The sequence below is a fragment of the Macaca fascicularis genome, chromosome 6 (assembly GCF_037993035.2).
Source record: "Macaca fascicularis isolate 582-1 chromosome 6, T2T-MFA8v1.1".
Taxonomy (NCBI): domain Eukaryota; kingdom Metazoa; phylum Chordata; class Mammalia; order Primates; family Cercopithecidae; genus Macaca; species Macaca fascicularis.
The window spans coordinates 179,299,544-179,371,632 of NC_088380.1; the positions used below are offsets into that span (position 1 = coordinate 179,299,544).

Consider the following 72,089-nt stretch of genomic DNA (forward strand, 5'->3'; position numbering starts at 1 on the left):
CTGGTGCCCTCCCCAGCAGAAGTCTATCAGACATCCCAAACATGTGGAGAAAGTAGACCTGGTGACTGGTCTGGAAGGGAAAAAGAGACCGTCTTTAGATATGAATAGGCCTCTTGACCAAACGAAATAGGAAAACCCACTTCCCGTGCTTCTGTGGAATTATGCTCGGATCAGCCTGGGCCCTAGTCTGGGCTCAACACTTCCTGACTCTCAGCACTTCATGTTTCCTACCTGGCAGTAGCAGGCTGTGTCCTGGGCACACTGTAGGATCTTAACCAACTTCAACTCACCTGCTCTTCAAGGGCCCTACCACTTGTGAGATGATGGCATTGACTTCTGGAATAGACTTCACTGATTCATATGTGTTGATCATCTGTGTGTGTCTCAGTCTGTTTTGCTATAAAGAAATACCTGAAACTGGGTAATTTATGAAGAAAAGAGGTTTAATTGGCTCACGGTTCTGCAGGCTGTACAGGAAGCATGGCTAGGGCGGCCTCAAGAGACTTAGAATCACGGCAGAAGGTGAAGAGGAAGAAGCATCATCCCAGGGCCGGAGCAGGAGGAAGAGAGGGAAGCGGGAGGTGCCACACACTTGTAAACAACCAGATCTCATGAGCACTCACTCACTATCATGAGAACAGCAAGGGAAAATCCACTCTCATGATCCAATCACCTCCCATCGGGCCCCTCCTCCAACATTGGGGATTACAGTTTAACATGAGATTTGGGCGGGGACACAAATCCAAACCATATCAGTCAGTATCAGGGTTCCTCGGTTGCAAGTGACAGAGTAAAAGCTCCTGTGCTCTGCTGTCCAAGGCAGCATCCTCCAGGACTTCTAGGTTTCTCTCCATTTCAGGGGTTGGCTTCTTCAGCAAGGCCTCTGTAGTTGGGCTGACCTTCCTTCTGTGGTCTGAAGACAGCTGCTAGCAGCACCCGTAGCTACATCTTCCTTCATTCACATCGAGTGGGAAGAACAAGCACCTCTCTGCAGCCTTCCCAGCACAGTCTTGAGTTTCCTTCTGATGGGTCATCTAGGGTCACAGGGCCTCTCTGGAGCAGGTCAGCTCAGCTGGGGCGTAGGCACTTGAGGTGGCCAGGCCAGTCACAAGTCCACCGTGGAGTGGGGTCAGTCAATTTCCTAGACTGCCTCGAGGACAGTGGGCAGCAAAAGCCCTGCACCCCTGAAGCAACAGGAGCATGGAGCCTTCTCCCTGTGCCCGCGGGTTTGGAAGATGAAGTGGGTGTCAGATGATAGGTGAGGATGGAGGCTCCTGCATCCACACACCCCCCCCAGAGCCGGGCTACCTAACCTGGGAGGAGAGGTGCAACTACCCCAGTGCCTTAAATATCACCCTGTGGTGGCCAGGCGTGGTGGCTCATGGCTGTAGTCCAAGCACTTTGGGAGGCTGAGGCAGGTGGATCACCTGAGGTCGGGAGTTCATGGTGGCCAGGTGTGGTGGTTCACGGCTGTATTGCAAGCACTTTGGGAGGCCAAGGTGGGTGGATCACCTGAGGTCAGGAGTTCAAGACCAGCCTGGCCAATATGGTGAAACCCCATCTCTACTAAAAATAAAAAAATCAGCTAGGCAAGGTGGCGGGCACCTGTAATCCCAGCTACTTGGGAGGCTGAGGCAGGAGAATCACTTGAACCCAGGAGGCGGGGGTTGCAGTGAGCCAAGATTGTGCCATTGCACTCCAGCCTGGGGAAAGAGAGCAAGACTCCATCTCAACAACAAAAACGAACAACAACAAAAAAGATAAAAATAAAATTACCCCATGGGGATCGCTGCTTTTAGAACCTAGATTCCCCAAGAGAGAATATCAAAATCTATCATTTTATGAGCGAGGAAACAGGAGAGTTATGACTTGCCCGGGTCACACAGCAGCTCAGGGCCAGAGCTGACAGCAGAATTCAGGGGTTCTGACTCCCAGGGGAGTGCTCAGCTTATGGGAGTGGTCAGCCAGGCGTGTGATTCATTGCACCAGAGGCGGGGGTAAATACATGCTCCTAAGTGGTGGGGGGTCACTCCTGCAATGTCTCTTCTATGTCCTGGGGTGGGTGGTGGGGGCTGCCAGGGAGCCAGCTGGGCCCTCGCTAGTCGAGCATGAGTCTAGGCTCTGGCCTGACACAGTGGGCAATCCCAGAAGCTCTCCCAGAATGTGTGGCGTGTCTCCCTGCTGATGTTGAGCTAGTCTGCCACTCTCTAGCTGTGTGACTTTAGGCAAGTTACTTCACCTCTCTCTTGCCTCCTCAGCTGTGTAATGAGACCAACCACCCTGCTTCTCTAGGGGGCTGGGAGGAAGGAATGAGACAAGATGTGTGAAGCGTCCAGCACAGTTACTGTCCATAGTCAGTACTCAGGAACAGTGCGTGGCTCCCCACAGGGGCACAGATGGTCCATCCTTGGGCACATGTGTGCCCTCGGGTAGGTCCTGGCTTAGTCTCAGGACTGGGTCTGAGGGTACCTGGAAAGGAATGGGCATTCTGCCTGGTATCTGCAGGTAAGCAGGAATTGCTTCTAGAATGCCAGGCCAGCTTGGGCATGCTGCTCCCGAGGCCTGACAGCCCACTGGCTGCCCACCCTCTGGGGAGCCTCTTTTCCTGGCCCTGCTTCTGGGGTTCCCAGGGGAGGCCTCGGGGCATCCACTGGGAGCAGCTGCAGGATGAAGACAGGGTGACTCACCTGCAGACAGGGAGGCCAAGTCAAGGGATCAAAACAAGACAGACAGACTCCTTTTCTTCCCTAGGGACAATGAGAAGATCCGAAAGGGCATCATCAGTTATTCATGAGGTCTGCAGGAACTCGTGCAAAAAGTCCAGCTGGGGAGCAGGGTGGGGTGATGGTGAGAAGCCCTTCTGGACAGGTTCCCTCCCCGAGCTAAGCAAAAGCGTTGAGGTGACGCTTGTCACCCATTCCTAGAGGATCTGCACTGAAGGCAGGTCAAGCAGGACCTGCTGTCCCCAGCACGGAGCCTTTCTTTCCACAGCTGCATGCTGCAGTGGTGACACTCTTGAGTATAAGGGTTGGCTAGCCACGTCGCATGAATGAGAACACAGAGAGGCAGGGAGAAGTGACTTTTCCAAGGTCTCACTGCTATGAAATGGCCAAACCAGGGATGAATGAAAGGAACGCGCTCATCTGAAGGGGAGTCAGTATTTGTTGGGCATCCACTGCCGCTCTGTGTGCTGTGGGTACCGCAGTGAACAAAGCAAAGCTTTTGCCCTTGTGGGGCTTGTAGTTTATTTGTGAGGTAACAGACAGTTAACAAGCACATAAATAGATGCATGAAATAATTTTAGGGAAGGATAAGTGCTGACCGATGGGCTGAAGGAAAAGAGAGGATGAGAGGTGAGATGGCACACAGGGCCATGTGCACTGTAAGTGGCTAGGCCTGTCACAGGCCATCCCCGAAGTGGGGTCTGCCAACTTACCTGACTGCTGTGTGGCCTGAGGGTTGGGGACCATGGGCAGAAAAACCCCTGTAGCAGGGACGGGCTGCTAGTTTAGATGGGGTGGCCAGGAAGGGCCTCTCTGAAGAGGTGACATTTGAGCTGAGGCCTGAATGAAGCGAGGGACTGAACTCTAAAGGCCCAGGAAGAACATTCTAGGCAGGATCACAGCAAGTGCAGAGGCCCAGAGGCTGGAGGCTGCTTGGTGTGTTCAAAGTGTGACAAGGAGGCTGGTCTGGTGCAGGGCATGCAGAGTGGTAGGAGATGGGCTTACACTGGGGCTTGGGACCAGAGGTGGGGGCCCTTGGAGGCCACAGGATGGAAAGAGACTTTAGGAGGAATATGAGATGCTGAGGCCCCAGAGTACCCGAGATGGCCTCCTCCCCTTCCAGGTCAGATCATTCTGGGTTTCCTGGTTTCCTTCCCTCCTGAAGAACCACTGGAGGAGCCAGGACTCCTAGCCTGTGGAAGGAAAGGATGAGGGGCCCACAAGTCCGTCTTCACACACCTGAAGAGCTGCTGCCACTGCTCTCTGCCTCATCCCTGTCATTTCTTTCTCTTTTATTTTCTTGAGACTTTCACTCTATCACCCAGACTGGAGTGCAGTGGTGCAATCTCAGCTCACTGCAACCTCTGCCTCCTGGGTTCAAGCGATTCTCCTGCCTCAGCCTCCCGAGTAGCAGGGATTACAGGTGTGTGCCACCATGCCCGGCTAATTTTTGTATTTTTAGTAGAGATGGGGGTTCACCATGTTGGCCAAGATGGACTCAAACTCCTGACCTCAGGTGATCCGCCCGCCTCAGCCTCCCAAAGTGCTGGGATTACAGGCATGAGCCATTGCGCCTGGCCCCCTGTCATTCCTTCAGTGCGATGCCCTGTGCCTGGCCTGAGAAATATGCACATGATCTCGTTTACTGTATGCCCCTCCACAACCCTGGGAGGAGGCACACATACTGTCATCCCACATGACACATGAGAAAACTGAGGCTCAGCCAGGACAGGCTTACTCAAGGCCACACAGCTGGAAGTGGAGCAGATCTGAGCCCAGATGTTGAGACAATGCTCTCAGCCCAGGGCAGGTCTTTGAGGACTCTGACATGTCTGCAGCTGGGACTCCCTCCAGACCACGAGCCTCTCAACCCCTCCCTGAAGAGGTAGTGATGTGCTTTATCCATGGATGCTTGCGTCTCCAGCTTCCCTTCTTCTGCAGTCCAATGCCCTACCCCTGAGCTATACCCTCACACCTTCCCTTCTTCTGGCTTCCGGGTCTTCCAGGAACCTTGGATACCCTGTGAAGCCATTAGCATTATCAGCCTCTAATAGGGAACTATGAGCCCTGCTGACCAGGGAGTCTTTGGTGAGAAATTGCATTCTAGCGCCTTCTTGACTCCTTACTAGATGGGCACCCGTGAGAATGGCAAAGGGGCTTCTTTAAAGTGAGAATGAAGTTGGAGCCATTTAGAACGAGATGTCAGCTGGCTATCGTGGCTGAAGTCCGTAATCCCAGCCACTCGGAGGTGGAGGTGGGAGGATCACGTGAGCCCAGGAGCTCAAAGCTGCAGTGCATTATGATTGGGCCATTGCACTCCAGCCTGGGCAATAGAGTGACACCCTCTCTCTAAGAAAAAAAGAAAAAAAAGTAGATATCAAAAGTCTCAAAATGTTCCCTTATCTCTTGGGCCACTCGGCAATTCTACCTCTTAAAATCTATCCAGAGAAATCGCAAGATGTGTGCACAGATAAATGTCTGTGCAGTGGGAACACAGTATAGCCAAACCACTCATTTGTGACCCCTGTCCATTCCAACTGAGCCCAGAGCATACCAGTTGTTACATATTTTGAAAGTCATCTCTGCATAGAAGGATATTCATTGTATCCGTAATGTCAATAGAGGGGAACTGGAAACAACCTAAATGCACAGTGAGGAGATTGGATAAATAAATTATGGCGCATCCATTGATTGATTACTGAGTTGCTGAGGCAGGCAGATTGCTTGAGCTTAGGAGTTTGAGACCAACCTGGGCAACATGGTAAAACCCCGTCTCCACAGAAAAATTAAAAAATTAGCCAGGCTTAGTGGAGTATGCCTGTAGTCCCAGCTACTTGGAAGGCGGAGGTGGGAAGGTCACTTGAGCCTGGGAGGCAGAGGTTGCAGTGAGCCGAGATAGTGCCACTGTGCTCCAGCCTGGGTAATGGAGGGAGACCCTATCTCAAAAACCAAGACCAAAACGAAACAAAACAAAAATGATGCTTCTGAGGAATATACAGATTGGTAAATGAAAAAGGGTTACAAAACAGCATGTTCCCAATTTAAAAAAACAAGGTAAAGTTTTCTGATCCTGGCAGTATGACAAACTGAGCTGACACTTCTCCTTCCTCGCCATAACTGATGGAAACATCTAGAAGTGCTGGATAAAACAGAAGTATTAAAAACATGTAGCTGAACTGAAAGTAAATAAAGGGAAGCCCCCATTGGGACAGTCAGAGATGCGGCTGTGATGTGCTGTGGTAGCCAGGTAGAAGTGAGATGCCTGAAGGAAGCGAAGGTCTCAGCAAGGCCTGTTTCCTGACCAGACATTTCAGAGCATGTCAATGCCTGTGCAGGTTGTCCAGACTGGGAATGTTCAAGAGATTGGCTGCTTCCTCAGCTTTGGTCCCTGAAGGAGGACACAGGGTACAGATCTCAACTGATCCCTGGTAGACATGGAGTATAAGTAAGAAATAGATCTTGATTGCTGTATTAAGCCACTGAGAGCTTAGGCTTGTTTATTACCACAGCAGAACCTCACCTACTGTATTAGTCTATTTTCATACTACTATGAAGAAATACCTGAGACTGGGTAATTTAGAAAGAAAAAGAGGTATACAGCTCCACATGCTGGGGAGGTCTCACAATCATGGTGGAAGGCGAAGGAGGAGCAAAGTCACATCTTACATGCGGTGGCAGGCAAGAGAGCGTGTGCAGGGGAACTGCCCTTTATAAAACCATCAGATCTTGTAAGACTTATTCACTATCACAAGAACAGCATGGGAAAAACCTGTCCCCGTGATTCAGTTACCTCCCACTGGGTTCCTCCCATGACATGTGGGGATTATGGGAGCTACAATTCAAGAGGAAATTTGGGTGGGGACATAGCCAGACCAAATCACATACCCTAACTGCCACAGCATGGAGGGCCTAGAGAAACCCCATCCAAAATATTATCTTAACTTTGGGCTCTGAATGGGAATTAAAAAATATACTTTGATAATTTGAAATCACAGGCCTGCACCATGTGAGTGAATGGAGTTTGAATATTCACTACCCAACTATTACAGGAAGACTGAATCAAAAAAATACTGTAAAAATTGGTCTTAACTAGTGAAAGCTCAGGACACCAGCAGGAGCAAATGGAAAGATGATTTTCAAAAACATTTCCCAACCCAGCATGCATGAAAGTCTCATAGAAGCCACAGCCTGGGGAAAAGATGAGGTTACAATAAAAAATAATAAACTACACAAGGAAAATGATCACCGTAAGGGAGAGTCAGAAAATAGAACAAATTAAAAGGATGTGTATCTCAATACCATGAGATAACAGTGCAATCAGAGGCTCAAACATACACACTTTTAAAATGATTTAGGATGGTTACTTTAAGAATACAAACAGAGCAACCATGAAAGAAAAAACAAGGCACTTGAAAAACACAGCTACCTGCATAGAAAAAAGACTGGAAGGAAATACATTCTAATTCCAACCGTATCTTTCGGTGATGAGAAAACCAGTGATTTGAATGTTTTTCTGTATTGTTCAAAATTTCTACTATGACTCTCACGTTTGTTTCAGTTCGCATTAAAATCTTTGTTTAACCATGCCGGTGCTACAAATATACAATTAAAAGAAGGTAATACAGGCCAGGTGCCGTGGCTCACACTTGTAATCTCAGCATTTTGGGAGGCCGAGGTGGGAGGATCATTTGAGTCCAGGAGTTCAAGACCAGCCTGGGCAACACAGAGAGATCTTGTCTCTACAAACAATAAAAAAACTAGCCGGGTGCAGTGGCCTGTGCCTGTAATTCTAGCTATTCAGAAAGCTGAGGTGGAAGGGTGGCTTGAACCCAGGAGGTGGAGGCTGCAGTGAGCCATGATTACGCCACTGCTGGACACTTAAACCAGGGCTGAGTTTCAAAATAGGGGTTCTAGTTTGCTTCAAGGTCTGGCCACTTCTTAGCTTTGGGAGCTCAGGCAAGTCATGTTTGCTCCTTGGGCCTCAGTTTTTGTGTCTAAAATTCAATGAAAATCTGCTTTGCTGCCTCACAGGGGGGCTGTGAGGATCCAAAGAAAAAAGCTTTGTAAATGGGACAAGATGGGATAGGGGTTGTATTGGCAGACAAGAAGGAGAAGGGCTGGGTGCATTGTCTCACGCCTGTGATACCAGCACTTTGGGAGACCAAGAAGGATAGATCACCTGAACTCAGGAGTTTGACTCCAGCCTGGCCAACATGGCGAAACTAAAAATGGTCTCCACTAAAAATATAAAAATTATCCAGGCCTGGCGGTGGGTGCCTGTAATCCCAGCTACTTGGGAGGCTGAGGCAGGAGAATTGGTTGAACCCGGGAGGCAGAGGTTGCAGTGAGCCGAGATAGCACCGCTGCACACCATCCTGGGTGACATGAATGAGACTCTGTCTCAAACAAACAAACAAACAAAAACAAACAAAAAAGAAAACAAGGAGAAGGACATGCACCATCTGGACAGCAGGAGTAAGACAGAGAGGTGGACACACCACCTATTTCCCCCAGGCTGATGAGTACCAACATTCTAATGACAGGATCCATTTTGGGGCTCTGATCCTGTGCCAGGCTCTGGAGGCGGTGCTGGGGCCACAGGAGCAACAGAAGTGACATAACTCTGGGCTACATGGAGCTTAGGAGCAGGGACTGCAGTTTAAATTATCAAAGTGGTGTTCTGAAGGGGACACTTGTTTTCGGAGCAGTAACAGGGACCTGAGCCAGGCTGAAGTCAGGAAGGACTTCCTGGAGGAGGTGACCCTGAGCTGAGCGCCAAGAATGGGGGAGGTCACAGGGCCAGCCAGTGGAGGACAAGCACTCTGAGCAGAGAGGTCCCAGCTGGGGAAGCCAGCGCAGGCTGGAAAACCACGTGCTAACATTGCCAGAGGGATCACAGCTCATGGGAAGCAGGGACACTGCTGCCTAGGGACGTTCACTTGTTAGGGCCTCAGGAGGAGCCAGTGAAATAGGGGATCTTGCCCTCCTGGGGTTCTGGGATTCAGAGAGTTTGAGTGTTTCGCTTAAGGGCATTCAGCCTATAGGATAGTTAAGGGAAGGTTCAGATTTAGGGGAAGGTGGCTTGGGAATATACCCCGAGGACAATGAGGATGCAGTTGGAGGGCTGAGGTGGATTTGTTCCTCCAAGCAATGGGGAGCCAAAGATGTCTTAGAGCACAGCAGGTTCCCAGCACCCATGGCAGCCATTTAGCTCCAGTGTCAGAAGGCTCAGGACAGTTTCTGGGGACAACGTGCCACAGTCTGCCACACCACATGCCACGTTTAGTTATGGTCAGCAGTAAACCTCAGCCCTCTTTCAAGGCAGTAAGTGATGGTAGGGATGGCATCTGAGTGTAATTGGAGGTTGTTGCTGTGGCCGCTCTGCCCTGTGGAGGAGGAAGGCCAGCTTCTTCCCGTGAGTTGCCTGTTCTGGGAGAGACTGGGGTGGGAGAAGGGAGCTAACATTTCTATTTCTGAGCACCAACCAGGAGTCAGGAAGGGGTGGGAAGTGCACCCAGGGCAGGTAAGGTCAGCAGGTCAGTGAAATCAGGTCTTTAACACTTGTTTAACACTCTTTTGCAGCTGCAAAGCCCGACTTTTGGCTTCACTGTATTTATTTTCATGGTTACCTGTTATTTATGGTGAATGTGTTTGGTCTTCTTTTTATGGTAGTGATAGCAAGTTTCATTTCAATACATTTTCAATACATATACTTGAATAATAAATCTTAGGCTATTTAAAGAAGAAAAAAATCATTAGTAAATAACACAGGGAGCTGAAAACTGTGGCCTGCAATGCAGGAATGGTGGAGATCCAGGAAGCCTTACCGCCTGTGGTCCTCATGGCAGCTCTGAAGCAAGGACTGTCATCCCCATTTTACAGCTGGAAAAGCTGAGTCCCCAAGAAAGTAACTTGCCCTCTGCCCCAAGCCAAGTCCGGAACCCAAGTATCTTCCCCCCTCACCCTCCCACCTTCACTAGTGAATGAGCTTCCAGACACTCCTTGGCAGTTCAGAAATCTCCTGATGCCAGGGGTTCTAATCCAGGCCCTGGTGCCACCATTGACAAATTGTGGCTTTGTGCAGTTGTCTAACTCTTTGTCCTTGGTTACTGATAATGGTTTGGCTGTGTCCCCACCCAAATCTTATTTTGAACTGTAGCTCCCATAATTCCTATGTATCGTGGGAGGGACCCAGTGGGGGGTAATTGAATCATGGGGGTGGGTCTTTCTCGTGTTGTTCTCATGATAGTGAATAAGTCTCACAAGATCAGATGGCTTTATAAAGGGGAGTTCCCCTGCACAAGCTCTCTTGCCTGCCACCATGTAAGACATGACTGCTCCTCATTCGCCCTCCACCATGATTGTGAGGCCTCCCCAGCCATGTGGAACGTGAGTCAATTAAACCTTTTTCCTTTATAAATTACCCAGTCTCAGGTATGTATTTACTAGCAGCATGAGAACAGACTAATACAGTTACGCATCTTAAAATGGGCATAATATGTGTACCTCAGAGGACTGTTAAAAGGATTTAATGATATGATATGTTATTTTTCCTAATTTAAAATGAGACAATAGAATCCCAGAGCCTTGAAGCCACTTGACCAAGGTCACAGAGGTAGAAAAAGGAGGAGCTGGATGCCAAGGTAGGTAGATCCAAAAGGCTTCCACGCTGCTGTTTTTAATGATCCCATGGCACTGCCTTCCTTCTACAGAAAGCTGCCTCATGCCTAGGTTGGGAGCTGAGAATGTCTCCAAAGCCCAGTGGATAGAAGAGAGACCTGAACAGTGTGCCCATGTGGAAGGGGCTTGGTTTTCTTTAGGCTGGAGCCTGTGGACTCTGCCAAGGTCCCCAGAAGCAGCGAGTCGGGAGTGCGGGAGGACACTTTCCTGTGGGAAAATGTAGGGTGCTTCCACTTATAGCCTGATAATTGGGCCCAGCGAGGTCTGAGCTCAGATGATGTCATTCATTCTCTGTGGCCTTTGGGGCTGAGGAAGCCTCTAGGGAAAGAGGGGTGGGGGAGGAAGGGCTGGAGAACAGAGAACCTGGAAAGAATGACAGATAAAAACAGGAATCCGAATTTTGGGCATGCATGGAATGTGGCCAAGGGAGCTTTAGAGCCGTTGTGGCGGGACAGTCCATGGCAGGAAGTACTCATAGAATCAAGGGCAGACGGCCCGGGGGCCAGCCAGCCGGAACCCAGTGCTGGCAGGCAGTGCTGGGGGTGAAGGCATGAAAGAGCCGGGATGCGTGAGTGAATGGTTGGCTTTAGTGCAAGATCGAGGAGTGGAGATCAGTTCCTGGAAGGCAGCTGAGTCGGGGGAAGGGGTGCGCAGACAACATTGGACAGAGTTTAAATCCTGGTAGAAATTTATCAGCTGCCTCACTTGGGCTGATATCTGACCCCTCTGAGCCTCCGTGGAGCAGATGCTGTCAATTTCCAACCCGATATCCGTTTCCCAAGTCATCCTTGCCCACAGAACCCTGATTCTACTGAGGGTGATGATGCAGACAGCCTGGGCCCTCTGCATTCCCAGCCTCCTTTATAGCCAGGGGTGGCTTGGCTGAAAGCCTCAGTCACTTCGTCTCGGAATGCAAATGATTATGCCCCTTCTGCAGGGATTTGGGGAGGAGTTAGGCTGGCGCGTGCTGGGTGGACATTGCTGAGAGCGTGGCCAACTTCTGCTGCTGGTGGAGGGTCTGAATTTCTGTCTCTGGCATTTGCATCTCCAAGTGCTCCTGACACCTCTACCTCGGTTGTTCCCATTGCCTGCAATTCAACAAACCAATCAAAACCCTGCCCAGCCATCCCAGCATCCCATGCTCACCCCCAGCCCCCTGTCACCCCCCTCATCTCTGGAGCCAGTGGTGTGGACTCGAAGCTCCGTCCACCACTTCTAGCTTTACATGGCTTTGCAATGACCTGACAGGGATGCTAACAGCACCTACCTCCTGTGAGAGCGAGGGTGAAAATCAGCAATTCCTGTGAGGCCTATTCAGTGCCATGCTTAGCACATAGTGAGTGCTTGTGCAAGCTGTGTTACTGTGAAGAGGAAGGCTGACTCCTTGGCCTGGCCCACCATGCCGGAGTGACCGGGTCCCTCAGCCCTCCCTCACACCTCCAAGGCTTAGTGCTTGCTGGTCTGCCTGGAATGTTCCTCTATTCTTTTGCCCTTCCTTCTTTCTTCCCTTGGCTAATTCTGCTTTATTTATTTATTTATTGAGACAGAGCCTCACTGTGTCACCCAGGCTGGAGTGCAGTGGTGCAATCTCGGCTCACTGCAACCTCTGCCTCCCAGGTTCAAGGGATTCTCCTGCCTCAGCTTCCCAAGTAGCTGGAATTACAGGCGCGTGCCACCACCCCTGGCTAATTTTTTGTATTTTTATTTTTTAGTAGGGACAGGGTTTCATTGTGTCAGTCAGGATGGTGTTGATCTCCTAACCTCATGATCCACCCACCTTGGCTTCCCAAAGTGCTGGGATTGCAGGTGTGAGCCACCAAGCTCCTCCTGCTTTATTTATTTTTAAAATAATTGAAAACAAGTCATTTTTGTCCCCTTCTCTGAGAAGCCGTCCCTTGCTCACCTCTTACTGGCTGGGGTTCCACAGGCTTCTGTACGCTGTCCAGTCAGAGGCATTCTCTTAGTGTTGCCACGGTCTGTGGTCTGAGTTTCGGCATTTCTGTCCCTCACAGCTCCTGCTCCGAGCTCTTCAAGGGTTCATACCCTGACCTCATCATCTCTGACCTTCCAGGGCCTGGCTCAGGGTGCCCGGTAACTGTTCTCATGCCTCCTCAAACACAGAAACACCACACAGTAGCGCATCGAACAATATAGCAGCTACCACTCAATTGCATTGACGGCATCCATTTCCATGTTGTGTGCCAACCCTCTTCTCACCACTTTCCTGTGGGGTATGACTGCTCTGATGGTTTGGTCATCTTGGTTAGTCTATTGAGCCCAGTGGTTTGGTCCACTGCTAGTCTAGATATTGCTGTAAAGCCAGGAGTTTGAGACTATAGTGAGCTATGATCGTGCTCCTGGACTCCAGCCTGGGTGACAGAGTGAGAACTGATTAACGTCTATAATCAGTTGACTTTAAGTAAAAAATATCACCCTTGATAATGTGGGTAGGCCTCACCTAGTCAGTTGAAGGCCTTAAGAGTAGACACCAAGGTTTCCTGAAGAAATAATGATTTTCCCTCAACTGTAGTAAGGAAATCCTCCCTGAGTTTCCAGCCCGCTGGGCCACCCTGTGGATTTTGGACTTACCAGCCCCCATAGTCACATGAGCCAATTCCTTAAAATAAGTATACATTTCTATCCATTCCCTCCTGTTGGTTCTGTTTCTCTGGAAAACTGTAATACAACTGTCATTCCCATTTTACAGATGGGGAAGCTGAGGATCAGAGAAATTTGGTCTCATGGGCAGTGTCATACGCCACTCAGTGGCAGGGCTGGGACTGGAACCCAGGCAGCCTCTCTAGGACCAGCATTACAGATCACCTAGCTGATGCTGGGATCCAGGTCTTTTCACCTTCTTCAGGTGTTTCCAGGTGCCTAGAGCCGGCTTCCTTAGCCAAGGAAGCTAATGAGTGAAGCAGCCCCTCTTCAAAGTGCCCTCTTCTGTGCACCGTGTTTTCCAGAGAGACCTGGGGAAGCTTCTCTAGGTGTGAAAAGAAAAGAGAAGGGGAGGGCTGGGCGCTGTGGCTCCCACCTGTAATCCCAGCACTTCAGGAGGCCAATGCAGGAGGATTCCTTGAGCCCAGAAGTTCAAGACCAGCCTGGGAGATAGCAAAACCTTGTCTCCACAAAAAAAGTTTTTAAAAAATTAACCGGGTGTGGTGGCATATGCCTATTATAGTCCTGGCTACTGGGGGAACTGAGGTGGGAGGATCACTTGAAGCCAGGAGTTCGAGGTTATAGTGAGCTATGATCATGCCACTGCACTGCAGCCTGGGTGACAGAGTGAGACCCTGTTTCTACAGAGAGAGAGAGAGAGAGAGAGAGACAGAGGGAAGGGGAGGACCTGGGGACCTGGGAGTAAGTCCTTCTTTTCACTTCCTGTCTGTGTGACCTTAAGCAAGTACCTTTGCCTCTCTGAGCTTTGGTTTCTACAGCCTAAAATTACCTCCAGACAGTGGGACAAAGTCAAGAGATTCTCTGTGTATTGATATAGAAAGGCCTTTAAGACAAAATGTAGAGGAAAAAGAGCAAAGTGTAGGACAATGTTTCTCTTTTGTATAAGTAAAGGGGGGACTTTTTTTTCGAGACAGGGTCTTGCTCTGTTGCCCAGGCTGGAGTGCAATGGCATGATCATAGGTCACTGTAGCCTTGATCTCCTGGGCTCAAGCAATCCGCTCACCTCAGACCCCCAAATAGTTGGGATTACAGGTGTGTGCCACCATGCCTGGCTGATTTTTAATTTTTTTTTGTAGAGACAAGGTCTCACTGTGTCACCCAAGCTGGCCTCAAACTCCTGGGCTCAAGCAATCCTCCTGCCTCTGCCTCCCAAAATGCTGGGATTACAGGTGTCAGCAACCACACCAAGCCAGGGGGGATTTAAGAATATATTCTGGTATTTACATAAACAGACTCTTGGGGAATATACTAGAAATTAATAAAAATTATCCTTTAAAGGAGGAGAATAGGAGCAGGATGAGACTTCTCACTGTGTTCCTTTGATTTTTGAAAGGTGATTAAATTATGTAGCAGAAAATAAATATTAATAGTTTTAAAATGAGGATAATGAGAGTATCTCCTTCAAATTGTTGTATGGTTAAGCTTAAATGTAAAAATAAATGTAAAATGCAAAGCACGCAGTAGGTGCTTAAAAATGGGAGCTGGTCATCGTGCCACAGTGACCCTCCAGGATATTTCTCCAGGAAAGAGCAAGATGATTATAATGATGCTTCGATGTCCCGCTTGAACCCAATACGTGCTTTCTGCTGAGCTGGGTCCCCTGGGTGACAGAGGAAATAGTCCCCATAGGCCCTTGCTCTCAGGCTTTAATAAGCCATCTGGGGATCCTGGACTAACAGTCATAGGCTATGCAGTGCTCACCATTCATTCACCAAAGATTTGAAGAGAAAGAAGGGTCGCTAATGGGCAAGGGGAGGGGCTTTATCGGATAGGAACAAACATTCGTTGGGCTGTACCGGGTGTTCCTACATACATTCCTCCCGTAATCCTCATATCAACTCTGGGAGGAGCAGTGATTGTGTTCATTTCACAGAGAAGGAAACTAAGGCCCAGAAACTTGAGCTAGTGTGTGCAAGAACACACAGCTAGGAATTGGCAGAGTTAGGCTCTGAGGCCACGTCTCTCCAGTTGCAGGTCTCCTTGTCTTCCTACTACACAACAATGCCTGGCCAGGGTCTAGAAGGATCCGGTGGGTTAAGTGAAGTGTGGGTAGGTGGTGGGATGGGAGTGTAGTTGTAGCAGCAGCTGAGAGCGATCCCATGATCCCCTCTGAGGACCATTTAAACTTGCCAACAACCCTACTACACAAGCAGAAGACATAGTGCTATCTTCCCCATTCCCTCAGGGATTCATTCATTCATTCATTCATTCATTCATTCCCTCAATTTAGCCAATCATTAACATTTTAGTGAGAACTAGTCCTTCCCAGGCCTTATGCTGAGAACTACGGACATCAAAATGAGTGGGTCACAGCGTCTGTACCCAAGGAGCTTACAGTCTAGCAAGAGAGAAAGACCCACAAACTGAGGTAGACAATTGAATGCTGGGATTGGAGATGAACATAGAGCCTAGAGCCTAGAGCCCAGAGGAGGTGACATTGCAGGGCAGGGGGTCTTGGAACATGTATGGGAATTTTCCATGTGTGGAGTGTGGCTCAAAGGGACAGCACATGGTAAGGACCAAGGGGAAGAAAGCACAGTGGGTTTGGGTAACAGCTAAGGCCTGGAGTGATCGGTGGGGTGCAGGTGTGGAGGGAAGAGGCTATGGATGAAGAGTTGGTTTGGGAAGAGTCAGACCATGAGGCATTGTGACAGAGACTGGACACCATCTTGTAAGCCACAGAGTTAAGCAGGGCAGCGGAGTAGCCAGGCCGATCTGGACTTCGGAGCAACCACGCTGGGGCACCTGGGAGGAAGGGCAGGGACTGGAGAAAGAGGTCCTTCGTTCATCCTAGGGCACTCTCCAGTGCCTTGGGGTCCTCCAGGGTCTTATTTGTGCTACTTTCTCCAGCTTTTGTGTGTGTATGTGTGAGACAGAGTCTTGCACTGTCGGCTGGGCTGGAGTGCAGTGGTGCAATCTCAGCTCACTGCAACCTCCGTCTCCCGGGTTCAAGCGATTCTCCTGCCTCAGCCTCTTGACTAGCTGGAATTACAGATGCCCACCACCACGCCAGCTAATTTTTTGTATTTTTAGTAGAGATGGGGTTTCACCATGTTGGCCAGGATGGTCTCGAACTCCTGATTCGCCCGCCTCTGCCTCCCAAAGTGCTGGGATTACAGGCATGAGCCATCGTCCCCGACCACTCCCTGACTTTTGTATTGATAAACTTGAGATAACTGCAGATTCACAGTCATAAGAAATGACTCAGAGAGACTGTGCTTTGTGCCCATTTCTCCCCAGTGGTCACATTTTGATTCCTTTGCTGCTTTTGAGAAGGAGGTGGTGGTGGGGGGTTGGGGGTGGGGGGCGGCGGGCACCAGTATGTTGAAGGAGAAATGCCCAGAGAGCTCTGGTGAGAGTTGCCTCCTTCCCCATCACCCTCCCTCTCTGTGAGACAAGACTGTTTCATAGGTGTATCATGGAGCGAGTTTGGGAAGCCTGGTGTACGCAACTCACAAGTTCATCCTATCAACCCCTTACCAACCCCTTTGCCATCTTCTCACAAGAGCCCAGGCCACTTCCCTAGGGCACCACCCTTGACATGGCCCCACCCAACACACAGTGGATGTAGCTGAGAAGATCAACTGACCAACAGAGGATCAAGTTCCCTTTACACCATCTGTTTGGTTGTGGAGCTGGTTCGTAGGTTCCTGCCCAGCCGGGAACTACATTTCCCAGCACTCCTTGCTTCCCACATGACTAGTTTTCACCAATGCAGTGTGAGCAGAGGGATCCAGGTGCTGTCAGGACGCGGGGTTCAGTAGTTGGTATGCCATCTTCTCTTTCTTCTCCCAGTGGGCTGTTTGGATGACACCAGGACAACCTTGGGGCCACAAGATGGTAGAGGAGCCTCAGGATAGAAGTGGTCTGTGTCTCAGGGCAGCCATTGGAGGAAAACCACCCAGGGACACCAGCATTGGACTTTGTATGAGGGAGAAATAAACATGCATAAAAACTTCAAATATGCAAAAGAATCAGAGAGCACACTAGAATAACTCATCCTAGCCATCTATCATTCCGTTTCCAGAAATTATCAACATTTTTCCAAGTCTTCTTTAATATACCACTCTGACCACTCCCTCCCTCCGCCCTTTTTATTTTATTTTGTTTTTTTGACCGAGTCTTGTTCTGTCGCCAGGCTGGAGTGCAGTGGCGCCATCTTGGCTCACTGCAACCTCCGCCTCTGGGATTCAAGCAGTTCTCCTGCCTCAGCCTCCCGAGTAGCTGGGATTACAGGCACACACCACCATGCCCAGCTAATTTTTGTAGTTTTAGTAGAGACAGGATTTCACCATGTTGGCCAGGATGGTCTCAATCTCTTGACCTCGTGATCCTCCCGCCTTAGCCTCTCAAAGTGCTGGGATTACAGGCATGAGCCACGGTGCCCGGCCTCTGACCCCATTTTAAATTGTTTGCTAGAGTATTTTAAAGTAATTACCAGACATCATGCACAAGGGCAAACAAAACCAAAAGGTAAACACCCTTTATCATGCTAAGCCACTGAGAGGAGGGGCCGTTCATCACGGCAGTTAGACAGCCCTGACTGATGTGGTGGAGACTCTCTGTACCCAGCTGTGGAATTGGACATAACGGGCCTGTTCTCCTGGGCTGTGCAGTGCGCAGAGGAATGTGTCTGGGCCCAAAGCAGCAAGGCTGCCAAGCCTTCCAGCCCTCCGAGAAGGAGTTCTCTTTGTTCTTCTGGCCCAGCTGCACCCAGCCCCTACCGCCCACTTCTTCCTCCTTCCAGGCTGGGGCTGCCCAGAGGAGAAGCAGACGAAAGGTGGGATGAGAAACAGAGTGTTTTGCAGACCGAGTCTGGCTTGGGCTGGGCTGGGTGTGGCGGGGTGAGGCTGTGCTAGAACAGAGAGAGCAGGCAGAAGGCATGGATATTGGAAAGCCAGGGCCTATAGCAGGGGCTGGAGCCAGGGGAGCAAAACCATTTTTTTGCCTTTTGGCTTGGCCTGTGTTCATGACCCTGAAGCTCAGAAGCTGGATGGAGCTTTGTGGTCAGAACCTCCAGAGAGCTTGAGTCCATGGAAGAAGGCATTACTGAGCACCAGTGGGGCAGCTCTGTGCTGTGGGCTGCATCCTGGCTTAGCTATTCTTCCCAGCCTCGTGACTTCAGAGAGGCCCCTTCAACCCTCTGAGCCACAGGCTCTCTGTATTGAAAGTGAGGATGGGAATATCAATTTTACCTGGTCCTGGGGAAATTAGACTTAATGTACATAGAAAGCCTGATACATAGCAGGTTCTCAATGACTCATAGCCATGGCTATTGATCTCTGTTAACAACATGACACAAGTATAGGAGTGCAAACTTGCATCCATCCACAGAATGGACCAGGGCCCCAGGATGCTGGGCCTCACCCTCTTGGGAGCTGTTTTCAGAGGAGGAGAAACAGAAAATGCAGGGAGCCAAAGGGCTTGCCCTGGGAGCGGCCAGGTCTGGTTTTGTATGTCAGAGGATCAAGGGTGGGTGGAATCCTACAGTTCAGGGACTCTTTCCTGGAAGGGGCTGGATTGGCAACAAAAGACTCCCTCCCTTGGAAAGTAGCCTCACAGCTGTCAGGAAAAAACAGCTGTGTGGCTTCCTGTCAAGGAGGTAAGACCTCAGTCCTGTGGGGAAGCAGAGCAAGACATGATGGAAAACAGGAACTCCCAGGCCGGTTATCTAGCAGCGATGGACTGGGTTCAAAGCCCAGCTCTGCTGCTTGCTGGCTGTGTGACCTTGGGCAAGTCACTTCACCTCTCTGAGCCTTAGTAACATCATGTTTTAAATGCGGATAATGATGCTCATCTCACAAGGCTACTGGGAGAAGAGGAAAAGATATTAAATCGAAAATGCCTTGCTCAGTGCCTGGTACCCTGGAAGCACTTAATAAATTGTCATTGTAAATCACTCATCCCTAGGGCTTAAAATGAACCCCTGTTTCTTCTCTTAAGAGACTTCTAAATATGGGAGACTCCATCGTCTCTTGTTTTCCCTGCATCGACTCCCTGGATGGGCTTGTCCTCTTCCACAGCATTAAACACTGTTCCATGACATCAGCTCTGGAGATGGCACTTGAAACCAGACACCCTTGCCATTACCCTAAACGGCACCCCCACCCCCAGCCCTTCCCATTTTGGGAAGGGGCCTCCATTTGGTTGTAAGATCTTTTTTGTGTGTGTGAGTACATAGATAGATAGATAGATAGATAGATAGATAGATAGATAGATAGATATAGATGGGGTACAGGAGATGTTTTGATACAGGCACGCAATGTGAAGTAACCACATCATAGGGAATGGGGTATCCATCCCCTCAAGTGTTTATCCTTTGAGTTACAATTCAATTATATGCTAACTTATTCTAAAATGTACAATTAAGTTACTACGGCTATAGTCACCCTATTGTGCTATCAGATAGTAGGTCTTATTCATCCTTTCTATTTTTATTGTACCCAGTTAAAGGATCTTGATTATTGTCTTTCCCCCAAGCCCTCAAGTCCAACCCACCAGGAGGTCCTGATGGCTCCATCATCAGCATGTATCTCTCATCTCACCCCTCCCCACCTCCACCGCCACTGCGACGGTCCAACCTGCCATGCTCCCAGCTCTCTGCTGCACAGACCCCTCCCCACGCTCCCTGCTCTCACTCTCGCCCCTTCTACAGTCAGCTCTCCACACAGCAGCCTCACCTTTTTCTTTTAACTTTTAACAGAAATCCTAGACTTACAGAAAAATGGCAATAGTACAAAGCCTTCCCACACAGCCTTCCCTCTACTCCCCACATTTGCTTGTCTCTTTCTATCTACAGAAGTATTTTTTTCTAGAACATTAGAGTCAGTTGCAAACATGATGCCCCTTTGCCCCTAAATACTCTAGTGGGACATTTCGACACACAAGGACACTCACATGGCCGCAGCACGGTGATCAAAAGCTGCGCTTGTGACACGGTCCTGGCAGCGGATCTGCAGCCCTGTTCACTGCTGCCTGTCTCCCAGAAGGAGCGTCTGGCTCACGCATCACCTTCTGTCCTCCTGCCTCTTCAGTCTCCTTTACCTGGGAGCAGTACCTTTGTCTGTCTTCACCTGTCACGACCTTGGCATTTTGAGTACAGTCCAATTATTTTACAGCACATCCCTCAATTTGGGCTTGTCTAATATTTCCTCACACAGTGAGCTTTTAAAAGGAATAGGGAGCTGGGCATGGCGGCTCACACCTGTAATCCCAGAACTTTGGGAAACCGAGGTGGGTGGATCACTTGAGGTCAGGAGTTCGACACCAGCTTGGCTAACATGGTGAAACCTTGTCTCTACTAAAAATTTAAAAATTACCAGGCATGGTGGCACGTGCCTGGAATCCCAGCTACTCAGGAGGCTGAGGCAGGAGAATAGCTTAAACTCAGGAGGTAGAGGTTGCGGTGAGCCGAGATTGTGTCACTGCACTTTAGCCTGGGAGACAGAGCGAGACTCCATTATAAAAAAAAAAAAAAAAGTGAAATAAATAAATACATAAATAAGGTATAGGAGATCTCCTGACTTGCCGGCTCTCAACCCTGCAATGGCTGGCTGCCACATCCTGAGAAAATGCCAACTCCCCACCAGGCCCTTCACCAGAAGGGCTTTGCCCGACTCTCTCCCTCTGCTCTCTCGTCACCAGCAATCTGACCTCTGTCCTCAGTGCCCTGGCCCTGCCACTCCTCTCTGGGGACTGATGGGAGGTTTGAGGGGGCTACCTGTCTTCTCACTTCTCACTGACCATTGGCTCACATGAGTGCCCCCTCTCTCCAAGAAATTATCTTAACCTATCCCATGTGATATTGTAGAATTTGTCTTGAGCCCTGGTGTGTGACAGGGAAGACCCAGAAGGGACTCCTTTGTATGACACAGGTAGACCTGGCGTGTCATGCCCTGGTGTTTCTTTTCAGCTGTGTGTCCTTAGACAAGTTACTTAACATCTCTGATCCTCTATTTCCTCACCTAGAAAGAGGGAATAGGAAGAAGAATTGAGATAGTAAAACGTAAAAGTACCTGACACGTAACAGGGTTGTCCTGTCTCCGGATGGTGAAATTAGACCCAGTGCGTCTTCTGGAGAAACTGGAAGGGGCTTGTAGTGGGTTGAATGGTGGCCACCCCAGAAGATATGTCCCTGGAACCTGCTAATGAAACCTTACTTGAAAAAGGCACCTTTGGGCCGGGCACAGTGGCTCACACCTGTAATCCCAGCACTTTGCGAGGCTGAGGACAGTGGATCACCTGAAGTCAGGAGTTTAAGACCAGCCTGGCCAACATGGCTAAATCCCATCTCTACTAAAAATATAAAAATTAGCTGGGCGTCGTGGTGGGCGCCTGTAATCCCAGCTACTCGGGAGGCTGAGGCAGGAGAATCACTTGAACCTGGGAGGCGGAGGTTGCAGTGAGCCAAGATTGCTCCACTGCACTCCAGCCTGGGCGACAGAGTAAGACTCTGTCTCAAAAAAAAAAAAAAAAAAAAAAAAAAGAAAAAGAAAAGAAAAGAAAAAAAGAAAAAAGAAAGAGGCATCTTTGTCAATGTATTTAAGTTAAGGATCTTGCGATGAGATTATCCCGGGTTGTCCAGTGAACCCTGAATCCAGTGACAAGTGTCTTTAAAAGAGACACACAGAGGAGAAGACAGACACAAAGAGGAGACGGTGATGTGAAGATGGGGGCAGAGATTGGAGGGGCACATCTACAAGGCAAGAAAACCAAGGATGGCTGGCAGCCTCCAGAGGCTGGGAGAGAGACCCGGGCTGAGATGGCCTCAGAGCCTCTGGAGGGAGCCTGGCCCTGCCGACACCTCAGTTTTGGAGTTCTGACCTCCAGAACTATGAGAAAATAAATTTCTGTTGTTTGAAGCCACCGAGTTTGCGGTAACTTCTCATGGCAGACCTAGGAAATTAACATAGGAATGAATTTGGGCAAAACAACAGCGGAAGGTCCTTGTCCAGTGGAGCCCTTCCTGGATGGCACTGTCCGCACCCAGGGCTTCATTCCTTCTCCATAGAGGCAGGAGTGGAGGGGGCCCTGAGGACTGAGAGTAGGAAGTGGCCCAGTCAGAAGTCTTCTGAGCCAGGGGTCTCCCAGTGCCCCCTCCTTCTCTCCCTGGAGTGTCCCTTTGAAAGGGCAAACATGAGAGAGTGGCTCAGTCCCTGGAGCATCCCAGGCTGCTTGGATCCAGGCGGAGTGGAGTTGGGGAGATGGCTGTTTGCAGAGGTTGTTCGGGGGTGCTGACTGCCAGCACCCAGGGGTCTTGGGGATCTTGGGGGCCAGTGGGATGTTATAGTTCCCCTGCCGTGGTGGTGGGAAGAGGGGGCCATTAATCTGTGGAAACAGGGTGGTCCTCCTGTAGCTCATTGCTTAGACAACATGGGAAGACATTCTGGGGTCCTTTTCAGACAGTTCTGCTCATGATACCCATCTGTCTCCAAATCTTCACCGTTTCCACCACATTACACACTCTCCCAGACAACGCTTGCCCAGAGAACTCGGCATCCTTAGCTCGAATCTAACACTTGACTGCATGGCTCATGCCTGGGCTCAGTAATTTCTGTGGAGCTCTAGGAAGCAGGTGCAGGCAGCATGGAGCCCATGGCCACAGGTCCTTGGTGTAATCTGTTGCCCAGGCTTAGGTTTACTCTCATACAGGGATGTCCCCCGAGTCTCTGCCGTCCTCTAAATGAAGGCTCCAAAGCTCTGTGTGAGTAGATCATAGGCGAGGTGGGGCTTGAGACCCCACTTCCTTTGCAATGTTCACTGCCTGAGCTTTTTTCCCCCTGGGAAAAGCCACTCCCCTCTTGGTGCAAGTCAGCTGCGTCAGAAGCAGGCTATGGCACCCACGGCAGCCTCAGATTCTCCCCACCGCGCCCCCACCTCTGTCAGGGCCGGCTCAGGGGCTGCTGCTGAATTCCCATGCGAGGCTCACTCGGCGGTCAGGAAGAGGAAAGCTGCTCTGGGAATAGCAAACTCCAGGGAGCCAGGATTACAGGCACGTGGGGGAGGCAGCGGAGGTGGCTGTTTCACACTCTGTCACAATGGAGGTAGCAGTTTCCTTTTGAGGGACTGGAAATGTGACCTACTTCCTTGTAACAAGGATGCTGCGTCAGCACTTGGATGGAAAACACAGGTGAAGGATGTGCTCCTCCCCAGACAGAACAAGAAAGAAAAAGGTCTGTGCCCTCGTTTTCAGCATGCATTGTTCTCCCTGCCTGAAACACTCCTGCTCAGCTTTTCCATCTGCAAAACCCCTCTTTGTGCTTTGTAAGCCAGCTGGAGGAATTTCCCTAGGGAAGCCTGCCGTGACCTGTCCATGCTCTGCTGCCCATGCTGGGGGAAAAGTCAGAGCCTTTAGAGTTGGATACTGGGCTGTTTTGGCCATCTGAGAAAGGGGCCATGTTTGCTCTGAATGTGGCCCAGCCCCTAGCACTGTGGCCTGCACACAGCAGGTACTCAGTAATGTTTGCTTATCAGCTGTGGAAGGTGGGCAGGTGGATTAAACTCTCTGAGCCTTGGTGTTTTCATCTGACCATAGGACTAGTATATAATAGCTGCTTTTATCAAACCCTTTATATTGATGCATTTAGGAGGTAGGAGCTATGGTTAGTCGCATTGTGCAAAAATGTAAAAAACTTATCCAAGGTCTCACAGCTGGTAAGTGACCAGTATACCTCCTCATACCTTGTTTGAGGACCAAATGTGTGTGTGTGTGTGTGTGTGTGTGTGTGTGTGTGTGTGTGTGTATGTGTATCTAATTCAGAGCAGTCAGTGTTTGGTACATGGTAACTGCCCAATAAATGGTAGTTGTTTTGTTTATTACCACTGCTGTCCTACTACTGCTCCCAGCATCTCCCCAGGCACTGATCACATCATGTCATACAGTCTTGTCCAATTCTCCCTGAGGCAGGAGATCTCTGTGCACAGGTTTGCCCAGACTAGATGCTAATTACATGCTAAAGGCATGAATACAATGAATGAGGAGGTGACTTTAAACCCAATTTCAACTCCTTAACTAAAAATGTAGTTCCCAGTGAGTATCGAAGACACTTCTATAAAAGCTCATTGTCATTGCTAAGTAAAATTTCATTGTAATCGTCTCTGCAGTGTGCAGAGAATTTTTCACATTGGAAAATTCTTTCAAAACTGTAATGTCAGTTGATCCACCCAGACATGTGGTACAGAAGGGCACTGTGACTGTTTTGCAAATATAGTTGGCACCTGTTTTGTGAAGGAGGTGGTTAATGGAACTTTTGCTAATTGATGTCCAATTCATGCTCTACAACATCCTCTGTGCAATCTGGGGCAAGTCATTTCTCCATTCTGAGCCTCAGTTTCTACATTAACAAAATGTAAGTAATCCTATGTACTCATGTTGACCTAAAGGAAGAAATTTAGGCAAAATTAATATAAGTAGAGAGTTTATTTGGGTTAAATTTGAGGACTGCAACCTGGAAAACACTTCACGTTACCTTGGGAAGTGCTCCAGAGAATAAAGGAGAGGCCCCAGCTTTAAAAGAAGACAGGGCGAATCAGGAGATGGGGTGATTCCAAAAGGTGTTTCTTGGGAATCCTCATAGGTTAGTAGAAATAACATTGATTAGTAATTGGCTATATATTAATATAGGCTATGAGTTATAATGTCAATGTGCAACATTGTTAGGTTAATTTATAGTTTCTTGGGGCATTAGTGAGTCTAGAGTCCAAACAACAAGTGGCTTCAGGAGATGATTATTTAGCTCAAGGGAGTGGGGTGGGATGTGACTACTGTCTCATTCCAATGCCTCCCTGGGCCTGATAATTTAAAGGGGGCTCACATTCCTCAGATAAAAAAGTTTCTTTGCTTTCTCACCCAATAGAGCTGCTGTGAAGCTTGCATGAGACACTATATATATAGGAGGGCAGTTAATTAGGACCAAACCATCCAAAGAGGATGATGGGAAAAGCTATATGGAAAATAACATCTTAAATGTATCAAAGAGCTAATAAGAGAATAAAGAATTAGCTGACTAAAATCTAGTAAAAAATGAGAACCCAGAGAAGTAAGCTTAATAGGTAAAGCTGTATTTTCCCTAAGGACATTTACTAATCCAGAAGAAACAGTTATAGTCTTGATGGCCTCAGGAAAAAAATATAAGGTCCAGAGTCTACCAAAAGTGGGGCCTGTGATAACTGTTCCTCTTTCCTCCCTTTCAGCTGGGATCCCAAATGGCTACCTCTGAAAGTTATGATGAAGCATAAGTAAATGAACTCCCACAGACTTATAGGTCCTAGTCATCTGGGTCATCCAGAAAACCACAAACCTAGAACTTGAATTAAGGCGGTTCCATGCTGGTAGAGTTCCCAGACTCTTGGTAAAAGCAAACAAAAATCCTTTCTGCAGAAAAATAGTACCATTTTAGGTAACAAATCATTCTTACAAATAATTTTTCAAATCAAATGTCTGGCACACAGTGAAAAATAGTCAGGTACTTAAGGAAATAAGACACTTGAGTGAGAACAACAGAAACACACACAAAACTTTAGTTATTAGAATTGTTAGACACAGACTACAAGGAAAATGTGTATCATGCTTAAAGAAATACTGGGGGGCAAAAAACTATGAGAAACCATACTGTAAATTAAGAAAAATAAAATAAACTTTGAAGGCTAAATAATAAAAAATTAAGAACTTACAGTCTGTTTAATGGTACAATAGATACAGCTGAAGAGAAAATTAATTAACTGGAAGGCAGATCAGAAGAAAGTATCCAGAATGCATCCTGAGAGACAAAAAGACTAAATATATTTAAGAAAGAATGATAAAGCACAGTGAGAACATCTAACTATTGTAATTGGAGTGGAGTTCTAGAAAGAAAGAGAAATATAAAGAGATGATGGCTGAGACTTTTCAGGTCTGTAGAAAAAAACCAATTTGAATATTCATGAATTCAAGAAGCCCAAGTAGGATACAAAAAAAAAAAAATCTATATCTAGGTATATCATAGTGAATCTGAAGAAAACCACAAAGAAAACAATCTTAAAAGAAGCTGGAGAAAAGGGATAGTATTTTCAAAGGAGTGACAGAACAGCTGACTTTTCTCAATAGCAACAATGGAAGCCAGAAAACAGCAAAATAACATCTTTGATGTACTGGGAAAAGTACTCCAAACCCCTAACTTAGTATTCTATACCCAGGGAAATATCCTATAGAAATGGAAGTAAAATAAATGCAATTTTTGAACAAACACCCCCCAGATAATTGGTCACCAGTAGACATTCACTAAAGGTATTCTTCAGAGGAAATAATCCCAGACAGAAGATCAGAAATGAAAGATGAGCAACAAAAGAAAAAAATAGGTAAATTGGGTTTCATGAAATTGAAAATATTTTATGCTTCCAAGAACACTATAAAAAAGAAGACAACCCACAGGATAGGAGAAAATATTTGCAAATCATATATCTTATAAAAATGTATATTTAGAATATATTAAAAACTCTTACAACTCAATAATAATAATAATAATAATAAATAACCCAATTAAAAAATGAACAAAGGATCTGAACAGACATTTCTCCAAGGAAGATATATAAGTGGCCAATAAGCACATGAAAATATGTACAATTTTATCAGTCATCAGGGAAATACAAATCAAAACCCTTCAGATACCTCTTCATACCCACTAGAATGGCTAAAATAAAGTGAAAGAATAACATGTTGGTGAAGATGTAGAGAAACTGGCATTTTCATACACTGCTAGTAGGAAAGTAAAATGGCACAGCTACTTCAGAAAAAGTTTGGCAATTCCTCAATAATTAAACATAGAATTACCATATGACTCAGCAATTCCACTCCTAGGTATATGCCCAAGAAACGAAAATACATGTTCTCCCAAAAACATGTACACATATTTATAGCAGCATTATTCATAATAGCCAAAAGGTAGAAACAACCCATATGTCCAGCAATAGATGAATGGCTAAAAATGTGGTATATCCATACAATGGAATGTTGTTTGGCCATAAAAAGAAGGAGGGGGACTTCTAGTTTCTAGTCCATCATATAAGGAGCTTAGAAGTTGCCACTCTGTCTTAACAAGTAAAAAGCTGAACAAACTGAAAAATAACTCTTTGTGGATCTGTAAGAGAAGTGAGGTCACTGGGCAAACTGCTGCCCCCAAACTGGAGAGACAGATAGGTGAATATAGAGAATCACAACTTACCAGAGCAGAAACCCATGAGTAGAAACCTCCGTGAGAGTCAGTGCCAGGACAGGAAAAACTGTAACTGGTGAATTGCTGGAGGCTCAGTGTGGAGTCTTAGTTTGACAGTTAAAACTCCAGGGGAACCCAGTCATAGAGGGACCACCACACTTTTGGGAGTTTTATCTCCAGGAGCTCTACTAGGTCATCACAGTGAAAAATCAGAGAGAAAATCCCCTCATGCTTCCAGCAGGGGACGGAGAAATGAACCATTTTGAAATACCCCAGAGCAGGGGTCCCCAACCCCCGGACTGTGGACCGGTACTGGTCCATGGCCTGTTAGGAACTGGGCCATACAGCAGGAGGTGAGCGGCAGGTGACCAAGCATTATGGCCTGAGCTCTGTCACCTGTCAGATGGGTGGTGGCATTAGATTCCCATAAGAGTGTGAACTCTATGGTGAACTGCTCATGCAAGGGATTTAGGTTGCATGTTCCTTATGAGAATGAAGGCCTGATGATCTGAGGTGGAACAGTTTCATCCCAAAACTATCCCCTGCCCAACTCTGTCTGTGGAAAAATTGTCTTCCACGAAGCCTGTCCCAGGTGCCAAAAAGGTTGGGGACCACTGCCCCAGAGCATTATGCTCTTAACAGGGGTTACCTGCAGAAGAAACTATTTTACCAGACTCTAATCTGCTGGGCTATGTCAGAGCCTAATTGACCTGGAGAAAGAGAAATACCCAGTTCCAGCCAGCTTTAGTCATCTTGTCACACATGGGGGAAAAAACAAAACTGAGAGGCATTGATGAAGTTCACAGTCCAGAGGTACACGTTCATTAAAAGACTGAGACCTAGGCCACATGTGGTGGATCGCTCCTGTAATCACAGCACTTCGGGAGGCCGAGGTGGGTGGATCACCCGAGGTCAGGAGTTCAAAACCAGCCTGGCTAACATGGTGAAACCCTGTCTCTACTAAAAATACAAAATTAGCTGGGCGTGGTGGTGCATGCCTGTAATCCCAGCTACTTGGGAGGCTGAGACAGGAGAATTGCTTGAACCTGGGAGGCAGAGGTTGCAGCGAGCCGAGATCACACCACTGTACTCCAGCCTGGGCACCAAAAGCAAAAAAAATAAAAAAGAAGATTGAGACCTAATTATGGAACTATAGAATAGTTCCCCTCCCCCACACCTTATTGCTACATCATTAAAGGCTGATTTACTGCAGTTACTTTTACCTAGTACATCAATCACATCCACCTTTCAACAAGAAATTACAAGACATACTAAAAAGCAAAAACACATTTTGAAGAGACTGGACAAACATCAGGACAAGAGTCAGATAGGGCTGGAATGTTAAAATTATAAAACAAATAATTTTTTAAAAAAATATGATTATGTTAAGGGCTGTAATGAAAAAGGTAGAAGGTATATAATAACAAATGGATAATGTAAGCAGGAGGATGGAAATTCTAAGAAAGAATAAAAAAGAAATTCTAGGCATCAAAAACTGTCACAGAAATGAAGAATGGTTTTGATGGGCTCATTAGTAGACTGGACATGGTTGAGGAAAGAATCTCTGAACTGAGGGTATGACAGTAGAGACTTCCAAAACTGAAAGGCAAAGATAAAAAAAAAATACTGATTCCCACCCCCCACCCACCCAGAACACACTAACCAAGAACAGACTCTGAAGAACTTACAGAAAGGTGTAACATACATGTAATGGGAATATCAGGAGAAGAGACAGGAGCAGAAGCAATATTTGAAGCAGCAATGACTAAGAATTTCCCCCAAATTAATGCCAGACACTAAACAGATACATAAAGCTCACAGAATACCAAGTAAGATAAACTTCAGAAAAATGGCACCTAGGATATAATACTCAAGTTTCAGAAAACCAAAGATAAATAAAAAAACTTTAAAAAAAGCCAGAAGGGGAAAAATGCCTTACCCAGAGAAGCAAAGATAAGAATTACATCTGACTTCTCCTCAGAAACCATGCAAACAAGAAGAGAGTATAATGAAATATTTAAAGTGTTAAGAGAAAAAACTCACCAACCTAGAATTTTTTACCCTATGAAGTTATTCTTCAAAAGTGAAAAAATAAAAATAAAAACTTTCTCAAAAAAAAATTGAGGGAATTTGTTGCCAGTAGACCTGCCTTGCAGGAAATGTTAAAAGAAGTTCTTCAGAGAGAAAGAACATACATAGGTTGGAAGCTGGATCTACATAAAGGAAGAGCATCAGAGAACGAATAAGTGAAGGTAAAATGAAAACTTTGGTTTTTCTTAGTCATAACTGATCTAACAGATAAGTTTGTCCAAAATAATAATAGCAACAATGTACTCAGATATATATATATATATATATATGCTTATGTATGCTTATATGTAAATGACATGAATGACAGCAATGGTATCAGTGACAGGAAGACAGAATCAGGAATATTTTATTACTATATAGTACTTGCACTATCCACAAGGCAGTATATTTTTATTTGAAAGTGGACATGGATTAGCTGTAAATGTATATTGCAAACTCTAGGGCGACCACTAAAAGAGGTAAACCAAAAAGTATAAATGATATGCTAAGAAAGGAGAGAAAATGGAATTATATAAAATGGTCAATTAAAATCACAAAAGGCACTAAAGTAGGAACAAAGAACAAGGGCAACAAATAGAAAACAGAAACAAACACAGTAGATATAATTCAACCAGATCAGTAATTACTTTAAACATAAAAATTGGTCTAAGTACACCAATTAAAAGACAGATTGTAAGAGCGAACTAAAAACAAGACCCAAATATATATTGTCTGTAAGAAAACTACTTTAAATATAAACACACATAGATTAAAAGTAAAGGGATGGAGAAATACATATCATGCTCACACTAATCAAAAGAAAGTGGGAGTAGGTATATTAATTTCAGACAGAGCAGACTTCAGAGCAAGGAAAATTATTAGGATAAAGAAGGGTATTACAGGCCCGGCGCAGTGGCTCATGCCTGTAATCCCAGCACTTTGGGAGGCCGAGGCGGGCAGATCACAAGGTCAGGAGATCGAGACCATCCTGGCTAATACGGTGAAACCCCGTCTCTACTAAAAATACAAAAAATTAGCCCAGCGAGGTGGCGGGCACCTGTAGTCCCAGCTACTCGGGAGGCTGAGGCAGGAGAATGGCATGAACCCGGGAGGCGGAGCTTTCAGTGAGCCGAGATCGCACCACCGCACTCCAGCCTGGACGACAGAGTGAGACTCTGTCTCAATAAATAAATAAATAAATAAATAAATATTATAAAAAAAAGAAAGCTATTACATAACGACAAGAAGGCCAATAATCCAAGAAGACAGGAATCTGTAATATGTATGTAACTAACAACAACAAAGTGTTAAAAGACATGAGACAAAAACTGATAGAGCTGCAAAGAGAAATAGATGAATACATTATTATAGTTGGAGATTTAAACACCAGAAATTGATAGATCCATCAGGTAGGAACATTCTTGAATTTGATAGCACTATCAATCAACTGGATATAATAGACATCTACAGACTACTTCATCCAACAACTGCAGATGATACATTCTTCTCAAGATCACATGAAACATTCGCCAAGATAGACCATATTCTGGGTCACAAAACACACTTGAACAAATTTGGAAGAATGAAAATCATACAATATCTTCTCTCAAACCACAGTGGAATTAAACTAGAAATGAATAACAAAAAAGATAACTAGAAAATTTCCCCCAAAACTTGGACATTAAACAACTTTTTTTTTTTTTTTTTTTTTTTTTGAGACAGGGTCTCGCTCCGTTGCCCACACTCTGTTGTGTGGCACAATCTCGGCTCACTGCAACCTCCGCCTCCTGGGTTCAAGTGATTCTCCTGCCTTAGCCTCCTGGGTAGCTGGGATTACAGGCGCATGCCACCATGCCTGGCTAATTTTCATATTTTCAGTATAGGCATGTGCCCCCACGCCTCGGCTTCCCAGAGTGCTGGGATTACAGGCGTGAGGCCCTGCGCTCAGCCTAACAAACTTCTAAATAACATATGGGTCATCGAAAATATCATGAGAAATTGATTAATTGATTGATTGACTGATTGATAAAGTCTTACTCCATCAGGTTGAAGTGCAGTGGTACCATCATGGTTCACTACAACCTCAGCTTCCTGGGCTCCATTGATCCTTCTGCCTCAGCCTCCTGAGTAGCTGGGACTACAGGGGCACACCACCACACCTGGCTAATTTTTGTGTTTTTTGTAGAGATGGGGTCTTGTCATGTTGCCCAGGCTGGTCTCAAGCTCCTGGGCTCAAGTGATATGCCCACTGTGGCCTCCCAAAATGCTGGGATTATAGGCATGAGCCACCATGCCTGGCTTTCATGAGAAATTTTAAAAATATTTTGAATGGAATGAAAATGAACATACAACTTATCAAACCTTGTGGAATACAGTAAAAGCAAGGCTTAGAAGAAAATTTATCATATTGAATACATACGCTAGAAAAGAAGACCTAAAATCAATGATGAAAACTTCCACCTTAAAAAACTTGAAAAAGAGCATATTAAATCCAAAGTAAGCAGAAGAAATAACAAAAATTATAGTAGAAATCAGTGAAATTAAAAACAGAAAATCAATAGAGAAAATCAAAATCAAAAGCTGGTTATGTGAAAAGATCAATGAAGGTTATAGACCTCTAGCCAGGCTAACTAAGAAAAAAGATAGAAGATACTTGCTAATATCAGAAATACAGGAGGGGACATTACTCCAGATTTCATGGACATTTAAAAGATAATAAAAGATATTATGAAAAACTATGCCAACAAATTTGATAACCTGGATGAAATGACCAATTTCTTGAAAGACACAATCTGCCACAACTTACATGAGCAAAAAAGGACAATCTGAATAGGACTATATCTGTTAATGAAATTGAATCAATCATTAATAACCTCGCAAAACAGAAAGCACCAAGTCCAGATGGGTTCACTAGTGAATTCTACCAAGCATTTAATGAATAAATTATATAAATTATCTACCATCTTTTTCAGAAGATAAAACTAGACAGAATACTTCCTAACTCTTTCACTCACTCTAGGTGGTCAGCATGACCTTAATACCCAAACCAGACAAAGACATTACAAGAAAACTACAGACTAGTATATCTCATGAACATAAATGCGAAAATCCTCAACAAAACATTGGCAAATTGAATAAAAAATGTATAAAAATTAAATTTATAGCACACCACCAAGTGGAATTTACCCTAGGTATTCAAGGCTGGTTCAACATTCAAAAAAATCAATTAATGTAATAAACCACATCAACAGGCTAAAGAGGAATATCACATGATCATATCAATAGGTGCCGAAAAAGCGTTTGACAAAATTCAACACCCATTCATGATAAAAACTTTCAAAAAACTAGGAATAGAAATTTACTGAACTTGATAAAGAGCATTTACAAAAAAAACCTACAGCTAATATCATACTTAATGATGAGAAACTAGACACTTTTCTTCTAAGATGAGGAACAAGGCAAGAGTATCCCCTCTCCTTTTCAATATCATACTGGAAGTCCTATCTAATTCAATAAGACAAAAAAAGGAAATAAAAGGTATATGCACTGGGAAGGAAGAAATAAAATTATCTTAGTCCATAGATGATGTGATCATTTATACAGAAAATCCTCCCTCCCAAAATTGACAACAAAACTCTTAAAACTAATAAGCAATTATACCAAGGTTGCAAGATACAAAGTTAATATACAAAAGTCCATTTTTTTTATATTGAGCAAAAAACAAGTGGAATTTGAAATTTTAAAAATTACTATATGCATTAGCACCAAGAAAAATGAAATGCTTAGACATAAATCTAACAAAATATGTACAAGATCTATATGAGAAAAAATAGAAAACTCTGATGAAAGATATCAAAGAAGTAAATAAAGGGAAAGATATTCCAAGTTCATGGATAAAAAGACATAATATTGTCAAGATGTCAGTTCTCCCCAGTTTGATCTATAGATTCAATGCAATCCCAGTCAAAATCCCAGCAAATTATTTTGTGGATATTGACAAATTGATTCTCAAGTTTATATGGAGAGGCAAAAGACCCAGAATAGCCAACTCAATATTGAAAGAAAAGAACCCCATCAGAGGACTGACACTATTTGACTTTAAGACTTGTGATAAAGCTACAGAAATCAATATAGTGTGATATTGGTGAAAGATTAGGCAAATAGGTCAACGAAACAGGTTAGAGAGCCCAGAAATAGACCCACATAAATAGTGTCAACTGATATTTGACAAAGGAGCAAAAGCAATACACTGGCACAAAGATAGTCTTTTCCACAAATTGTGCTGGAACAACTGAACATCCACATGCTACAAAATGAATCTAGACATAAGTCTTAAATCTCCCACAACAACTAATTCAAAGGATCATAGAAGTAAATATAAAACGCAAAACTACAAAACTCCTAGAGGGTAATATAGGAGAAAAATCTAGGTGATTTTGGGTATGGCAATGACTTTTAGGTCCAACACCAAAAACATAATTTATTAGAGAAATAATAAGTTGAACTGTATTAAAATTAAAAACTTCTACTCTCCAAAAAATAATGCCAAGAGAATGAGAAGACAAGCCACAGACTAGAAGAAAATATTTGCAAAACACATCTGATAAATGACTTATTCAAAATATACAAAGAACTCTTGAAGCCCAACAATAAAAATAAACAACCCAATTTAAAAACGGGCAAAAGACCTGAACAGACATCTCAACAGAGAAGATATATAGATAGCAAGTAAGCATGTGAAAAGGTGTTCCACATCATGTCATTACAAAAATGCAAATTAAGACAACAATACTACCATTACATCCCTAATAGAATGGTCAAAATGCAAAACACTGACAATACCAACCACTACATCCCTAATAGAATGGTCAAAATGCAAAACACTGACAATACCAAATGCTGATGAGGATGTGGAGCAACAGGAATGCTCATTCATCACTGGTGGGAAAACAAAATGGTACAGTCATTTTGGGAAGACAATTTGGCAGTTTCCTCACAGAACTAAATATACTCTTACTATACAATTCAGCAATCATACTTCTTGGTACATCCTCAAATGAATTGAAAAGTTATGTCCACCCAAAACCTGCACATAGAAGTTTGTGGTAGCTCCTATACATGGAAGTTTATGGTAGTTTTATTCATAATTGCTAAAACTAGGAAGCAACCAAGATGTCCTTTGGGAGGTGAATGGATGTATAAACTGCTATATATCTAGACAGTGGGATACTTGTTAAACACTAAAAAGAATTGAGCTATCAAGTCATTAAAAGACATGAAAGAAACTTAAATGTATATTACCAAGTAAAAGAAACCCATCTGAAAAGGCTATATGTTATATGGCTCCAACTACATGACATTCTGGAAAAGACAAGGTTATGGAGTCCCTAAAAAGATTAGTGACTGCCAAGGGTCTGTGTGGAGGGATGGATGAATAGCAGAGCACAAAGGATTTTTTTTAAGGCAGTTGAAACTACTATGTATACTACAATGGTGGATATATGTCATTTTACATTTGTCAAAACCTATAGAATGTACAACTTCAAGAGTGAATCCTAATATAAACTATGAACTTCGGGTGGTAATGATGTGCTAATGTAGGTTATTAAATTGTAAAAAATACACCATGGTGGTATGGGATGTCACTAGGAGGGGAAATTTTGCATGAGTGAGAACAGGCAGTGTATAGAAATCTGAGAACCGGGATTAAATGAGAATCTCTATACTTTCTGCTCCATTTTTCTGTGAACCCAAAACTGCTCTAAAAGTAAAGTTCATTTTTTTTTTTAAAAAGGAAATGAAGTCCTGATACATGCTACAACATGAATGTACCTTGAAATGGTTTTGCTAAGTGAAAGAAGTCCATCATCAAAGTTCACATATTATATGATTCCATTCATATGATAGTCCAGAGTAGGGAAGTCTATGGAAACAAAAGGGAGTGGTGGAGAGTAAGGGGTAATAGCTAATGGGTACAAAGGTTTTTTTTGTTTTTTGTTTGTTTTTTTTTTTTTGAGGTGATTAAAGGTAATAAAATTGGCTGTAGTGATGGTTGCACACAGAAATCTATTGAACTTTACACTTTAAGCGGGTGAATTTTATGGTATGTAACTGAAACTCAATTAAGTTGTTTTAAAAAGGTAAACATAACCTTAACACTAGCATAACACAAAGGAAATGAAAGAAGGAATGAACAGCAAACAAAGTGGTAAATATAAATGAACACCAATGGAGCCTTAAAAATATGTGTAGAATTAAAATACACAGCAACTATAATACAAAAGTTAAGCAGGGGACAAATGGTGTTAACATGTTCTAAAGTCTTTCTACTATTTGTGAGGAAGATAAAAATACAAATCAATTAGACACTGATAAGTCAAGGATGCATGGGTAAGCACCAAAAAGGTATATGACTTCCAAATTAGAAGAGAAAAAAAATCCCAAAGAAGTCAATATATAAGAGAAAATGAAACAGTTATAGGCAGGAAAAAGAACTATTAGCAATTATATTAAATGTGAATGGACTAAACTATTCTCTTAAAAGATTAACACTATACGACCAGGGAAAATACAAAACCTAACTATATGCTATTTATAAGGGTCACATCTAAAACATAAGAATACAGAATGGTTAAAAATAAAAAGATAGAAAATGAAATACTATAGAAGTGCTGAGCAAGGGAAAACTGATGTAGCTGTGTTAAATTCCTATAAAATAGGCTTTAAGAACACACAAGTGTTCATAGCATAATTTGTAACACCCAAATATGAAATCATCCAAATATTCACTGAGAGTACAATGGATAAATTGTAGTATATTCATACAATGCAAATCAATGAACTACAACTACTCACAACCTTGATTCTTAAAAATATAATGTTGAGCAAAATGGAGTAAGGCACAAAAGCATACATACAGTATGAATCCATTTTTAAAAGCATTAAAAAAACAGGCAAAACTAACGATTTTATTTAGGGAGGAATAACTAGGTGTTTATGAAGGCCCCATTCAACCTGTCCACATTAAGGGTTCTTCCTGCAGAAATACAAGGAGATTTGTGGCAGGCTCTATATCTGGATGGGCTCTGCCCATGGTAATGAAGGGCCAGGGTAAGGAGGGGAACTTTAAAGGCCAGGATGAGCCTAACAACCACATAAAAATTGAGGCTTCTTTGACCACTTATTGCTAAGGGCAGAGAAGGTCTCAAGGGAAGGGATGATAAGGGTGAAGCCAGAGAGGAGAGAACAGAGCCCTTCTTACCTTCCTGGCCTGTACTGTCTGGCCCCAAGGTGCCAGTACTGGGTGCCTTCTTGGGCCACCCTTTGGGCTGGTGTGGCCATATTTAGTATCATATGACTCTCATTCCCAGCTGACTCATCCACTGCAAGCTTGGGATCCTGGACTCCACAGCATGTAGAATTAAAGTTGCGTGGGCCAATTTACCTGCTAGTGCATTGAACAAGGGAGATCTCAATACCTGAATTGCAGGAGCAATTAGGATAATACAATCTCAGGCTATTTCTATAGTTAGGTTGGCTCAGAGTGGAGTTTCAGTAGGAACAGGATTTTCCAATAGTGGCTTCAGTTGAGTCCCCCAAAGCTGATCTTTTCCCTTATCTCCTGTGTCTGATTTTGGCTACATCTGCAGCTGGTTGGGGAGTGTGCCTAAGTGAGTGCTTCCACTCAGACCATCTGATGCTTCAAGTGGCAAAAGCAGAAACTGCTGGTGACATTTTATTTGACCTAGTGATTCTTACAGGGTGAAAGTGATGCATGGCTTCCCTCCCTCCTGCTCTCCTGCATTATCTCCTTTCTTCCTGCCCTCTCTTCTTTTTTAACTCTTGATTAGCATTAGGATCTTAGTTGCATATTTGCAACTGTTATTACAGAAATCAATCTGGACTTACTTGTGCAAAAAAAGGGTTTATTGCAAGGATCCTGGCTTGGCAGCTTGTAGAAGGACTGAGGGAAAGGCTGGTAGGTCAAGGACACACAGAGATGTCATCCTCAGATCTGTCCTGGCTGCCACTGGCCACTGGTCCACTGGACTTGCAACTCCGTTCTGCTGCAGCCCAGTACTCAAGATCCCAGATGCCACCAACTTTGTGATAAAATAGGAAGGATTTCCGCTTCTCTCTGTCCCACATACGTGTTTGTGTCCCAGATGGAGTCACTGGACAGGCTGGCTGAATTGCAGGGGCCAGGAAAACATATGTCTGGCCCATTCGGCTTCTGCAGAGAGAGGTGAGGCTCAATAGGACTTACACAGTGGCTGTTTCTTCAAACCCAGGAAGGGGTTCTGTTGTTGGGCACACAAAAAAGTGATAAGCACAGACTACAGTGTGGTACTTCCAGTGCTGGGCACTGAGGGCGAGAGGAGAGTCAGGCACAGCCCCTGCCACCAGATGGGATACCGATGCATGATACATTGCAACATGGGGATCAAAGGGCCACCAAGTTAGCACAAAGGACAAGGAATCCAGCCTCAGTTTCCCCATCTGTAAAATGAGAGTAGTAGTCATAGTGCTTGTCTCATATCGCTGTTGTGAGGAATAAAAATAGTGTATGTAAAGCACCTTCTATTGTATGGGCATGTGTGGGGCCCTGGACTAATGGCAGGTGTTGGCATTAAAGAGGTCGTTCAGCACAGCGGTTGGGAATGCTGTCATTCTCGCTTTGGGGTCCCATGGCCCTTCTTCAGATACAGAATAGTGGAGTAGTAAAGACCATCGGCTCTGGAGCCAGATTGAAACCCAGTTCTCACTCATACTAGTTAGGGGGCTTTGGCTGACATACTTTAAGTGGCCATGCCTCAGTTTCCCTATCTGTAACGTGGGAGTGGTCATGATATCTCACACAGTTGCTGTGAGGATTGCACAAGTAGCAGCTTTAAAAGGTCTCTGAGGTCGGGCACGGTGGCTCACGCCTGTAATCCCAGCACTTTGGGAGGCAGAGGCGGGTGGATCACGAGGTCAGAAGTTCAAGACCAGCCTGACCAATATGGTGAAACCCCGTCTCTACTAAAAATACAAAATTAGCTGGACCTGGTGGTGTATCCCTGTAGTCCCAGCTACTTGTGAGGCTGAGGCAGGAGAATCCCTTGAACATGGGAAGTGGAGGTTGCAGTGAGCCGAGATTATACCACTGCACTCCAGCCTGGGCAACAGAACAAGACTCCTTTCCAAAAAAAAAAAAAAAAAAAAAGTCTGTGAATACTGCCTGGCATGTGGTTACAATCTTAAATAAATGTTAGTGATTTTTATTTTTCAGAGACCTATTATGGGCACAAAGCCCTGACAAACTCCAGACAGCCCTGTTTTGGATGCAGACAACAATCACACATGACAACTCAAGAGGAGTGAGGCATGGAGCTAGTGAAGGCTGAGCATGCTGTTCCGACTCTACGTCAGCAGCCTCAAGCCTCCGGGGCACAGCCCGTGTGTGCCTGCAACCCCACTGGATGCTGCCAGCTTCCACCAAGGTCCTACTGATCCCTACCGGCCTGTTCCGCACCCAAGCCTGCCATCTTGGTTTGGCCTTATCACAATTTTCACAGCACACCTGTCTTGCTCAGCATTTTGAATTCCAACAAAGACCTGAGGGGTAATAGATTCGAGTGCCAGCTAGCCCTCTGCCATCTCGCTCAGTCCTGTTCCCCAGACAGCCCTGGGCTCGCTCTTTGTTGGTTGCAGGGCAGTGTGGTCTAATCTTTCTTTCCAAGTCTTTTCTTGGGAGCAGCCTTGCCATCTAGTCTGCCTTCCCCTTACTCTAGGACAGTGCTTCTCAATCAGGGATGATCTGGTATTCCAGGGGACATTTGGCAGTGTCCAGAAACTTTTTTAATTGTCACAATGGGGGCTGGAGTTAGGGAAGTGCCACTGGTATTTGCAGGTAGAAATTGGGGATGCTGCTAAATATCCTATACTATGCACAGGGCAGTCTCCTACGAGGAAGAATTTTCCAATCCCAAGGCGAAGAAGCCCCATTCTAGGAACCGTACTGAATGAAATGGTCTATATCTTGTTACAGTACAAAAGTATAAAGAGGAAAGCAAAAATGCCCCCCAATCTTACTATCCAGAGACAACCAGTCTTCATTTTGGTATCATCCCTCCGATCTGCATATTTACATGTAGATTTATGGATGTGTATAATTTGACAGAAACATGCTCATGCTATATGTGCTGTTTTGCAACCCATTTTTTTTTTCACTCAGCAACATATGATGGGTGTCTTTCCACTGTAAACAAATGTAAATTTGCAACATCTTTTTTAGAAGGCTGCACGGCATTCCATAGTAGGGATGTAACACTTTATTTAGACAATCCATTATTGATGGATATTTAGATCGCTTCCAGTATTTTGCTGTTATAAACAACACTGTGATGAATATCCTTGTATATACATCCTAGTGCACTTGTCTGAGTAAATCCTTAAGATAAATTCTAAGAGTGGAATTGCTGGCCAAAGAATAACATGCCCTTTTTGGACTTTTGATACTTAATGCAGAACTGCCACTTTAAGGCATATTAACTTACACGACTTCCAGCAGGGCACTGGAGTACCTATCTCTCTGCTCCTTCCTCCACACTGGATATTATAAATAGTCTTAATCTGCAAAAGCAATTGTTTAAAGCATTAGCAGAGAAGAGCCAGGAATTCTCAAAGCACAGTGTCTGCGTTTCTCTTTGGCTGTTGAATCCTGGGATTTGAGGTATCCCTTCTGGAGCCTGATTTTATTTTCTCTCCCTGAGCCCCCCTCCCTTTGTGGACTCCTCAGCCAGGCCAGAGCAGAAAGAGGAATTTGGAGAACAGACTGGGGGCCCCACTTTGGGGCTGCTGCTTCCTGGTCCTGTGGACCTCTCTGTGTGGCTGAGAACTCTCCTCTCTTCCTCGGTGGCTGCTCTGCTCCCTGGCAGTGAAGCAATCAGGGGTGTGTTCCTGCTGGGGCCTCCTCTGTCTATGGTCTTAACCATCTCTATCTATGGGGCCACCTCTATCTATGGCCTTAACCATCTCTATCTACGGGGCCATCTCAATCTATGGCCTTAACCATAACCACCTCTGTCTATGGGGCCATCTCTGTCCATGGCCTTAACCAACTCTATGGGGCCATCTCAACCTATGGCCTTAACCATCTCTATCTATGGGGCCATCTCCATCTATGGCCTTAACACGAAGCCTCCCCTATTCTTTGTGCTCAGCGGGACTGCTCCCTATTCCTGGTGAAGTCTTACATAATACTAGCTCATATGGACACAGCGGTTTCAAGCTTAGAGTGTGTGGGGTTTCTTTTGTTCCTGGTTTCCATGATTCCTCCCAAAGAGCCACACGAAGTGGTTATAATTCTTGCCCTTAATTTTCTCAATGCAGTAACTGAAGCTCAGAGAGAGGAAATGCTTGACCTAATCCCACTGCAGGTGAGCAGTAGAGCAGGTGGGATTTGAACTTGCACCTTCTGTTTTAACACATACCCAGGATTTGTTTAAATGAGGTACGGTAAGACCGACAGCTGTCACGAAGGACGAAGTGTTTACACTCACACAGCTTCCAGCAGGGCGCCGGAGTACCTGTCTCTCCGCCCCTTCCTCCACACTGGATAGTATAAATTGTCTTAATCTGCAAAAGCAATTGTTTAAAGCATTCTAGGTCCCTAGAAACAGGAGGCATCGCACGCCAGGCAAGGCCACATGGGGAAGAGCCAAGGTCCAGCAGGAGGTAGAAGGAGTGAGGGAAGGAGTTGTCCAAAAGTCTTGATTGTGGTTTCCATGGGAAAAAATGGGTGAGACAGGTTAAGAAGGTTTAGGACTGGCCGGTTTGAATAATTTCAGTGGGCTCCAGGGTGTAGGGACTGCCCCTTGTAGTCTGATACTTGGCCCTGGATTGATTAGGGCAGGAGGATATGGGAAGAGGGGGCTTGATATGGGAAGAGTTTGATGGGTAGCTGGAAAAAAATAAAGCCCAGTTGGGCTAAATTGATTGATATGCATATGGAAGGGACACTTGCAAAGAAGGCACACTTGTTTGCTATTTCCAAAAACTGGCTAGCCCTGGGAAGGGCAGCCTCTCCCCACTCAGTGGGGCCACAGATGCCAGAGCATCACGCATACAGAAAATAAGAAAGCACGCACCTCCCAACTCCGTGGTGCTGGGCTGAACCAATCTCGGCTCAGCCTGCGCACTTTTCTGCTCCCCACACCCATTCTGTGGGTCTGGGATAGCTTTCCTAGAGAGAAACCTTCTCTCCAAATGACCTCCACATATTGAGAGTCTCCTGGGGTGGAACGCTATCAGTGTACTATTTTGCTTCATGCTGGTAATGACCCTGGAAGGAAGCAGTCATTATTCCTGTTTTTCCGGTGAGTCCTGAAGAGGGGAAGTGGTTGGATCCAGGGCACGCAACTGAGCTGGACCAGGTGTCCTCACTCCAGGGCTTTCGCTCAAAGAGAAGGAGCTTGCAACGAATGCCTGTTTCACATAGAATAGGAAAGAGGGGAAGGTATTTAAGAAAGTTGCCTTGCACATTTATCACAGCTGCTGATAGAGGAGCTGGCTTTAGCTGACGGAACTTCTTGCTGTTTGGCTTTGAGGCTGTCACCAACAAAAGCCTGTAGAGAGGCTGCTTGGTTTGTCCCTGGTCTTGTCCACACCTCCAGCCCTGTCTCCCTCAAGTCCATGCCTGATATCTTCCCTCTGCCCTAAACTTATCTGTCCAATGCTCTGCCATTTCAGGAGCTTGTGTCAGTAGGAGCCAACTGATGTGAGGTTGTTTGCAGGGAACAGAAACCAAACTCAAATGGGATTATGCCAAAAAGACGGACATTATTGGCTCCTCATAGCCAGTCTGAGGAAAGGTCGGGAATGCAGCTGGCCTTAGGGCCTCATGTGCCACTCGCTACTCCCAACTTTGCCTTTCTCTCTGGCTCTGGCTCCAGCTCTGGGCTCTGTGGCTTCACATCCTTCCAGGTCCATGGCCCAAGGGACAAGAAGAGTTTCTCCAGCAAATCTTGTGAGAAAAAAAATCCCAGAGAAGACCTCTGATTGGCCCACTTTGGGTCACATGTCCTTCTCTGGACCAGTCAGTGGCCAGGGGAATGGAATGCTATGATTGGTCCAGACTGAATCACAGTGCTACCTTTATGGGGAGCAGGGCTAAGATTTGTTGCCAAGAGAAGAAGTTCCTGGGGGTATATTTTGGATAATTGAAGACAATATGCTTTTGACTGTCTTACCAAGTAACATATTCACACTTTCACAAGGGACTTCTGAGGATAGAATGCCCTAATGCAAGGAAATGGAATGGTGGGAATTTCAGGCACTATGACAGGAATTTAATGGAAATATTTTTGGCTTGGGAGAAACTTGGCTTCTAAGCTTGAAAATGACTCCATCCTTTTTTTTTTTTTTTTTTTTTTTTTTTTTTTTTTTTTTTTTTTTTTTTTGCCAGCAGTGCCCCACCAGCAAATTACCAGAGTGAAAACTAGTATGTATATACTGTATTTTAGAATGGTGTGGGAGTTTATGTTTCTGAAATTAGAATGCATCTTATAATTGAAGTGCATATTTAATGTGTTACCAGGCAATAGACTGTATTAGTTAAAAATGAGAGATCTTTCATTGGATGAATTTAGTTCAAATCTTGGTTCTACCAGTTCCAAGCTGTAGAAAAGTTAAATCAAATGACTTAACTCTGCAGCAACCTCCATTTTGTGTATGCAAAACGATGCTGGTAACAATATCTACCTCGCCTAGTTATTGTGAGGAGTAAATTAAAAAACAGTATGATTGAGCATAATGCCAGACACACAGAAAAGCGTCAGCAAATATTAGCTATTATTTTATTTATCTAATATTTGTAAACCTGCAAGCTAAAATTGTAAACCTATAAGCTAAACTCAGATTAATGGTTTAGCATAAGGGTTCTTGATTGGAAGCTGCAGAAATGGACTTTTAAAGAGAAAGGGGACTTTTAGAAGGCATATCAGGGCTCATGGAATTGATGGGAGGCTGTAGACTCAGGCTTGATAAATGGGCAGAACAAAATAGATCTGGGGGAGATAAAGAATCAGGAAACACAGTAACAGTCAGAATCAGAAACCACTCTAGATATCTCAAACAGTAGGTATTTACTACAGGGAATTCATTACAAAGACGTTAGAAGGGCTGACAAGTGAAAGAGAAGACTCACAAGGAAGAATAAGGCTGTTTCCTACAGGACAGGAAGCTGCCACCACTCCCTGGGCTGGAGCCTGAGAGCCCACATGCCCCACTGAGCTGCTGGAGGTGCCACTGTTCCTGCTGTTAAAACCTCCTTACTGTAACTGGGTTGGAATCCCAGGGCCATACTCCTGCAGATACAGCTGAAACTACATAGATGCTACTGGAAGTCCCCTGCAGTTATGCTCAGTTGTTTGCTGCTGCTGCTGAAAGCCATTGCCAGAAACCTGAAAGAAATGGCTTCTCCCTTCTTCTACCTTCCAGCTGCCTGTGAATGTGTCCCATTGGCAGACCCTAATAAAAGGTCATTGCAAGGGAAACTGGGAGAGAAAGTTTGCAGATTCCCAAACCTGATGGTACAGAGGAGGTAGCATGGGGGAGTGAGGAGGTGAGAGGCATGGACACCACTTAGTTTTTGTCCTTATCAGGCATAGGGTGGCCGAGGCACTTTTGTCCTGACCATGGGTGTCCCTCTGGCACTTGGCACTTTGAATGCCAAGCTCTACATAGGAGCACTTCACACACCCTGGTCAACAGGGAGTGGTGAGGAGGAGAGTAGATCCCCATTTAGATTTGGGGGAGGCGTGGGGGCCCTGAATCTTCCAGGAGCATACACAGTGTCGGGGGGTTCCCAAACTGAGGTGGTGGGCAAGGTTCTGAGAAGCCTCCCAAAGGACAAATATTCAACTTGATGAAGCACCTCACAATCAACAGAGATTAATGAAAACACTAGGGATGGTGCTGCCATCTTTACTAGAAGGACAAAGTAGTGACAAGACATTGGGTGAATGTCAAGAGGCAGGAGCTGGCTAGTGACCCCCTAGGAAAGTGGCGAGGGTTAGAACTGCCACTACACAAGTCCTTCAAACCTGCGTCTGGCTTCACTGTGTGTGCAGAGGGCTGAAGGAGGGGCCAGAGGAGCTGGGTCTGCTGATGCCCACTCCAGAGGCAGGCTCAGGGCAGGCCCATCGGCACCCCAGCAGGAACCAATAGCAAGCCCTCGGCGGGCACCAGGCCAGTGCTTGCCACGTACTCCTCAGGTAATCCTCGTAGAACACGTCAAGCACACACTATTACCATCTCATTTTATAGAAGTGGAAACTGAGGCACAGAGCTCTGAGATAAGTTATCTAAAATCACACAACCGTTAAGAGGAGAAGCCAGAAGTCACCTATAGAATCTGGAATCTGTTTGATTCCAGAGCCTGTTTACTGATTTTAAGGGTTGGGAAGGTTCAGTAACTCCTTTAGGGTTTTCTGACCTATGGGTGGAGAAACGTGGACATCTTGGTGGGGGTGGGGAAATTCAGTCTACCGATCCTCAAAAATGCGTTTGAGTCCTTTATTCATTCAAGTAATAAGAAGTGAAACTGAAAATTTCAGATGAAGCTCCATGACACAATAAATATCAGAAACTAAATTACATGGCGAGATGAGTTCCCCTGGGCACTTATGAAATGATTCATCCAGCTCTGGTGACCTGACTCTTCAGCCCCTCACTCACATGGAGGCTGTAAAAAGGGAGGGAATGAAGCTTGAGAGAGGAGCTGGGGCCAGAAGCCCCACTCTATCCCAAGAGTACCTTTTCTTTTACTTCAGGTCAAGAGAGAGGAATTTCAATAGACCACTTGGAGGGCTTCATCCCTGTCCCTTGCAGTCAGGGGATACAGTAGTGGACAGTGTCTGGCTCTCGCTTGGAAAATCTACAAGTTAAGACTATCTTAGTGATTTCACTGACTGCCCTGACAGCAGACGTGAAGAGAGGTTGCGGGTGCATTGGGATTGGCCACCGTCTCGAGTTTCTTGGGGAAGGCATACATGGACATTTCCCATGGATTAGATGGGGGCCACGGGGCAAAAGGGCTGGAAGGAGACCATCCGAGGTCTGTCCAAAAGGCCCCCTCCCCAGGAGGTGGTGAGCTCTCAGCAGTTGGAAGCTGGAGGGGGCAGCTGATTCCGAAAGGCTATCGATAGAGGAAGCCATGAGACTCAAGAGATGACATCACCCACATTGAGGGCCTAGCACTGGGGGGGGGGGTCTCTGAAGAACTCACAAAAGCACTCACACGAGTCAGCTTTAAGCTTGCGAGCAGAGGACAGTGTCAGGCAGTCCGCATCAAGTGGAACCTCTCCTGCCCCTGTTTACCTCCCCTCCCTTCTCCCTGCCATCCCCATCCTAGCGCAGAAGAGTCACAGCAGCTGGCGAGGGAGATGGGGGTGAGCGGGAAGGAAGAAACGGGCCTACCTTACCCTCTTCACAGAAGCCAGGCAGTGTTCCTGCAGCGGGAGGCGGCTTTCAGCCAAGCATCCTGTAAGCATTTCCAGGGCACCTGGTTGACACCAGGCCCAGCTTGGGCGTGAAGTAGGGTCATGGGTGAAAGTGAAACGAAGCTGTAACTCCAGCAGAGCCCCTGCCATCTAGAAGCTCCCATTCTAGCCTAAGAGGCTGGCATAGACAAGGCACTTACAGAATGGTGGGATACACAATAACAAAGGCTCATCTTCACTGAGTACCTACTCTATGTGTCGGCACTTTGCCTGAATGCTAACTCAATCCTCCTAACAACCTCTAGATCAATAGTGCTGTGCCCGTTTTACAAAAGAAAACCTTGGAGCTCAAAGAGGTGATGTGGATTTGAACTCAGTGCTGGCTGACTCCAAATGTGTGGTTTTTTTGTTTTGTTTTGTTTTGTTTTGTTGTTTTGAGGCAGTCTCACTCTTTCGCCCAGGCTGGAGTACAGTGGTGTAACCTCTGCCTCCCCGGGTTCAAGCAATTCTCTTTCCTCAGCCTCCCAAGTAGCTGGGATTATAGGTGCCCACCACCACCCCTAGCTAGTTTTTTGTATTTTTAGTAGAGACAGGGTTTTGCCATGTTGGCCAGGCTGGTCTCAAACTCCTGACCTCAGGTGATCCACCCACCTTGGCCTCCCAAAGCGCTGGGATTACAGGCGTGAGCCACTGTGCCCGGTCCAAATGGCACGTTTTTAACCACTCTGCTATAACAGCGCACAGAGGAGGCACCCAGGGTGGGTGGGGTGTGGAAGAATGGGGTTTGGGAGGATGTGCTGATAACAGAGAGAAGTGCATTCCAGAAAAGTGAATCAGCATTTTCAAACGCTGTGTAATTGTGTGGGTGCAAGACACTGTTTGTGTAGCTGCTAATTAGCATTGATTGAGTACTTACTGCATTTCAGGCACTTTCCCTGCATTTAATCCTCACAGCTTGCTGTGTATTCTCACCGACATTTTTTATAAAGGAGGGATCTTAGGCTCGGGGAGTTGTAGCCCAGAGACCCACAGACAGTAGAGGAGAGAAACCAGAACTAGCAGTCAGGTCTGTCTCAGACTAGCCGTGTTCTCTCCACTACACCAGCCATGTGGCTGGAAATTAGCATCAATAGGAAAGGACGGGGATAGCTGACTTTTGAGGGAGTTCTGGTTGACCCATTCAACCCCTTTTTTGGAACTAGCCCCGTAATTTGTTTTTAGGAAATCATAGCTCCCCAATCGTCCATCCTCTTGCTTTGAGGGGGACCCACCTGGGGACCCACCCTACTCTCTGCCAGTCAATATACTGACTGCCCCTGGCCACACGACTGATTGGGTCAGAGATGGGCACGTGACCCCAGCTGGTCCAATCACAGGGAGTTCTGGGGCTTGAAAAGGTGCTTCTGGGCGGAGGATTTCTTCCTGCCTGCCCTGGGGGGGCTGGGCATGAGGTTCTTTCTTTCTTCTTCTTTTTAGCTTGCAAGCATTTATTTTATTCTATTCACACTGTACTGTTGTTATACAACCTGCAAACAGTACAAAAGACTAATCCATGTTTCAATGCCAGGTCAGAGCCAAGTTGCAACAAAGGAAGACAGCACGGACAGATACAAGAAGAGCTTAGGTGTCCCGTACAAGCCACAAGCCTCACTGTCACGTGAAGTATTTAAAGCTGTAAATATCACCACAGGAGAATCTCTGGTCTTTGCAGCAACCACACAGAGATAGGGGTGGGAGGAGGCCTAGGCTACAGCTCAACTGGTGTGCAGAGTGGGGGAGGGGGGCCCATGAGTGGGGGCAGAATCCTGGGTCCTAACGTGGGCATCTGGTGGGCAGCAGGGTCCCTGACCGAACCCGGCAGGCAGAGCCACTGTGGGGGGATCACGTGTTCTCTTTAAGCCGACAGACCATGCTATAAATGAAACTAGACAGAGTCAGGGACTACTTGTACTTTCTCTAATAACCGCCCACCAGACTCACAGACAGCGTGTCCCAGGTGGGTCATCAGGCAACTGCACTTCATGTCACAGTAATAAACAGGAGGCTGATATTACAGTGAAAAATTCAGCGTGGACGTTTCTGTGGGATGGCACAGTGCTTATCACTCGGAATAATGAGGCATTCCTTTCAGTATCTCGAAATGCCAAGTCCTTTCCAGCCTGGGGCTTTGGCACACCCAATTTTTGCCTGGACTGTTTGTTCTTGCCCCATATCTTCACCCAGATCCCCTTATCCAGATCCCCCATGAATTCTGCTTTTCCCTGGAGCCTCCCTGGACCCCTGAGGCTGGGCTGGCAGCCCCTGCCCCTCGGCTCCCATTGTTCCTGGCTACCAAGCAGAGGTCAGCCTGCCTTGTAGCCAGGCTGTGAGCTTTCCAAGAGTAGGGACACCTTCCCTCGTGGTCTCTCCTCTGTCTTCGGTGCCTAGCCTAAGTGCCTGACACATGCTTGTTGCCTGATTACATAAACACAGGGCAGGAATTGTGGCTGATTCATCACTGGGTGGGCATCACCCAGGGCTGGCTTCACGGGCTTGTGACCAGTGCCATCACATAAGGCCCTAGAAAGATGGGGCCTTGGTCACCACGTGTGATGTCACCATCGTTGTCTTGAAATTTTTAATAATTTTTTTTGAATTTGTGTTTTGTAAGTGAAGTCTGATGGGACCCCTGAGCGTGCTTTAGGGACTTGGAGCCTCAGCTCTAGCACAGTCCTGCCTTCCATCACCTCCCCAGGGTGGGTCAGATACCCATCCCTCCACCTCCACCCGCCTGCCCCTGCCCATGACTGCAGCTGTCCTCCACTCAGCAGGCACGCAGAGGATTAGGGGCAGGCATGCACACTTGGTGGCATCTTTCAGTGGGGCATGGCCCGGGGTTAAGCACCACAGTGCATCTGGTGAGTGGCCAGCTGGAGGCTGTGTCTCAACAAGGTCCAGCCTTTGGCCCACCCCGATCCAGGTCCCCAGGGCATGTTGGCCTGGAGCATTAAAGATTCCCAAGGATCCCTGTCTGCGGTGGGTTGGAGAATAGGCTGTGGGAAGAGGCAGGCTTGGCTCAGCTTCCCCAGACCCCGCCCTAGCCAGGGCAGGTCTTGTCAGTCCAGTCACTGGCTGAGGGTGAACCCAGCTGCCCTCAGACTCAAACAAGCCTGTGTGTCCCATGCGGCAGGGTAAGGCCCCAGGCACTTGTGAACTTCTGTCCTCTCCCCGCTAGTATCCCCCATACCAGAGAGAGTATCCCTGTACTCAGGAATGCTCCAGCAGCTGGCTCTGTGTCAGGTGTGTTTGTGTGTGTGTGTGTGGGTGTATGTATGGGTGTGTGTGTGTGTGTGTGTTCCGCTTCTCCTTTCAGCCTTCTTGTGTCTGGCTCGTTTGTCTCTTGTGGCCACTTAAGGCACCCCCATAGGGTTGAGCCACATAATACAAACTGTTAATTTCAGTGATTTTGATAAGGCATTAAATGCTTGCTCTTTTGCATTGAAAACTGGAATTTCACAATATAAAGCTGAACAATAAATTCATGCCAGTAAAAAAAAAAATTTATTCTTTTCTTTACTTAGAACATCAAATAGCAGATGAATAGCATCATAAGAAGTCAAGAGAAAGACCATGGAAGAAAGAAGAACCTTTAACAGCGCTTTTTTCATGATCTTTGAACAAGGAGCTCTAAATTGTCATTTTGCACTGGCCCTGTCCCAGCTCATGTTTGTTGAGTGAAATAATAAATAAATAAATGCATACATGCATATTTATTAAAATGTGGAACACACTGATTATCTTCCATTTCCTAACAACACTGTGTGTAATCAGGATTGCAGGCATGTTATGAAATACTAAAAGAGCTGAATATTAAAATTACTCTGGAATCATATATGCTTATTGTTGGGGTTATTTGTCACATCTCCAAAGTCATCACAGTTTTCTCAGCATCAATGTCCTCATCTCACCCCAGTCCTAGTTCTAGTCTTAGTGGAATAGATTGTATCAGACTAATCCTCTGACAGACAACAATGGTCAACTGTGGATGAAATTTTAAAACAACTATTTAAAGATGCCAGAGAGCAAACAAAAGCAGACAAGTTAGGGAGATTTCAACCCATGAAATCAATAAACATACTGACTGAGACTCATGCACACAGACATTACAGAGGGACCGAAGCTCTATGGGAGGAGGACCCTTGTCCATTTTGTTGATGGCACATAGTAGATGCTCAATAAATTTTTGTTGTCAAATGAATGTTTTGTTTGGCTGACCACATTTGTTGTTTTTTCAGTTTTACTGAGGGATGATTTATGTAAAATAAAATTCACACTTTTTAATTGTACCATTTTATGAGTTTCACAAACATATACAGTTGTGTCTGCCACTATGATCAAGACGTAGAGTATTTCCAACACCATAGAAAGTTCCTTTACACCCCTTTGCAGTTTATCTTTTCCCAGCCCCAGCACCTGGCAATCGCTGACCTGATTTCTATAGCTTTGCCTTTTCCAGAAAGTTGAATAAATGGAATCACACTAAATGTAGCCTTTTGTGTCTGGCTTCTTTCTTTCTTTTTCTTTTTTTAAAGTTATTATTTTTTGAGATAGAGTCTCGCCCTGTCACCCAGGCTGGAGTGCAGTGGTGTGATCTCGGCTCACTGCAACCTCCATCTCATGAGTTCAAGCAATTCTCGTGCCTCAACCACCTCAGTAGCTGGGATTACAGGCGTGCGCCACCACACCTGGCTAATCTTTGTACTTTTAGTAGAGACGGGTTTTCTCCATGTTGCCCAGGCTGGTCTCGAACTCCTGGCCTCAAGTGATCCACCCACCTTGGCCTCCTAAAGTGCTGGGATTTCAGGCATGAGCCACTGTGCCTGGCCTGTGCCTGGCTTCTTTCTTTCACTTGTATAATACCTTTGAGATCCATCCATGTTGTTTGTGTGTATTAATACGTTATTTCTATCATGGCTGAGCAGCATTCCATTGTGTGGCTGTATCTCAAATCGTGGATTTTTGGGTTGTTTCTAGTTTCAGCAATGATGGATTAGGCTGCTATATTTGCCTGTGGGTCTTTGTGTGGATAGATTTTATTTTCTAGCAGTGGCATTGCTGGGTCATATGGGTAAGTGCATATTAACTTGGTAAGACACTGCCAAACTGCTTTCAAAACTGCTTTCAAAACGGCTGTACCAGCCATGTAATGAGAGTTCCAGTTGCTCCACATCTTCACCAACACTTAGCATTGTCAGCATTTAAAGAATTTTTTAGCCATTCTAATAGTATGTAGTGTTATCTCATTGTGGTTTTAATGTGCATTTATCTAATGATTAATGATGTCAAGCATTTTTTTTATGTCCTTATTCACATCTCTTTTTTGATGAAGTATGTGTTCAACTCTTTTGCCCATTTTAAAACTTGGATTGTTAATTTTCTTATTACTGAACTGTGAGAGTACTTTATATATTTGGGCTACAAGTCTTCTATCAAATCTGTATTTTGCAAATATTTTCTCCAGCCTGTGACTTGTCTTTTCATTCCCTTAATAATGTGTTTTGTTGGCCGGGCGCGGTGGCTTACGCCTGGAATCCCAGCACTTTGGGAGGCCGAGGTGGGCAGATCATGAGGTCAGGAGATCAAGACCATCCTGGCCAACACGGTGAAACCTCGTCTCTACTAAAAACATAAAAATTAGCCAGGCTTGGTGGCAGGCGCCTGTAGTCCCAGCTACTCAGGAGGCTGAGGCAGGAGAATTGCTTGAACCTGGGAGTCAGAGGTTGCAGTGAGCCAAGATCGCCACTGTACTCAAGCCTGCCGACAGAGCGAGACTCAGTCTCAAAAATAAATAAATAAATAAATAATAATAATGTGTTTCGTTTTGTTTTGTTTTTTTGAGACCAGGTTTCACTCCATTGCCCAGGCTGGAGTGCAGTGGAGCAATTGGCTCACTGCAGCCTTGATTTCCTGGGCTCCTGCAACCCTCCCACCTCAGCCTCCTGAGTAGTTGGAACTAAGGCACTTGCCACCACACCCGGCTACATTTGTGTAGAAAAGGTGTTTCACCAGGTTGCCCACGCGGGTCTCGAACTCCTGGGCTCAAGTGGTTCATCAGCCTTGGCCTCCCAGAGTGCTGGGATTACAGGCACCTTAAAAACATCTTTTGAAAAGCAAAATTTTAAAATTTGATGAAGTCCTATTTATCAATTTTTTTTCTTTTCTAGTTTGTGCTTTTTGCGCCCTAAGAAATCTTTGCCTAACCCAAAGTCACAAAGAATGCTCTCCTGTGTTTTCTTCAAGAAGTTTTAGAGTTTTAGGTTTTATATATTTAGGTCTATGGTTAACTTCAAGTGTTTTTTAATATATAGTATGAGATGGGGTTGAGGTACTTTTTTTTTTTTTTTTTTTTTTTGCATTTGTATGTGTAACTGTTTCAACACCATTTGCTGAAAAGACTGTTCTTTCTCCATTGAATTGCCTTTGGAACTTTGTCAAAAATCAATTGGTCAGCTGGGCGTGGTGGCTCACATCTGTAATCTCAGCACTTTGGGAGGTGGATCATCTGAGGTCAGGAGTTCGAGACCAGCCTGGCCAACATAGTGAAACCCCGTCTCTACTAAAAATACAAAAATTAGCCAGGTGTGGTGGCAGTTGCCAGATACTCAGGAAACTGAGGTAGGAGAATTTCTTGAACCTGGGAGGCAGAGGTTGCAGTGAGCCAAGATCGTGCTACTGCACGCACTCCAGCCTGGGTGACAGAGCTAGACTCCATCTCGAAAAACAAAACAAAACAAAACAAAAAACAAAAAAACATAATTGGCCATATATCTGTGGATCTGCTTCTACAGATTCTAATCTGTTCCATTGATCTGTGGGTCTACCCTTTTGCTAGTCCCACATTATCTTGATTACTGCAGCCTTATAAGAAGTCCTAAAATCAAGTAACACAGTCCTCCAGTTTGTTCTTCTTTTTCAAAATTGTTTTGGCTATTCTAGTTCCTTGGCCTTTTTATATGAATCTTAATTTATCAATTTCTAGGCTGATTTGGATTTTAAATGCTATTGCATTGAATTTTTGGATCAATTCAAGGAGAACTGACATCTCAAGTATATTGAGTCTTCCAATCCATGAACACAGTATATTTTTCTGTTTAGGTTTTCTTTGATATCTCTCAGTGATTTATAGTTTGATAGTTTTCAGTATGCAGCTCTTGCACATATTTTACTAGATTTATCTCTAAGTATTTCATGTGTTTTTGATACTTTGTAAATTGCGCTTTAAAAATTTTTTAAGTTCCAATCGTTCATTTTTGGAGTATAGAAGTTAAATCGATGTTTATGTATTGACTTTGTATGCTGTGACCTTGCTAAATTCATCTGTTAGTTCAAGTTGCTTTTTCATGGATACTTTGGAATTTTCCAAGAGCAACTGTGGCACTGCACATCAGGATGTCGAACCCTTATACTTCTGTATATCCTTATATTTGCAGGACTGTCCTCATAAAGTGTAACTGTGGAGAGCACAGCTTTGCAGTCAGATGTGGTTGGATTCTGGTCCTTCCATTTCCCAGCTGTGTGACTGTGGCCTAGTTATTTGGCCTCTCTGAGCCTCCATCCCATCACTTGTAAAATGGGGAAAAAAATCACCCCTCTCTGAGATTATCATTAGAGAATTGTTAGTTTCCAGAAGTGGGATTGTAGGTTAGCAGGCAGTCACAATTTTAAGGCTCTTGGTATCTACTGCCAAATGTTTGAATTGAAGTGCAACTCTTCACCAAGCCCAGCAACGTTGCCACTGCTGTAGTCTGAAGTTTTGTGTCCCCCAAAACTCATATGTTGAAATCATAACCCCCTAAGATGATGGTATTTGGAGGTGGGGACTTTGGGAGGTGATTAGATGATGAGGGTGGAGCCCTCGTGAATAAGCTTAGTGTCCGTATAAAAGAAGCCCCAGAGAGCTCCCTTGCCCTTTCTGCCATGTGACGACACAGGGAAAAGGCAGCCATCCACGAACCAGGAACCCTCATAGAACACTGAATCTCATAAAACACAAACCTTCAGACTATAGCAGTGGCAGTGTTGCTGGGGATGGTGAAGAGTTGCACTCCAATTCAAGCATTTTGGCAATAGATACCAAGGGTCTTAAATTGTGACTGCCTGCTCACCTGCAATCCACTCTGAACACTAACGATTCTCTAAAGATAATTTTAGAGAGGGGTGATTTTTTCCCATTTTACAAGTGATGGGACGGAGGCTCAGAGAGACTGAATAACTAAGCCACAGTCACACGGCTGGGAAATGGAAGGACCAGAATCCAATTCACCTTGATTTTGGACTTCCCAGCCTCCACAACTGAGAGAAATAAATTTCTGTTGTTTATAAACCACCCAGTCTATGATATTTTGTTCCAGCAGCCCAAATGGACTAAGATAGACATTTATAATTATGTGTGCTTTAAAAGATTTGGAGAATAATGTATACATATATCAAAACATCATGTTATACACCGTAAGTATATACATGTTTTTAACTGTCAACTTTAAAATTAATTAACCAATTAATTTTAAAAAGAGAGAAAGACTTGGAGAGACAGTCTTACCCTGTTTGCTCATAATTGTCAGCCAGTTGATCTTCTTATATTTCCTGTCTGTTGTTTCTGGCCCATAGATGGCCATCACTGTTGGTTTACATATCTTATTCTTTGATGTTTGAAGTGTTTTCTGATAACCACAAGGGCAAAAAGAATTGACCTTCAGGGAGCACTTCCTCCGCGCCAGGGAGCACTTCCTCCGCGCCAGGCTGTGCTTCTCAGATATTAACGAATCCCCATGACAACGCTATGGAGTCTCTTTTCTCTATTTTGTAGGGGAGAAACTTGAGGTGAGAAGTCACTTGCTCCAGAGCACAGCTAGAAAGCAGCAGAGTTGGGATTTTTGCCCCCTCCCCGCCCACCCCCTCATTCAGTAAACCTAGATCTGAGCAGACTGGCCAGGGCTGAGACCCATTCCTGTCCTCATGAGCTGGGTACCCGTGAGCTAAGCGCTCAGTCCCTCTGACCCAGCTAGCCCTGTGCTCACAAAATTGTGATGAGTCTTCTGTGTCAGGCTCTCTGTTAAGTTCTAAGCCTCAGTTTCCTCATCTATAAAATGGGCCAAATGATTACGTCTATGGCACCTGCCTGTTGTGAAGAGGGGATAAGACGCTGGGGCCACGAAGGCTTGTTGATGAGCTTATGAAGGTTGGAATCTCGGAAGTTCCTGGCCATGAGTGGGGACCTTTGAGGCATGATCAGGCTCCTTGACCTTGGTCTGTGCCTGACTTGTCTCTCCACCATCTCTTAGTATAAAAATGCCAACTCCGTTCTTTCCAATTCTCACCTTGGGCGGGGAGAAAAGAAAAGTAGTCCAAGTTTCTCTTCCTTGTCCTGAACTGGGAGGGCAGGAGGGTTACCTCAAGCAAGAGGCCGCAGTCAGGAGGACCAGGTTCTCATCCTTGCCCCACCCTTCAAAATCTGCCTGGCTTCAATCAAGTGACTGCCTTTCTCTGAACTTCCCGTTTCCTCTGCCGCAAACTGGGGAAGATTCTTCTGTCCCCCGCACCAGGGCTGAGTGAGTTAAATGAGATAATGAGTGGGAACACTCATTGTAAACTACAGGCTAAATGCGTTTTTATCATGGGTCTGCTTTGTGTCTCAGAGGCTACGTGTGGTCGGAAGACGACGGGGCTCTCGGCTGGTTTGGCTCTGGGCTCTGTTACTTATCAGCTGGGAGCGTGGCTTTCACCTCCCACAGAGCGGGGATAATACTGGGGTAGTCTGCCTGTGCGGCTCTCTGCCTCCTGTGTACCTGGTAGGATTACACGTGCTGGCCTCCCTGCGGTTGAGTGGGGCCATATGACTAGCTGTGGCCGATGAGCTGTGAGCAAAAGTGCCATGTGTCACTTCCAGGGGGAACATTTAACTGCTTGAAATGAATCTTCTCTTTGTGTGTCCTGGTAAATCTGCACATAAATGGGGCCTCAATCTGGACCTCTGAGTGAAGCCCCTTAGGTAAAATATGTATCATCAGCAAAAGAGTAAATAAGCAAACGAACGCAAGCTTTAAAATTTGAAGCTGTTAAAATTGCGGAGGGTTATGGGTTATCATAGCATCGCTGTGCCTATCCTGGCTGAAACAATCTCTCCTTCCCGAGGTGGCTGTGAAACTTCAGTGTGAGGATACATGTAACACTCTTGGTTAAGAACCTGACAGGTAGTAAGCGCCCGTTGAATGGGAACGGTAATTATTACTGTGGTAAGAATACAGCAAGAAATGGTTGGATTCCAATCCCAGCTTTGCTCTTAGCCCTCTGGGTGACCTTGGACCGAGAACTTAACTCTACACAATCTGGGGCTCAGTGGGGGGATCACAGGAGCTGAGCTGACAGCCAGCGTTGCCTTGTAGTTTTAGGGCGCCGGGGCCAGACTGCCTGGCTTCAAATCCTGCTATGACCATTCATTAGCTGCTGTATGACCTTGGGCAAGTCACTTAATCTCTTTGTACCTCAGTTTCCTCATCTATGAAATGGTGATAATAGAAGTACCTACTTTAAAGGGCTATGGGGAGAATTAAATAGGCTAATGAATGCAAAATGCTCAAAAGATTTCCTGACACATGGAAGCACTCCAGAAATTTGAGATCTTATTTATTGTTGTCCATTGGACAATATAGAACTGTGTTTGGGAGCCCTGGCTGGATCCCAAACCTGTGTTTCATCAACTGTGTGATCTTGGGACCGTCATATTACTTCTCTGAGTCTCACTTTCCTCATTCATAGAACAAGGGTAGTAATACCTACTCATAGCTATTTTGTGAGGGTTAAGTGAGATAATGTATGGCACTGGTAATGTATGCAGTGCCTGGTCCTGCGAGAGCTCAGTTGGTACCAACTGTGATGATTAACACAGGAATGAACACCCAGCACCAAGTAGGTACCTGGTCAATATTTGTCCCTCCACCATCCCTCATCTCGGACCTTCTCTCCAAGGGAAAAACAAGGCTCACCCAGGCAAAGCAACAGCCTCCTGACTCAGGTGTGCTGGTGACCATGCTGGGGCAGAGCTCCATTCTTTGCACCCCCACATCCCCCACCCCAGCTGGAGAGGCCACCATCCTGCTGGCGCTCCGGCAGGCCGCTGCTGCCCACCTGTGCTTTGCAGTGGGATGGTGAGTGGCAGCTGGACTCCGAGGGCCAGGTGGCAGAGGGGCGGGTCTCTCCCCTGGGCATTGCAGACACTCTAGTTACCCTCTTGGATTTCCTCACTCTCCAGGCTGCATGCTGGGTGGGCCTTTGGGGGCTGGTGAAGTGTTCAGCGTCTTCCCTGCACCTTGCTGTTTCTGAGCCCCAGGGGTGCTGCCAGAGCTGGGCCCTTTACCAGGGCCACCATGCAGCGAGCAGGCCCCCAGAGAACCTCTCCCCACAGGCCATGTGGGGGTTGCGAGACCCTGTCCCTGCGGAGTGAGCTGAAAGCTGGGAGCTGCCAGCGGCTGCAAGGTAGGGAAAGCCTCCCAGGCCCAGCAGACAGCTGTCCCCAACATACATGCCTGGGTGCTCCCATCTTGGGGGGAGACTTGGGGGGAATGAGAGGGACCACTTGTTTCTCTCAACCTACCCAAAAATGCACATGGATTGAACCCTGACTCGGACCTGGCCTGATACTGAAGCTTGAGCCCAGCTCAGAGCACAGCTACAAACCCAGGGTCCCCACAAACCCAGGGTCCCCAGAAACCCAGGGTCCCTGCAAACTCAGGGTGGGGGAATGAGGGATGGTGAGGAGGAAGGGCTGTTGGAACCTTCGAAATCCTCTTTAAATTTTCTTTATTGGCATATAATAGTTGTGCATATTTTGGGGGTTCATGTGATATTTTGATACAGTTATACAACATGTAATGATCACATCAGGGTATTAAGGATAGCCATCATCTCCAACATTGATCTTTTCTTTGTGTTGGAATATTATAACTCTTCTTTTCTAGCTACAAAAATTCTCTTTTTAAAAATAGTGTGCACCAAACTAGATCTGTGCAGCACAACAAAAATGTATTGAGCACTGTATTAGTCAGCTCCGGCTGTCACCACCAATTACCACGGACTGGGTGGCTTAAACAACAGAAATGTATTTTTTCACAGTTCTGAAGGCTGGAAGTCTCAGGTCAAGGTCCGGGCTGGGTTCCGGTGAGGGCTCCCTTCCTGGCTTGCAAACAGCCACCTTCTGGCTGTGTCCTCACTTGGACTCTTCTCTGTGCATGCATGGAGGGAGGGCAGTGAGCTCTCTGGTGTCTCTGCTGATGAAGACACTAATCCTATTGGATCAGGACCCCATCCTCATGACCTCATTCAACCTTACCTACTTACTAAAGGTCCTGTCTCCAAATACACTCACCACAGGGGTTAGGGCTTCAGTATGAGTTTGGGGGAGGGGCATAGGCATTCCGTCGGTAACGAGCATGTATTTGAGTCATGTGCCAGCAACAAGACATGCGAAGTTCTCATTAGCATGGAGCTTACGCTCCTGAGGGATGTGTGTGTAGGTGTGTGCACACAGCATGCATGTGTGGACCACTACCAACCAGATAAATAAGCACATGAGTTCACGGGCAAGCTGTGGCCAGGCCTCTGGTTTGCAGTGCCTGAGCGGAGTGGTGAACAGGGCAACATCTTGAGCTGGAAGGACCAGGCTGACTCATCTCCTGGGTCTGACACTTCAAAGTGGCGTGTCCTTGGACTTTCCCTCTCTTTATGTCAGCTTCTTTATCTGTGAAGTAAAATTAGCAATACCCACCACAGAAGGCTGTTGACATGACTGAGAATACTGACTAGTAAATCCTCAGTAAAGGGTTTGGGAGGTGGGTTATGAATAATAGATGGTTGTTATCATCATAAACAAGGAGATTACCTCTAATTGAGGTGGAGGCTTTGAGCTAGAGGCAAACTAATCTTTGAGATCATATGTTGGAAGGTCTTAGCCACAGAGTGGAGTATATCAGGGAGAATAGGCACTATTTGGGTCTGATACGTGATGCTTTTATTGGGTATGCATCATTCATTCATTCACTCATTCATCATATTTTCATCAAATTTATCCACTACCCCCACAAAGCCATTTACCCACTACCCTCCCAAAGCCACCAAAATCAGCTGAGACCTTGTCCACTTTGCAACCTCTGCTTTGTCACACTGATCTGGCTCAGATTCTTAGAGGTCAGGCAGGGGCTGAGAAGTTTTATTAGTGCAGCTGGCTGCCCACCAGATGCAGACAGATGGAACCTACTTGACACCCATAGCATTGTCCTTGGCAACGCCAGGAGGCTCTGAAGAAGATGCCAACTGCCTGATGGGGCGACTGAGCCCACTCTGAATTCAGGGTTAGCACGCAGATGTCTGGGCAGGAGACGACTTGTCATGCCTTCCAACCCAAACTCTTTAAATATCCATTCAACATATTGAGCAGACTGTGTTCCCCGTGGCGTGGAAGGCAGGGCCCTTCTGGTGGCTGCCATAGCGTCTCCTGTACTGCGGTTGGCATTTGGGCTCCAGCTCCCACTTGGACACTCAGCCACAAAACAAAGCCCCATTGTTCACCTGCTGTCCCTGATCCCTTCAGAAAGCCTCTCTGTGGTTACAGAGGCTCTCATCTTGAGGACCCAGGCTGGGCGGGGGTCTAACCTCCAACCAGAGGAGTCTGTAGAAGGATCTCTCCCAACCCTTCCAGTCCCTGCCTGAGAAGAGGTCTGTGCTCCCCTGTCCCCATATTATCATATCCTCAGGGCTGCCTGAGCACCCCTTGGAGACCAGCACCTCAGGGCCCAGCCTCTCAACCTTTCCTTCCTGACCTGGGGCCCCTGAGCATTTGCAGGGCAGCCTGGTGCCTGGGAGGGGTGGTTGGGCTGGATGGACCTGCAAGTTCCTTCCTCTCGGCTGTTCTGAGGTTCTGAACACCCACCCCCTGCCCTTTCCTGGGCTTCTCCCTGGAATTCAGGGAGGGACCAGGCTTGAGCCTGCCCCTGGGAAAAGCACAGCATTGTGTGCCCTTAGCCCACAGCGGAAGCTTCCATTTTCCTCATCTGTAACATGAGGATGACCACAGAGGATTAAATGAGTTAACTCACATGCAGGGCATAGACTAGTCTTGGCACGTGGGGCCAGGATGTAGAGCTAATACAGCTGTTAGCTCTACACCTGGTCTGGGATTGAGCCCATCCAGGAACCAAGCGGCGGAGCAAGAAGGGCGCGGTAACATTCCAAATTCTATTGGCGACTGCATTTTCACCTTTGGATTGAGATCTTCCAGCCAAAGTGCTGGGGGAGTTTTGGATCAACACAGTATACAATGGCTAGAGTTCAATCCTTTCAGAGCTTGAGAGTCTGGGTCACACAGATGCACCATCTACAAGTATTTATTGGCATACCTACTACATGTCAGGCACTGATTTCAGCAGTGGGAATACAGCAACGAAAAACATTCCTGCTCTTTTAAAACTTACAACCTAGTAGGGAGGCAAATAGCCAATAAATCTATCTCAGAGGGTGACGAAGATTAAAAACAAAAGTAAAGCAGAATGAGGGCACAGAGAGGGATGGGGGCTACATGGGGCTTTATTTTTTACAGAGAGGCCTAGGAAGTCCTCTCTGTGATGATGTCACTTGAGTAGAGGCTGGAGCGATAGGGCCACTGAGCGATGAGGGCATTGGGGGGAAGGGCATTCTGGGCAGAGGGGACAGTCAGTGCACAGGTCCTGTGGCAGGAGTGTATCTGGCACGGATGAGGCACAGCAAAGAGGCTGGCGTGACCCGAGCAGAGTGAGCGAGGGCAGGGAGACAGGATTTAAAGTTAGAAAGGTGTGGGATTCAGATTGCAGAGGGCTTTGAGGGCTGTTACAAGATCCTAGCTTTTATTCTGAGATGGAGGGCTTCTGGGGTGGCGGATGAACAGAGGAGAGACAAGATCCAACGTACATTTTAGGTAGGCTGAAAAATGCACCCCTAAGACGTCTACAGCCGATCTCCAAACCGTCAGTATGGTTAAAAGAACTTTGCAGATGTGATGAAGGTCAAAGTCCCTGAGATGGAGAGATTACCCACTGGCATAACCACAGGTGTCCTTATTAGAGGGAAGCAAAGGAGATGCTGGTCCAGAGGAGGAGGGGAGGTGATGGCAGAAGCAAGATGTGGAGAGACGCGAGCTGAGGTGGGCAGTCTCCAGAAGCTTAGACAGGGCAAGGACTGGATTCTCTCTGAAGCCACTAGAAGAAACCAACCCTGCTGATGTCTTGATCTTATTCAGTGAATCTGATTTTGGGCTTTGAGCCTCCGAAGCTGTAAGAGAATAAATGTATGTTGTTTTAGACCATCAGGTTTGCCTTAATTTGTTACAGCAGCCGTAAGAAACTAATACAGATCCCTCCAGCTCCTCTGCAGAAAATAAGCTAAAATTAGTCTTGGGAAGAAGCAGAAAGACCAGTCGGGAGGCTTTTCAACCATCCCCCAGAAAGGCAAGGGGGAGGGTGTGAAAAGGCAGCACGGAGGGTGTGAAAAAGTGGTGGAAAATAGCTGGATTCTGACTCCATGTTGAAGGTAGAGCCGAGGAGAATCAGATACAGGGGGGCCAAGGAAAATCAAAGATGGTCTTAAGGTTTTTGGCCAGAGTAACTGGCAGAGCAGGTGCTGTTTCCTGAGATGGGGAGGGGCAGGTTTGAAGAGGGTGGGGGCAAAATCAAGAAATCAGCCTTGTGCGTATCAAGTGTGAGCTGCTAATTAAACCACCAAGCAGGACATCCAGGAGATCATCAAATACGTGAGTCCATTTCTGGGGTGAGGTCCAGGATAGCGACATAAATGTGGGGGTCTTCAATCCAAGTTCTTGCTCTCTGCCTGAGACAAGGGTGCACTTTTCACTGAAGATGGGCTTTGGGCAGTGGTCCTAAAGAGCTTCATTCATCCGATGACTGCCCTGCTCCAGGCCCTTTGCACATGATGTCATCTGTCCCCACCAAGCCTTTGAGGCACTGTTATCACAATCCGTGTGCTACAGATGCAGACATGGAGGCTCAGCAATGCGACGTGAACTACGTGAATGGCCCACAGTCATCAGGGAGGAAGGGGCAGAGCTGAGATTTGAACCCAGGTCTGCAGGGACACCAGGGAATCTTCAAGGGTTAAGCTGGAGACTGGCCGCTTAAATTCCTCCCACTACAGTCTGGGAAGGTGAATGCCATTATTTCCAAACTGTGTTGGCAGCATGATACCCCTTGCAAAGGGAGCCAGGCTTGGAGTGTTTGCCAGGAACCACCAGGAGGAAAAGAGAAGTTGCATGACCAAAAAACCTTGAACTTGCTGAAGCCCTGATATTTCTGTAACTTTTGCCTTAGGCATCCCAAAAATTGATCACTCAGGAGAAACTGAGGCAGCACATCAGCCTTGTGCTCCCCGAAAGCTGGGCCCAGGTCAGCTCCATCTCTGCCGTCCTCCTGGCACTTAACATGCAGTCCCTTACCTGCAGGAGGTGAAGGGCTTGGTTCTATGGAGCCGCTTGTACTATATTTGGGAAGGGGAGTTGGTCCTCCAGCCCTTCTCTTCTTTGTCCCCTGGTACCCTCACTCTTTGGGCCTTGCCAACTGTCAGGCTGCTGCACACACCGGCACTCTGATGTCCTCACACCTGAGCAGAGTAAGCCAACAGCATGTGCGAGTAGCTTCAGGCAGAGTGGTGGGTGGGAAGTACGAGAACTTCACTATCCAGATCCCGTGTCTTGGACAGATGCATGAGCCGCGGCTATCCACTGAGGATGCCTGTCATCTCCTCCAAGAGCTGAGCTGCCGCCCAGCCTCTGACAGCTAGAAAGAACCTTTTGTTTCTTCTGTGCCTGGAGGAAGGCCTTGTGTTGTCTGTTTGTTCAACGAATAGACTCTGCCTGATTGTGGGCCATTAATAAATGCATCTGTTTGGATTTCACAAGTATATTTGAATTCCCAAGTCTTCCATGGCATACTAGGAAGCAAACACAGCCAACACTTTCAGAACTAATACCCAGCAGGAGATGTGAAGGATTAAACTGGAAACCACCAGAATGGAAGTATGCAGAGAAAGCACCTGGCACATAGCGAGGACCTGTTGTGTGTTGGGTGAGGTGGGTAGAGCTGGGCTGCGGACTCAGACAGATTGTGGTTCCAAACCTGTATCTGCCATTGACCAGCGATGTGACTGTGCAAGGGACTGGCCTGCCTAAGCCTCGGTTTCTTTGTGTGCAGCTGAGAATTTCAACCCCTAATTGCATGGATTGTGTGGTATAACATGTGTAGAGTGGCCACACCATTGCCTCATTTATTCCTTACTCTCTAAGGCCGGTATTAGGCATCACCATTTTGCAGATGAGAACACTGAGTCTCGGAGAGGAAATCAATTGCCCCAAGTCCTACAGCCAGGAATGCTCTGTTGGGTTACAAAGTCACTGCTGACTGCTAGTCTCTGCCTTGGACTAGCCGGTTAGCTCTTCAGTCCTCGTCAACCTACACAGGGACTGGAGCTGTGGGATGATCTTGCCTAGGCCTTGTTATGGGCCAGGCGGGTGGCTGCTGGTGGGCTGGGTTAGGGACTGCGTGGCCTTCCCCTGGAACCCAGGACTTTCCCAAAGGGCGGCTTTGAGCCTGATGGCAGCTCGGCCAATTGTTTCAACACGGCCTGTCTGCTCTCAGCTTCCTGGTCGCAGTTTGAATGGCTCGGTTCCTCCTGATACTGGGCGCCTGCTGGGGGCTTCTCGCCTGCCTCTGGGACGGCCCATCCTGGTGGATGTGGATTTCCATGTATGGACTCAATACGGCTCTTCCCTGACCCTGGGCTGACTGCACACGATGTCTTTTTTTTTTTTCTTCCTCTCCTGTAGCTTCCTGGGAGATGGCCTGTTTGATTTTTACAGGAGCTGTCACTGTAATGAAACTTCCTTGAGTTCTGTGTGGAGCCTGACTCAGGCTTTGTCCCGGAAGGAAGGTGAAGTAGTGTCTCATTTCTGCCTCTCACTTGCTGAATGAGCAACTTACACGAGGGGGTTTTGCACTTGCCCCCCCACCGCCTCAGTTTCCTCCTCTGCAACACGAGCACAAGGAAACTCAAAGGAGCCAATGAGATAACATTAACTTCATGTTTGCTAGGAGGACAGAGATGGCCTGCACACAGGCCGGCACGGCGAAGGGCACATCCGTGGGTGAGCGTGAACCCCAGGAGGGCAGGGCCTGGGTTGGCCTTGCTCTCGGCTGTGTCCACAGTGCCCAGGACACTTCTGAGCTCCTCATGCGGCTCGGGGAATGTGTGCTGAATGAATAGTTCTTGCCGTCACCTGTCTCTAGGGGCTTCCACTTAGAGCTTCATAGTCTCAGGAGAGCGCCATGAGAGAAGGCGGCTGGAACAGTTCACAGGCAGAGATGCTGCGAGGAGGAAAGGGTGTAATTAAATCGCTGTTTAAGGAGCAGCTTGTCTGCATGCTGGCAGCATCCCTGCCTGGGTCTGGGTGCACACGGCAGGGAGCGGGGCAAAGACCTGGTGCCCCCTGCGTGCCGGGTGCCGCGCGAGGCAATTCGTACACCTTAACTCATTGAACGCTTTCAAGCATTCCTCACAGGTGGGAGGTCATCCGTGTTTTGCTAATTAAGAAATTGAGGTTCAGGACGGGAAGTGACTGGTCCAAGGTCACACAGCAAAGAGGAGGGGGGCCACGAAGCCCGATAAAGTCCCCGAAGAGTGTGTCTTTACGTTTCTTCCCATTGGCCTCTCCTCCCTTTGGGGAAACACCTTCCTCTGCTCCATGACCCAGGCTTGGCCACTCAGAGGGCCACCTCTCTGGAGGCTGGGGAAGAGGGCTCTATCTGCCGGGGTGGCTGAGCTGGCACAGTGGGGTCTGGGGTGCTGCTGCCAGCCATCTTGCCCCTGTGGGGAGGGCCTCCTGAGACTGGAGCCACACAGAGGCACAGCCACACGCAGAGAGGCCCTTCCCGACAACGTGGTAGAGGCCCTGAGGCCAGCTCTGCCCTTGGGCTTTTCGGTCTCGGGAGCCAATAAAGGCCCATTTGGGCTAAAGCTAGCTGGAGTTGGGCTTCTGCCACTGGCAACCAAAACAGTCCTGGCTTGTGTCATCTGGGGTGGGAGACCGGATAAGCTCTGTGAGCTGAAAAACGTGGAGGCCATGGCCTCATGTGCTGGACTGGAGAGGGGCTTCCTCGGTGGGAAAGGATTTGAACCGTGCCTCCAAGATCTAGGGGAATCCAACCAACACAAATGGCGCTGGCTTTGGTTCTCTCTCTCATTGGGGCAGAATCTGTCACGGACAGTTGGGTGAGAGTCTTTTCCTTGACTGACCGTCAAGCCCACCAAGGTAACACCCTATGAGTAGACTCACTCAGAGCTTTGGGAGATAAAATTACATCTTTCTTCTCGGCATGAGCTGAGGACTCCGTCAACCTGCCGGCTTCCTCCTGCCTCTGCCTGCCCGGCACTGCCTTGCTCTTTGAGAAGAGACTGGGCAAGCTGACTTCCCTTGTGACTGGGCCCCCGAGTCCCCAACAGGGAGATCTGATATCCGGGAAGACCCTGCATTCCCGGCCTTTCCTTCCCAGGGTCCCCAGCCAAGAGCAGGGAGAGTGAGTAACAGCTCGGAACACCCCGGCCAATACCAGGGCTCACTCCTGCCAGGGAGAGCTTGCTCCCTGGAGCCCAGAAAACGCCAGGGCAGCATTCTTGGCCAGCAACCTTCCCCTCTACCCCTCCAGGCTTCCCTCATTCTTCAGCCCCTCCTTCCCCCTCACTCAGAGGCCAGAGCAGCGGTTCTCAGAGTGTGGTCCCTGCACCAGCGGCATCAGTGTCATCCACATACTTGTCAGAAATGCAACATTCCAGCCCCCATGCCAGACCCAGTGTAATAATTTGCTAGGGCTGCCGTAACAAAGCCCTGTAGTTCGGGCGGCTTAAACAGCAGAGACTCCTTTTCTCTTCGTTCTGGAGGTTACAAGTATGAGACCAAGGTGCTGCCCGGGTTGGTTTCTCCCTCCCTCCCTCCCTCCCTCCCTCCCTCCCTCCCTCCCTCCCTTCCTTTCTTTCTTTCTTTCTTCCTCTCTGTTTCCTTCCTTCCTTCCTTCCTTCCTTCCTTCCTTCCTTCCTTCCTTCCTTCCTTCCTTCTTTCTTTCGAGACAGAGTCTCGCTTTGCCACCAGGCTGGAGTGTAGTGGCACGATCTTGGCTCACTACAACCTCTGCTTCCTGGGTTCAAGAGATTCCCTTGCCTCAGCCTCCCAAGTAGCTGGGACTACAGGTGTGAGCCACCATGCCCGGCTAATTTTTTTGTGTGTGTATTTAGTAGAGACGGGGTTTCACCGTGTTGGCCAGGATGGTCTCGATATCATGACCTTGTGATCCGCCCACCTTGTCCTTCCAAAGTGCTGGGATTACAAGCGTGAGCCACCGCACCCAGCCTAGGTTGGTTTCTTCTGAGGCCTCTCTGCTTGGCCTGCAGATGGCCACCTTCCTGCTGTGTCTCAGGTGGTCATCCCTCTGTGTCTTGTGGCTGTGTCCTGATCTCCTCTTCTTATAAGGACACCAGTCATACTGGATTAGGACCCACCCCAGGGCTTTCATTATACCTCATTTACTTCTTTAAAGGCCCTATCTCCAAATACAATCACATTCTGAGGTACTGGAGGTTAGGGCTTCAACAAGTGAATTTTTTAGGGGGGATGCAATTCAGCCCATAACACCTACTGAATCAGAAACCCTGGGGTGGGACCTGGCAGTCTGTGTTGTAAGGAACCTCTGGTGATTTTACTACCTGCTCAAGTATGAAAACCACTGGACTGGAGTTTAGATCACCGATGAGGTAACACCCTGTGCTAGTCACCTAATCAGTCAACAAATGGTGTTAGCTCCTGATTGATGGGTGCTGGGTCACACATAAAACTGCCCCCAGCCTCGTCCTCCTGGAGGGCACACACAGTTTGGACAGGGGGACAGAGGCAACAATTGATTTTAAACATTCCGTTAAATGATTACAAGAGAGACCAGGGCTGGAAGATGCTCAGGGTGCCCTGGAGCAGAGGAGGCTTCTTGGAAGAAGCGAGGTGACTGCCTGGATCTGAAGGAAGAACGATGGTTACCAAGGTCGGAAGCAGTGGCTTCAGACAGCTGCCCCAGCCTAGGGATAGCATAGATCAGGAGCCTCGAATGTGACCCTGGGCACCCCAGGGAATGTGCACAGTAATTCCTTGGGGTGCAGGAAGAAATCATTACATTTTTAAAAATCTTGATAAACATTCAATAAAAGGATCAAAATGAGGATCCACCGATGAGGATCAGTGGCTCTCGCTGGGTTCCTTGGGACCCTGGAATTCTGTGGAGATGCCCCACGGGGAGTGGTGGACTGAGCCTTTTTGTTTTCGTTTGCCTTATATGTCTATGTTTTACCTTGCCTTTCATTCATTTCAACTATTGAAGTATACTTTAAGTTTATGCAAAAAATATGTTAGCACAGAAGTACAGGTAGATACTTTTGAAGATAAAAAGCATACCAGTATTGGGGGTGTGCTGAAAATAGTTCTATGAATGTGGTGCTCGTCAACAAAATGTGGAGACCACTGCTATATATACACAAAGGCGAGGAGGCTGGAAAGAACCAGGAAGGCTGGTATGGCTGGAATCCAGAATGGAGTGGGGCAGTACATTGACATGAGGCTGGAGGGGTATCTTAAGGGACAGTGGGGAGCCACTGAAGGTGCTTGAGCAGGAGAGGTGCTCCATATCAGATTTGTGGTTTTATTTCCATTTTTTTATTTTTGAGATGGAATTTTGCTCTTGTTGTCCTGGTTGGAGTGCAATGGCATGATCTTGGCTGACTGCAACCTCCACCTTCCGGGTTCAAGTGATTCTCCTGCCTCAGCTTACTGAGTAGCTGGGATTACAGGCATGCACCACCACACCTGGCTAATTTTCTGTATTTTTAGTAGAGACAGGGTTTCACCATGTTGGCCAGGCTGGTCTCGAACTCCTAACCTCAGGTGATCCACTCGCCTCGGCCTCCCAAAATGCTGGAATTACAGGTGTGAACCACTGTGCCCAGCCAGACTTGTGTTTTAAAAACAACAGTCTGGCTTCCCTGGGGAGGATGATGTGAAGGAGGCAAGGGCAGCTCCAACTTAGAACCTCTGTGCTCTTAGGGGTAGCAGTCTGGAGGGGTGGAGAAAGGATGTGTTCCGGAGCCCCTCGGCCTTGTTTCCAATTCCCTCTCTACTTCTTTTAGTTGTGTGACCTCATTTACAGTGTCCAACCTCTCTGTGCTTTGTTTCCTCCCCCTAAAAACAGGAGTTACTGCAGGGCTATAGTGAGGATGAAGCCACATCGTGCAAATCAAGGACTAAAAACAGAGCCCAGCACAGAGAAGGCGCTCTGTGTGTGTTCGCTGTTTTTACTGTTGTTATTGTTACTTCCGCAATTTGCCTGGGCCCTCCTCCAAGGCAGGAGACTTATCTGTCCATCCCGTGCCCTCAGCAGCCCAGGCTGCTCCTGGTAATGCTACCAACTCTCTGTGTGCCTTGGGGCAAGTCCCATCTCTATTTGGAGCCTCAGTTTCTCCTTATGCAAAATGAGGACCAAAATGAGGATCCACCAGTGAGGATCAGTGGCTCTCGCTGGGTTCCTTGGGGCCCTGGAGTTCTGTGGAGATGCCCCGGGGGAGTGGGGGACTGAGCATTTTCATTTTCATTTGTCTTATCTGTTTGGATCATGTATAAAATTTCATTTGAACAAAGAAATCCGTTGCTTCTAACAACCTTTTAAAAGCTTGAACACAAATGGATGAGCTGTTCCGTAAAGGTCGTCCAGGCCCAGAGTTGATGAATCTTGATGCAAAATCATAATGGGGTAGCGGCTTAAGTCGCCTGTTATAAATGTCTCCCTGGCACAGAGTTCGAGTTTCTCACGTATAATCCCTGCCCCCATTAGGCCCCGTAATGCCTGTGCACCAGGATGTATAATGCTTCTCCCCCTTCGACTGCCAGCTGGCCCTCAAGATTTATGTGTGGCTCCTGTTTATCCTCATGCAAACGCTGCCCGTCGGTTCCTTCCATCTTTCCTAATAAGTCATCTTCCTCGCCCTTGGTAATCTCTCTCACTTTTCCCTGGACCACCTCCAGCTGGCCTTCGTTTATGTAGCCGGCAGATGCCAGTCGGCAGCATCCAGGGGCTCCGTGTGAAAGGGGCCGCAGTTTAGTGGGGATATTTGAGCCGAGCTTAGGGCTGCAGGTCTCAAACTTTGGTGAACATCAGAATCTCCTGGCGATGCAGTTTTCTAGGCTTCGGGTCTTCTGACCAGAGGCTGCCATGGAGTCCAGGAACCTGAATATTTAACGAACCGCATGTGGGCTTCTGAGGCAGCGTTCCTGAGAGTGTTCTGGGGCTAGGCCTCAGTGTTCTAGAGACAATGTCTTTAGATTAAGTTGCAAATCACTCCCCCTTTCACTCACATCCCTCCTCCATTCATTCATCCGGCCAGTCCGCAAGCCCTCACTGAGCACCCACCTATAGCCAGCGTTGCACTGAGAATAAAAAGATAAGCCAGACCCCGACTCTCCCCTTGCCAAATGCATGGTACAGTTTGGGAGCTTACAACTTTATGTCTAATAGAACGAGGCATGAAAGCAGCAGGTTAAAGAGGAGATGACCCAGGCTTTGGAATGAGACGGGCTGCTCACCAACTTACCGGCTGTGACGGTTAATACTGAGTGTCAACTTGTTTGGATTGAAGAATACAAAGTATTATCCTCGGTGTGTCTGTAAGGGTGTTACCAGAGGAGATTAACATTTGAGTCAGTGGGCTGGGAAAGGCAGAGCCACCCTTAATCTGGGTGGGCACCATCTCATCAGCTGCCAGCATGGCTAGAATATAAGCAGGCAGAAAAATGTGAAAAGAGAGACTGGCTTAGCCTCCCAGCCTACACCTTTCTCCCATGCTGAATGCTTCCTGCCCTCGAACATCGGATGCCAAGTTCTTCAGTTTTGGAACTTGGACTGGCTCTCAGCCTGCAGACGGCCTACTGTGGGACCTTGTGATCATGTGAGTTAATACCTAATAAACTCCCCTTTATATGTGTATCTATTCCATTAGCTCTGTCCCTCTGGAGAACCCTGACTAATAAAGCGACCCTAGGAAAAAAAACCCTGACTAATAAGGCTTCCTCTGCCATGCTATTATTACAATGGTAATAATAACAGAATGCGCCGCTGGGGGTTATCAGGAAGATTAAACAGGGTCACGGATGGGAAGCTCTCGGCAGATGCCTGGCACATGGCAGTTTTCAACAAACAGTAGTAATTCCATTTTAGGTGGAATTTGCTTTCTTTCTTATTTTTATTTTTATTTTTATTTTTTTTCTTGAGATGGAGGCACGCTCTGTCGCCAGGCTGGAGTGCGGTGACGCGATCTCGGCTCACTGCAACCTCTGCCTCCCGGATTTTCCTGCCTCAGTCTCCCGAGCAGCTGGGACTACAGGTGTGTGCCATCATGCCTGGCTAGTTTTTGTATTTTTAGTAGACATGGAGTTTCAGGCTGGTCTCGATCTCCTGACCTCGTGATCCGCCTGCCTCGGCCTCCCAAAGTGCTGGATTACAGGCGTGACCACTGCGCCTGGCTGGAATTTGCTTCGGTATTTAGTTTCCTCTTTAATCATCCAAGTCATCTCACTGTTAGAAAAAAAATTTCTATACTTTTTGCTTTTTGTATTTCTTTTCAGATCAAGGGTTCCTTTTCCTAGTATGCCTTGGGCTGGGGCGTGACTAATCCTTCTCTAAACAAGTCCATGGCCATGTCCTCTCTTGGGAGAGTGGCTGAGAGCTCAGGCCCTGGTGCCAGGTGGGTTTGAATCTGGTTTCAGCTGTGTGGCCATGGGCAAGCCACTTCACCTCTCTGAGCCTAAGGACAGTACCTACAGCACAGTACTGTTGAGGTGTTACATGCAGTGAGATCTACAAAGCTTATCTAGGTACATATTCAGCAGTCGTAAACTATTAGCAACAACTCGTCATTCACTGAATAGGTATTTATTGAGCACCTACAATCTGCCACACGTTGGACTTTACACCAGAGACAGCAGTTCATTCAAAAACACGCCCAACAACAGGTAAACAAATACAGACATAGATATGTCACAGTGCTGAGTACCATGAAGAAAAATAAAGCAGGGGAAGGGATAGAGTGCGATGGGGGCATGGGTGGGGGTATTTAACCAGGACGCTGTAGGAAGTCCTATTGCAAATGGGCTGTTTGAGCAGAGCCCTGAATGAAGGTGGGGAGAAGGCAAGCCTCTCTGTGATGTCTCCCGGCCAGGGTCTGGTGGCGGGAGAGACTGGGACTGCAGCCCCGCATTGGCAGCAGGTCTTCCATGATGGGGTGCTCCTCCCAGTTCCCAGCCTCCCTCCTCCTGCTTCTGCTCCCTTTTGGCAACCTAAGAAGCTGTCCTTGGCCACGCTGCTCCCTGGGGCCAGGCTTGTCTCCCCAAGAAGGAACCCAGTCCCTGTGAAGCTCATGACAGTATTCCCTGGGAACACAAGCCGTGGAGACGCCCCAGGAGTTAACAAAGGCACTGAACTATTTAGCTTAATCTCTGACTTCTCTCTCTTGACCTCTCCTCCAACCAAGTAGATAAATGGCTGCGCTCTGTTCAGTGCTTGGCTCGGGTCACAATAAATCAGCTGGCTGCGTATGCGTGCATACTCGCCCTCCCAAGCCGAGACCAGCCTTCCTGTGATAAACCACCAGTATTTATTCCAGCCTGTCCTGCGTGTGTCCTGGAAACAGAAATAATTTGGGGTTGGGGTGTGTTTTCAGGTTCATGCTCTGCTCTTCTTATCCCCCAGAGTTTGACAGAGCTAAGCCAAGCCAGAGTTACGCTGACAGACAAAAATGACACAGGCTAAACCACAAACCCTGCAAAGGCTGCTGAGTTTCATCATCCCCGTCCCAAAGGCAAGCCCCTCTTCCCCTGAGTAAGGATACCTGATGTGCATCAGGGGACTCTCCAGACGCAGACAGGAACCAAGCCCCATCCTGCCCTAGAAGAGCCTGCAGGCCGGTGGGGAGGGCAGACAACTTTCACCCAGGACAGAAGTTGCTAAGGGAATAAAGAGACATCACATTTGCCTGAGTACTCACTATGCACCAGGAGTTGTTCCAAGCTCCCAATTAGCAGGAACGCATTTAAACCTCAGAGCAGCTCCACATGG

At 46.8% G+C, this 72,089-nt stretch overlaps 1 long non-coding RNA gene across 3 annotated transcripts; it reads left to right on the plus strand.

Moving 5' to 3' along the window:
• The first annotated feature begins 22,900 nt into the window (after positions 1 to 22,900).
• On the plus strand, positions 22,901 to 50,350 carry LOC123574081 (uncharacterized). 3 transcript variants are annotated; one of them, XR_012414619.1, is made up of 4 exons: positions 22,901 to 23,254; positions 38,613 to 38,823; positions 47,393 to 47,499; positions 49,386 to 50,350. It is a non-coding gene; the product is annotated as an uncharacterized lncRNA (long non-coding RNA). The 3 variants fall into 3 exon arrangements; XR_012414620.1 differs by lacking the exon at positions 47,393 to 47,499; XR_006698945.3 differs by lacking the exons at positions 38,613 to 38,823; positions 47,393 to 47,499.
• The last annotated feature ends 21,739 nt before the right edge of the window (positions 50,351 to 72,089 follow it).